General features: G+C 38.5%; 3 protein-coding genes and 1 pseudogene across 4 annotated transcripts; all 4 read right to left on the bottom strand.

Moving 5' to 3' along the window:
- Positions 1–1,819: 1,819 nt before the first annotated feature.
- On the bottom strand, positions 1,820–35,618 carry LOC122093323 (VPS35 endosomal protein-sorting factor-like). Of its 2 annotated transcripts, none has more exons than XM_042663629.1 (13): positions 35,174–35,618; positions 34,201–34,422; positions 32,757–32,787; positions 32,375–32,559; positions 31,088–31,247; positions 30,689–30,785; positions 29,490–29,659; positions 29,122–29,279; positions 25,632–25,814; positions 25,434–25,523; positions 24,141–24,221; positions 16,034–16,177; positions 1,820–1,975 (listed from the first exon to the last, which is right to left on the bottom strand). In XM_042663629.1, the coding sequence occupies exons 1-13, from the start codon at positions 35,315–35,317 to the stop codon at positions 1,835–1,837; spliced, it is 1,806 nt and encodes a 601-aa protein (XP_042519563.1). In that variant the 5' UTR covers positions 35,318–35,618; the 3' UTR covers positions 1,820–1,834. The 2 variants fall into 2 exon arrangements, with proteins under 2 accessions (XP_042519563.1, XP_042519562.1); XM_042663628.1 differs by having other exon boundaries at positions 25,632–25,820; positions 35,174–35,616.
- A 2,926-nt stretch (positions 35,619–38,544) lies between these two features.
- Positions 38,545–41,424, bottom strand: LOC122093097 (putative pectate lyase 2). Its single transcript, XM_042663346.1, has 4 exons — positions 40,684–41,424; positions 40,468–40,571; positions 39,242–39,380; positions 38,545–38,763 (listed from the first exon to the last, which is right to left on the bottom strand). Exons 1-4 carry the CDS (start codon positions 41,422–41,424, stop codon positions 38,545–38,547), a joined length of 1,203 nt encoding a protein of 400 aa, XP_042519280.1.
- Positions 41,425–44,877: 3,453 nt separating this feature from the next.
- LOC122093096 (putative pectate lyase 2) lies at positions 44,878–47,277 on the bottom strand. The gene is made up of 4 exons (XM_042663344.1): positions 46,558–47,277; positions 46,196–46,299; positions 45,992–46,112; positions 44,878–45,114 (listed from the first exon to the last, which is right to left on the bottom strand). The coding sequence occupies exons 1-4, from the start codon at positions 47,275–47,277 to the stop codon at positions 44,878–44,880; spliced, it is 1,182 nt and encodes a 393-aa protein (XP_042519278.1).
- A 2,304-nt stretch (positions 47,278–49,581) lies between these two features.
- Positions 49,582–51,216, bottom strand: LOC122093162 (annotated as a pseudogene).
- Between the last annotated feature and the right edge of the window lie 4,561 nt (positions 51,217–55,777).

Below are 55,777 nucleotides of genomic sequence, written 5' to 3'. Positions count from 1 at the left end.
AAAATTTCGGCCAAAATGGTGTATTTTTTTTGTTTGTTTCGGTTGACTGTTTCGGTGGTCAAACGGCCATATTTTGACCTGAAACTTGGTGGGTAACTTATTTTAAGGTTAATAAACATGCTTAAAACATAAAATGCAAAAATATTACAACATGACATTGTTTTAGAGTTGCACCTTTATTTGGCAGCAATCATCGAATTGTTCTGAAAATTTTACCTGGTTTTGGAGAAAGGACTTTACCTTTCTTAAGCTTTGAATGTGTAGATCTTGTAGGAGTCTAATATCAAAATGTGTGATGATGTGGCTAATTAGAGGCTTGTTGGAGGCTTGGAGTGTTTTTCCTTCAAAATATGCAAATAGAACCGAAACCCCCGAGATAGGCGAAACATAGTCGAAATTTTGACCGAAATACCGAATTTTGACCGAAATTTTGTACAAATGTTATTTCGGGCATTATTTCGTTTCGGCCAAAAAAAAAAACACTGAGATAGGCAAGATTTCGAACCATGATTGGGAGTCTGTTGGAGAGAGCCCGCCAAACAATAAAAATGTGTCGGGGGATATGGTATTTGAACCAGAAGAGCTTGCACCAAAGAGATAAGGAGCCCTGAGATCAGATGAAATCCCAAGCCGCTTTGAAGCTGAAAAATGCCGGAAGAGGCTGCAGTTCAAATTACATTGTCTCCCCCACCTTGAGGCCTTCTACTGATGCAGGGTAAGGCATTTCACACAGCCGAAAGTAGGGAAGAGGAAGAGGCCGAAGGGGCCTAGTCACCAGGATTAATGATGTCAACAACCCTAGACTGTTTAAAAAGGCCCGAACTATATATGGCTTTGGCACTAACTGAGTGGAGGAGAACCCCCATGGGGTGCCAATGATCCACAGCCAAAGGGAGGAGGAGGTACCATCATCGATTTGGGTGGAGATGGATTGGCCCCGAGAGCAATAGGTTAAAGTTTCAAATCTTGTGCCAGACCCAAGAAGCATCAAATAACATAGGAGCAATCCAAATAGAATTAGAACGGAGGAACCATGAGCAAACCCAACTGACCCATATACTAATAATCGCTGAGATTTCTCATCCTAACCCTAGATTTATCTTAGTTCAAACCTAAATTTGTAAATCCCTAAACCTATTCCATGCCCTTCTTAATCAACCAGCTCAATTGGACCTTAATCATAAAATCAACTTACTCTAGCAACCCTAGTTTATTTCTTCTAAAACCAAAAATCTGCATTTGTTCTGAATTTAATATTCTTTACCGATTAAGATTTAAGAAACCTCGAATCCCTTTAACTGATTATTAATATAGTTATCTGAACACTTTTGAATGGGAAGCACCTCCCAAGCTGAAATTGATTTCTACCCAATGGTCAACTATAAAAGACACAAACCTGAAAGGTGTTACAATGTGGAGATGGACCTCCTATACAATGACTTGGGGAATCTGAAACGAAAGAAATAGGAGACCCATTTTATGCCAGTTTAAGAGGCATTACAAGAAATCCTGCAGACATAAGCTCATTACCGTTGGACAGGGCAAGCAGATCCAAAAAATTTGTGAGCATTAATATAGATTCCCAGGGCAGTACCTGATGATCTATTTTGGAAACCATTATCTACATTGTAAATGAGCACTCCTTTTTGTATTTTGGAAAAGTTAGATGTATGATTCTATACATGAGTTGTACTGGTGAGGATTTTTATGGTTGATTAATAAAAAACTGTGATGAGAATTAAAATAATAAAATTATGCAACTTCAAGGATGACGACGGTCAGTAATTACTGCTGGAATCTTATGGCTGACCCTTTCATGTGTCTGTAATGTGAACTAATGCACTAAAAAGTTTGCCAGGAAAAATGTAAATAGAATAAAATCAAGATGATACCTGGTTGCCTTATTAAGGATATGCGTATTGACAATGTTCCGAGTGCTTCCGTACATCACATCTAAGATCTCCACAAAATGGTTCTACACAACAATCCAAACTAGTTAGAGTCTATTAATCAATTGACTTCTATATTTTTAGCAGAGCACAAATTAACACAATCATGATGTCACAGCAGAGAGAGAAAATATTTTTGATGACTTTTAAGTAAATATTATCATTCATCATATGAAAAAACACAGTTAAAAATATTCACCAATACCATAGGTTGCCAACTTTGGAGGATCAGCAGGAGTGGAGTGAACTCAAGAGTGATGTAACCTTCTTTTGACTTATTTAAAAAAATAAAAATAAAAAACTAGTACAATTTTGAATTACGCTTGGAATGACATTTAGTTCGTCATTTTGATAGATTTTAGTATTCCACTTAAAAACCTAAAAATCCCAGTCATATATCATTGTTACTTAATATTATTCTACAAAGAAATGTCTATGGCTTAATGGATTAGAAATCTGGCTTCTAATAAGGTGAATGTCGGCCATGGTTCAAAATTTTGACCCAAATGTCGAAATTTCTGCAAAAACGTGAAACACAAGGAAGTCCAGATTTTACCGAGAATTTAACCATGTGCCATATATAAAACAAGATTTCAATGGAATTTTGACTCATTTTATCGAAGTTTCAAGCTTTCGCAACCTTTCACCTGAGAGCTCCAAAACTGCCAGAAAACCATTTTTGTCAAGGCATCATCTAGGTGCCTGCTTGGGTCCAAGGCAACAACATACCTTGTTTGATTCAAGAAACGAGACCACCTTGGATGCCTAGGTGTCGTTTTGTCGCCTTGTGATAAAACACTTTGCTTTTTTATTTTATATTATTAATAAGCTTATATTATTTCCTATGCATAGTAGTCAAGGCATCACCTAGGTGTCTTCTTGGTGTCACCTTGATTTCCTTCCTTCCTCCAATGCCTAGGGTTGCCTAGACGCCATGACAACTATGATCCTATTTTTTTTTTATTATGTTGGTTTTCTCCTATTAGGTCATTGCTAGCATAGTTTTATCATATTGTATTGATATGACAATTACATTACATATAAGCATAACATATAAAATAATTATTGCTACCTTACATATACTACATGCCTAGGGCGCCTTGTAACCCTCCGACGCCTTGGGTCACCTATTGGCCTAGACAACTATATAAAAAACCTCATTTTTTTTTCGGCAAAATCCTTCATCTTACTGCTAAATCAAGGTTTGGTGGTTTGTAGTTTTCGAGGTGTCCAGGCTCCTTTTAGGGGGTCCAAGGTGACACCAAACATTGTTTGACACTTCATGAGTTTACATTGATTTATGTTTTTTGCTTTTATTTTTTATTTTTTATGAATGTGCTTATATTATATCCTATGCTTTGTTTATTTACTGAGAGCCAGTTTGTTACCACTCTCTATCAAGAGTTTCTTGGCCCTGTCTTAAATGACCTTTCAAAGGCCCGTGATGAATTTCTCCAGATAAAGTGTTGTTCTCTTCTTCGCTCAGATATTGACAAACACTTCTCCAGAATGACCGACCGATTTTATAAATTTGGTGGTATAGATGATGAAAATTTAAAACAAGTCTTTTTGAACTCTTTGCCAGAACCTCTTGGCGCAGATACACAGCAGTTTTTGAAGAACCAACATATTCCATTGGCCTCTTGCACTATTGGTTCTCTATACAGCTATGCTCTCACTGCCCTTGATAAGCTTTACAACATCAAAAAAGTTTGGAAAGATTTACAAGATCGGTCTGATAAAGTGTCCTCTGCTTGTGATACCTCTTATCTCAAAATCAAGTGCAAAGGTGACAAATCTTGTGACTGTTCTACTAAGAAGCCTTCTCATCACCGAAGGTTTCCTCTTTTCCCCCACAAAGGAAAATCCCATTTCCCCAGAAAGAAGTTCTCTTTTCGGTCTCCAAGGAAAAAATGCCGTTTCCTCAGGAAAAAGCAAATTCGAGGAAAAACCAAGTTCTCTGCTTGTTATGTCTGTGGAAAAAATGGACATTTTGCAAAAAATTGTCCTCAGTCTCGAAAAAAAGACAAGGTACTGCACATGTTATCTTCTCTCCATCACGAAGATCTTCAAGATGCTGACCTTGAGTCTTTATTTTCTCTTAATGAGACTCCTACCGACCTCTCTCTTTTTGCCATTGATTTCCCTGAAACAGACTCAGACCCAGAGTCTTTTCTCTCCGAGACCGAGGATTCTGATCCCCTCTACTAGATAATACCTCTCCTTCCCCCTACCCATTCTAGTGTTCAACCTCCCCTCTTACAAAGTCAGCTGGTTACCCTTCCTCATGTCTCTGTCACCATACTTCGTGACCCTTATGCCAAGCCAATCAACCTTATTGCCTTTCTTGACACTGGTGCTGCTACTACGATCCTAAACCCAAAAGTCCTCCCTAAACCTTTTTGGAAGACCCAGGATCCTCCTCTTCCTTTTCTTGCAACTAATGGTGAAATCTTCCACATCACCCTTGTGTCTCGACACCCTATACAAATCCGCCTTCTTCCCACTTTGTCCATATCCCATACAGTCCTAGGAACCCATTTCCCAGGTAAAGACCTTATCATCAGATTCGATGTTCTTCGACATCTTCCTCTCCCATGGACACCCGATGGCCTTGTCTATAAGCAACAGTTTCTCCCTTAGACCCCTATTTCTAACTTATTTCTTGCAGGAACCTCTCTCTTTGAAGAAATTAAGGCACATATCCTCTCCACATCTTGTGCAGAATCTCATTCGGATTTTCTTACTAAGTGTTCTCGACCATTATGGCAAAACCCGGACTTCTACATTACCTTACCTTTCAAGAAAAATGAAGATGTCAATCCGACAAAAGCCAGCCATCTAGGCCTCAATCAGGAACATCTTTCTTTGGCTATCCAAGAAATTCAGCAACTACAGTCCTAAGGTCTTTTGGAACCCACTTTCTCTCCATGGGCATGCCAGGCATTTTATGTTAATAAAAGAACGGAACAAATCCGAGGAAAGCTGAGAATGGTGATTAATTATCGGCCTTTAAATCACTTTTTGGCTGATGAAAAATTTCCTCTCCCAACTCGTCCAGCTTTACTTCTCCAGCTAGCCCATGCTACGGTGTTCTCCAAGTTTGACCTCAAAGCAGGTTTTTGGCAACTTGGAATTGATCCTGAAGACAGACCAAAGACAGCCTTCTGCATTCCAGGCTACCATATGCAATGGACAGTCATGCCTTTTGGTCTCAAGACTGCACCTTCTATCTTCCAGAGAGCCATGATGAAGATCTTTGCTCCCATCCAAGACCATGCACTTATATATATATATATATATATATTGATGATATTCTTCTCTTCTCCAGTACAGAAGCAGCCCATCTTCAGCTTCTTCAGCAGTTTCATCAAATTGTCAAACAATATGGTCTTATGCTCTCCCCAAAGAAGATACAAATTGGCGTCCCTTCTGTTGATTTTCTTGGTGTTACTATCTCTAAAGGACAATATCATCTGCAGCCACACATTGCAGCCTCTTTGCAGCTATTTCCAGATGGTCCTCTCACCAAAAATCAAGTTCAACAATTCCTTGGGATTGTCAATTATATGACAGAGTTTCTTCCACAACAGATCATGCATACTTCTTTGCTACATCAACTCTTGCGAAAGAATGCTCCTCCATGGTCTATTGCTCACACAACTGCTATACAGGCTTTAAAGAAACTCTCTAAGAACCTCCCCACCCTTCAAATTCCTTCTACTGGACGGAGAATCTTACAAACAGATGCCAGTGACACTCACTGGGGTGCGGTTCTTCTTGAAGAAAAACCTTCTACTGCCACAAGAATTGTTTGCGGCTACAAAAGTGGATCTTTCAAGCCCTCTGAAACTCATTATCACTCTACTTTTAAAGAGATTCTAGCAGTCAAAAGAGGCATAGAGAAGTTTCAATTCCATTTAATTGGCCATCAGTTTCTGGTTGAATTGGATATTTCAAGCTTCCCCCGGATGCTTGAAGTCCGCCAGAAGCATCTCCCTCAGGCACAACTTCTCCGATGGGCTCAGTGGTTCTCCCAGTGGTCTTTTGATGTTAAACACATAAAAGGAAAAGAAAATGTTTTGGCAGATTTCCTATCCAGACCAACCTCAACCTTTGCCATTATCCCTTTGCTATTTCCCATAACCCCGAGAGCCTCTACCTCTCAGTCTCCCCCATCACTAAGAGATAACCTTTGTTGTTCCCTTCCTCCAGCCCTACCTTTCGAAATCTTTCAAGACCTCACCTTGAGAACAGTCCTTTCATATAGTAAGTCTATAGCTTTCCGACTCCTCGAAGTTTCTCTTCGAACATATGGACTCCCCATCTCCGGCCTATGTTTTCATCCTGACTACCCTTTTCTCACCATGTTTACCTTTACCTCCCCCTGTTGAAATCTCAGAATTTCCCCTCATATACAAGTGCATACTTTGGCACCTCTGTTCTACCCACACCATCGCCCTTAATTTTCCCCTCCTTACCCTTCATTGGTTTTAGGTCGATGGACAGACCCTCTTCACCACCATCATCCTCTTTACAACCATCCCCAACGGGTTAATCTTGTCCTATAGTTTCTCCAGTTATTTGCCCCACCAGAACATGGGCTTACTCTCCTATCTGGATATCTCCCTTCTTCTGATGACCCATATCCTGATATTCCCCATATCATAATCCTCTTTCACAGACCCCCTTTCATCCATCAAACCTCGGATCAAAATCAGCAACCCTGCCATCACATTCAATGTGTCAGACTTTCATATCTATGGCGTCAAACCATATGATCCTTACCACACTCGTTTCGGCCATCGAGACGAATGGAGAAGATTCCTTAACACTATGTGTCGAGCCAATGACACTCTGCCACAACATGTGCCGGCTCCACTTCTTGACCGAGTAGATAAGCCTTGGGATCTCCATCAATCCGGTCACCTCACTGATCCTCGAATCAAGCGTCTCCTTGATGCGCACATCGACTAGCTCATTGATCATGCTACTTTTTATCCAGCCAGCAGCACCGACAGTTCGGATAGCGACTAGGGTTATCTTCTCGTGTCTCGTGGATTGTTATCTTCTCGTATGTTGTAATTTTTGTCTTTTGTGCAAATGGAGTGTGTTATGTATGGTATGGTATAGCATTTTCGAATTATTGTACAGGTCCCACACGGGTCCCACATGGTTTGTACCTTTGATGCTCTGCATTTTCGAATTATTGTACGGGTCCCACACGGGTCCCACATGGTTTGTATTGTATCTTTGATGCTCTATATATAGAGCTTATCGCTAATGAAATGGATCATCGAATCCTTGTGTGAAAATAGCAATCCTAAAAAGAAAATAGCAATCCTAAACTGGTATCAGAGTCAGGCGGTGTGTGGATGTAAGTTCCGATGCTCTGAGTGGAAGACCCCTTTCCACGAGGCACTGTAGCAACCCTGCATCCCACATCGGTGAGACTTAGACACCATCGCGGTCATATAAGTTGGGCCTTACCTTCCCCTACTAGACGCGTTTATGTGGGTGTGCTGGCGCCTCAGTCTTGTAGCCGAAAAAACTGGTATTAGAGCCTTGTCTCTCTTTCTTCTCCGGCTAAACTCCTCCTCTGGCCATCACTCTTGTCTGGATTGAACCTGTTGTAGCTAAAGATACAGTCTAGGCCATGCCCTTTTGCAAGTAATCCCTGCTTCTGGTTCCTTCTGGCAGAAAAAGACCCTTGAGCGCTGTGGGCTTTCAAGCGAAGGATGCCGTTTTGTGCCCTGTTTGGCTCGGGTTGCTTTGCAGTTAGGAACTATAATCAGGGGGGTTCTTGATCGTCCTCGACTAGCTGTGTCTTTACCTACTACAGTTTCTCCAACAAGTGGTGTTGGCTCAGATCTGGTTTTTGCCCAACATTTCTCGTTTGTTCATGGCTTCCCCTTCCCCTTCTTCTTCCCTGTTTTCTTCTCCCCGACGTTCCTCTTCTTCCCATTCTTCTTCTTCTTCTTCTTTAGATTATCTCTATGAACTATCTTATGTCCCTGATGATCAAGTCATTCCTGTTACCCCTTCCCCACTCCTTAATCCCTATATTGTTTTCCCCAAAACACCTACACCTCCAAGATGGACTACTCTTCTTAAACCTAAGAAGACTCCTCCCTTGAAAGAGTTGGTACAAGCTTCTCGCTTTGATCAACTCCAAGAGGGAGGAAAATCATCGTCAGAATCTTGGAGACAATCGTCACAGTCACAGAGGTCAAAATATTTATGACCAGTAACTGGATCTTGAAAGAAGAAGATCCGATTCCCCAGAGAATCAAAAGACTTGATAGGAATTTTTTCTTGGATCATACCAAAAGAAGTTGGAAAGGGAGAAGGACGGGGTCTTGGAGCAGGAAAGCGGATTTCAACCTCACCGTTGGGATGAATGATATATTCAGGATCCGTAGACTGGATTGGTTCAGGAGGGGCTTGTGGTTGAGAGGCTGAAACTTGTTGTTCATAGGCTGTAACCCAAGAAGAAGGAAGGAGACGAAGAAGCTCATCTCTGGAAATCTGTCGTGGAACATAGGTACAGCAAGGGACTTGGTTAGAGTCCATGGTGATGAACAACGCATATTCAGAATGGCCTGTAAGAAGATCAAATGCATGATTCTGCAAGCGATAAGCCATCTAATAGTGTAAGGTAGCAGCCTTAGAAATAGCATTCTGGGGAACACCAGTAATATGAATCTAGAATTTTAGGGCAGTGGGAAGAAGAGGGTCTGACAGTGGAATGTTAAAATTAGGATACAGCGTTAAAAACATTGTTCCAGCATTTAGGGTAGTTTGAACTGTGGCAATCACGGCATGTTGATACCGTAAGAACCGACTGTCGAGAAGAGCAACTCGGGAAACCACTGGAAGGCCTTTTCTACCATGGAAAGAAAGAGCAAATTTGATGGCTCCGAGGTGGAGGTGAGTATAACCTTGTTGGATCCATTGAGGAATAAGATCCGAAGGTATCTCAAGGGTAAAAAACTGCTCTTTATCAGTAGCAGGGACATGGAGTCGATCAAAGCGAGAAGCTTGTACCAACTCTTTCAAGGGAGGAGTCTTCTTAGGTTTAAGAAGAGTAGTCCATCTTGGAGGTGTAGGTGTTTTGGGGAAAACAATATAGAGATTAAGGAGTGGGGAAGGGGTAACAGGAATGACTTGATCATCAGGGACATAAGATAGTTCATAGAGATAATCTAAAGAAGAAGAAGAAGAATGGGAAGAAGAGGAACGTCGGGGAGAAGAAAACAGGGAAGAAGAAGGGAAAGGGGAAGCCATGAACAAACGAGAAATGTTGGGCAAAAACCAGATCTGAACCAACACCACTTGTTGGAGAAACTGTAGTAGGTAAAGACACAGCTAGTCGAGGACGATCAAGAACCCCCCTGATTATAGTTCCTAACTGCAAAGCAACCCGAGCCAAACAGGGCACAAAACGGCATCCTTCGCTTGAAAGCCCACAGCGCTCAAGGGTCTTTTTCTGCCAGAAGGAACCAGAAGCAGGGATTACTTGCAAAAGGGCATGGCCTAGACTGTATCTTTAGCTACAACGTGTTCAATCCAGACAAGAGTGATGGCCAGAGGAGGAGTTTAACTGGAGAAGAAAGAGAGACAAGGCTCTGATACCATTTTAGGATTGCTATTTTCACACAAGAATTCGATGATCCATTTCATTAGCGATAAGCTCTATATATATAGCATCAAAGATACAATACAAACCATGTGGGACCTGTGTGGGACACGTACAATAATTCGAAAATGCAGAGCATCAAAGATACAAACCATGTGGGACCCGTACAATAATTCGAAAATGCTATACCATACCATACATAACACACTCCACTTGCACAAAAGACAAAAATTACAACATACGAGAAGATAACAATCCACGAGACACGAGAAGATAACCCTAGTCGCTATCCGAACTGTCGGTGCTGCTGGCTGGATAAAAAGTAGCATGATCAATGAGCTAGTCGATGTGCGCATCAAGGAGACGCTTGATTCGAGGATCAGTGAGGTGACCAGATTGATGGAGATCCCAAGGCTTATCTACTCAGTCAAGAAGTGGAGCCGGCACATGTTGTGGCAGAGTGTCATTGGCTCGACACATAGTGTTAAGGAATCTTCTCCATTCATCTCGATGGCCGAAAAGAGTGTGGTAAGGATCATATGGTTTGACGCCATAGATATGAAAGTCTGACACATTGAATGTGATGGCAGGGTTGCTGATTTTGATCCAAGGTTTGATGGATAAAAGGGGGTCTGTGAAAGAGGATTATGATATGGGGAATATCAGGATATGGGTCATCAGAAGAAAGGAGATATCCAGATAGGAGAGTAAGCCAATGTTCTGGTGGGGCAAATAACTGGAGAAACTGTAGGACAGGATTAACCCGTTGGGGATGGTTGTAAAGAGGATGATGGTGGTGAAGAGGGTCTGTCCATAGACCTAAAAACCAATGAAGGGTAAGAAGGGGAAAATTAATGGCGATGGTGTGGGTAGAACAGAGGTGCCAAAGTATGCACTTGTATATGAGGGGAAATTCTGAGATTTCAACAGGGGAGGTAAAGGTAAACATGGTGAGAAAAGGGTAGTCAGGATGAAAACATAGGCCGGAGATGGAGAGTCCGTATCTTCGAAAAGAAACTTCGAAGAGTCGGAAAGCTATAGACTTACTATATGAAAGGACTGTTCTCAAGGTGAGGTCTTGAAGGATTTCGAAAGGTAGGGCTGGAGGAAGGGAACAACAAAGGTTATGTCCCGGTGATGGGGGAGACTGAGAGGTAAAGGCTCCCGGGGTTATGGCAAATAGCAAAGGGATAATGGCAAAGGTTGAGGTTGGTCTGGATAGAAAATCTGCCAAAACATTTTCTTTTCCTTTTATGTGTTTACCATCAAAAGACCACTGGGAGAACCACTGAGCCCATCGGAGAAGTTGTGCCTGAGGGAGATGCTTTTGGCGGAATTCAAGCATCCGGGGGAAGCTTGAAATATCCAATTCAACCAGAAAATGATGGCCAATTAAATGGAATTGAAACTTCTCTATGCCTCTTTTGACTGCTAGAATCTCTTTAAAAGTAGAGTGATAATGAGTTTCAGAGGGCTTGAAAGATCCACTTTTGTAGCCGCAATCAATTCTTGTAGCAGTAGAAGGTTTTTCTTCAAGAAGAACCGCACCCCAGTGAGTGTCACTGGCATCTGTTTGTAAGATTCTCCGTCCAGTAGAAGGAATTTGAAGGGTGGGGAGGTTCTTAGAGAGTTTCTTTAAAGCCTGTATAGCAGTTGTGTGAGCAGTAGACCATGGAGGAGCATTCTTTCGCAAGAGTTGATGTAGCAAAGAAGTATGCATGATCTGTTGTGGAAGAAACTCTGTCATATAATTGACAATCCCAAGGAATTGTTGAACTTGATTTTTGGTGAGAGGACCATCTGGAAATAGCTGCAAAGAGGCTGCAATGTGTGGCTGCAGATGATATTGTCCTTTAGAGATAGTAACACCAAGAAAATCAACAGAAGGGACGCCAATTTGTATCTTCTTTGGGGAGAGCATAAGACCATATTGTTTGACAATTTGATGAAACTGCTGAAGAAGCTAAAGATGGGCTGCTTCTGTACTGGAGAAGAGAAGAATATCATCAATATATATATATATATATATAAGTGCATGGTCTTGGATGGGAGCAAAGATCTTCATCATGGCTCTCTGGAAGATAGAAGGTGCAGTCTTGAGACCAAAAGGCATGACTGTCCATTGCATATGGTAGCCTGGAATGCAGAAGGCTGTCTTTGGTCTGTCTTCAGGATCAATTCCAAGTTGCCAAAAACCTGCTTTGAGGTCAAACTTGGAGAACACCGTAGCATGGGCTAGCTGGAGAAGTAAAGCTAGACGAGTTGGGAGAGGAAATTTTTCATCAGCCAAAAAGTGATTTAAAGACCGATAATTAATCACCATTCTCAGCTTTCCTCGGATTTGTTCCGTTCTTTTATTAACATAAAATGCCTGGCATGCCCATGGAGAGAAAGTGGGTTCCAAAAGACCTTGGGACTGTAGTTGCTGAATTTCTTGGATAGCCAAAGAAAGATGTTCCTGATTGAGGCCTGGATGGCTGGCTTTTGTCGGATTGACATCTTCATTTTTCTTGAAAGGTAAGGTAATGTAGAAGTCCGGGTTTTGCCATAATGGTCGAGAACACTTAGTAAGAAAATCCGAATGAGATTCTGCACAAGATGTGGAGAGGATATGTGCCTTAATTTCTTCAAAGAGAGAGGTTCCTGCAAGAAATAAGTTAGAAATAGGGGTCTAAGGGAGAAACTGTTGCTTATAGACAAGGCCATCGGGTGTCCATCGGAGAGGAAGATGTCGAAGAACATTGAATCCGATGATAAGGTCTTTACCTGGGAAATGGGTTCCTAGGACTGTATGGGATATGGACAAAGTGGGAAGAAGGCGGATTTGTATAGGGTGTCGAGACACAAGGGTGATGTGGAAGATTTCACCATTAGTTGCAAGAAAAGGAAGAGGAGGATCCTGGGTCTTCCAAAAAGGTTTAGGGAGGACTTTTGGGTTTAGGATCATAGTAGCAGCACCAGTGTCAAGAAAGGCAATAAGGTTGATTGGCTTGGCATAAGGGTCAGGAAGTATGGTGACAGAGACATGAGGAAGGGTAACCGGCTGACTTTGTAAGAGGGGAGGTTGAACACTAGAATGGGTAGGGGGAAGGAGAGGTATTATCTGGTAGAGGGGATCAGAATCCTCGGACTCGGAGAGAAAAGACTCTGGGTCTGAGTCTGTTTCAGGGAAATCAATGGCAAAAAGAGAGAGGTCGGTAGGAGTCTCATCAAGAGAAAATAAAGACTCAAGGTCAGCATCTTGAAGATCTTCGTGATGGAGAGAAGATAACATGTGCAGTACCTTGTCTTTTTTTCGAGACTGAGGACAATTTTTTGCAAAATGTCCATTTTTTCCACAGACATAACAAGCAAAGAACTTGGTTTTTCCTTGAATTTGCTTTTTCCTGAGGAAACGCCATTTTTTCCTTGGAGACCGAAAAGAGAACTTCTTTCTGGGGAAATGGGATTTTCCTTTGTGGGGGAAAAGAGGAAACCTTCGGTGATGAGAAGGCTTCTTAGTAGAACAGTCACAAGATTTGTCACCTTTGCACTTGATTTTGAGATAAGAGGTATCACAAGCAGAGGAGACTTTATCAGACCGATCTTGCAAATATTTCCAAACTTTTTTGATGTTGCAAAGCTTATCAAGGGCAGTGAGAGCATAGCTGTATAGAGAACCAATAGTGCAAGAGGCCAATGGAATATGCTGGTTCTTCAAAAACTGTTGTGTATCTGCGCCAAGAGGTTCTGGCAAAGAGTTCAAAAAGACTTGTTTTAAATTTTCATCATCTATACCACCAATTTTATGAAATTGGTCAGTCATTCTGGAGAAGTGTTTGTCAAGATCTGAGCGAAGAAGAGAACAACACTTCATCTGGAGAAATTCATCACGGGCCTTTGAAAGGTCATTTGAGACAGGGCCAAGAAACTCTTGATAGAGAGTGGTAACAAACTGGCTCTCAGTAAGCTGAACAATCTGCAGCTGTCTGTAAGGACCAAGGGCTAAATACCATTCCCTGAGTTTGCCTTGGAGTCTTGCAACAAATTTGGACAAGACAGTGACAAATGAAGCTCCTTCATGAAGTAATTCAGCATTGATCCATGCATGAAAATCAGCAATCCGAGATGCCCATTTGGAAACAGGAATATCATCTAGGGTAAAAAACTGTTTTGGGTCCTGGTTTTGATATGGGGTAAAAGGTGTAGGCGGGACAGGAGGGAGTCTGGGTGTGTCAGGATTTTGGATTTCAGGATCATCCATTTCTGACACATGAGGTGTAGCAGGTTTAGGTCCTTCATTCATGAAAGGAGGGGGGGCTGGATCGGAGAGAGAAAGGGTTGTTAGATACTCAAAGAGAGGGTTTTCTGAGGGAGAAATGATGGTATGGATGGATTTGGGTGGTGTAGTAGTCACAGGAGTAGAAGTAGTTGTGGTCGGGGGAACTACGGATGGGGTCCGTAAAGGATTAGGAGGTGGAGGTGCAGGATATGAAATCGGCATAGGGTAAGGGGTAAAGGGAGGAGGTTGTGTTGGGAGGGCATCTGCATATTCATCTTCATAATCACTAAGATCCATAAGGGCAGAAGTGGATGTCCATGCTGGAGGTAGTCTACTATTGCAAGCACGTCCTCTGCCTGCGCGTGTTCTTTTGGGAAGAGCACGTTGTTGACGTTGAAGTTCTTTCAATTCTTCAGGAGGCGCCGGAAAGACATACATAGCAAAAGGATCTTGCGGGATGAAGCTTGGAACTATCACTGGAAGAGGTTGATGTTGCCGTTGAGAGGAGGCAAAAGAGGGAACCCGAGGTTGTTGTTGCTGCATCTAATGAAGCTGTGCTTCAAGATACCTGAGGTGCTTCTCTTTTTGGCCAATAAAGGCAAAGGCGGTAGTGGTATCAGCAACACTAGAAGAGATTCTAGCAAGTTCAAGGTGAACCTGGTCAATTTCTTGTCGGAGAGATTGAAGAAGATGGTCATGATGGGATAGAGTACCATGAGTCTGTTGAGTTTGGGCTAATATTCTTTCAAGGTACTGGTTTTGGACTGTAGCATTTTCTGCCTGCCAACTCAAAGCTGCCTCAGCAGGAGAAATAGGATCAGAACATCCAGTAGCTTGGACTGAGGTTTGATTTTCCAAACTCGACGAACACCATGAACATCTGGACCAGTGTCATGAAGTCCAGGAAAAGATTTGAGGGGAGAAGAGGAAGAAGAACCTGGAGTATACATACAACAGGGACGGATGACTGGAGGAGGTAAATCTGGTTTTGGAGGAGGTTTACAGGGTGAGAAAAGTACGGGAGGGCATTGCAAGTATAATTATATAATATTGTATTGATATGACTTTTATATTTCAAATAAGCATAATTGCATAAAATTGTCATTGCTATATTACATATACTGCACGCCTAGGGTGCAGGGTGCCTAGGTGCCCTCCAATGCCTTGGTTCACCTAGTCGGCTTGACAACTATGTGGTGGTCAACCGTGGAGCATCTACTTCAACATTTTGGTGCATTTGAAGCATCATTTGACCATTTTCCCCCAAATTTTAAAATTCCACTTATAGGGCTGCTATGATGGACTTTGAGAGATTATTCAGATAGAGGACATTGCTGTTATATGTCATAGGATGTGAAGCCAAACTATCACTTTGTGTTCCCCCCCCCCAATCTAATGATTCAAACATGTGTAAACATGCTTACATAGGCAATCTCTGAAGTTTCAGGGCATAATTCCAGGTTTTGGCCACCAACATGGATCAAATTCAGTGGGATTTCGACCATTTTGCCAAAACATTTTCGATGGGGTTGAAATCCCTCCGCAATAGGAAATTAAGAACCTTGCTTGTGAGATTAAAACCCATTGGATTCTGTTTTAAGGGTTACTAGCTTATTAGGTTATCTAATCTGCCTAATGGGTCTATTTGAATATTTGCAACTTTTTTTCTTTTGGCAAAAATCAGAACAAACAAGAGCCCACCAGGCCTAATGATCTGAAGAATGAAGTAGAATGGTGGAATAGGATATGAGTACCCAACCCACGTAGTTGGAAATGCTTTAATCATTTAAGTCGAATATTATAACTGCCAATTTAACCACAGAAAAGAGGTGTGCTGTGGTGATAATGGTGCTTAGAAAGTATTACGAACTAACGTCTTCAGTGTAGCCATTGCACTTGTGTATAATTAATTTTCAATTTAATAATATCCGCATAATTTTCAGTAGATGTGTAATTGTGTATGACCCAGCACATCACGAGGGCAAAACAGGTCAAGTTGTTGGCTCAACTATTTCATGCTAAAGGTTTTAAGAGGGTTGACCCCACTCTTCAGGCTTTGCTGTGGACTCAACTCTACCGATCACCAAGTTGAGTCCGGAGTCAGCGAGCCACTGAAACTGCTTCATGTGGGAACAAAGAAATCAATATCAGGTCACTTACAGTAAAACACAAGAAGAAGCTTACCAATGCCAACACATCATTCAAGTCCTCGAAATGAGAAAGAAGCTTTATAAAAATGGTCTGCAAGCTGCCTAGTTCATTCTCAGCAACTCCTTTATTGCATGCTCGGTCTGAAATGCCATCTAAAATGATGGTCAAATAATTACCCTGGCATAATTATGAAATTTTAAGGTAGAAAGTGTCAGATAAAAACCATAAAATTATCTGACAGAAGTATAGCTTATCATTGAATATTCTGCATGCAAACTGTTAAGAAATTTTTGACATTGGCAGCCAAATTTATATCCAAGAATAATGCAAAAATTGGTGAAGAAAGAGGAAGATATATATGCAACTTAAACCATAGTTTCCAAACTAGGCAGCGAAAGGAGAAGCAACATTAAAAAAGATTCCTTGCGCCAGTGTGGACAAATTTGGGTGATATTGGAGCAATTGGCTTGTTATGCTTCACTTTCTTCCATTCATATTTGTGCCTCCTATAAGGGATAAAACAAGTGACAAAGTGGTTTCAAATCCCATTAGTGGGACTGTGCTACAGGACCAAGAGAGGTTGGTGATATAGAAGAACTTATCTCTAAGAAGGAGAATCACAGTCATCAAAAGCACAATTGCTAGAAACAACTAAATATGAAGAACAAATTTGATCCAGTGAAATGGAAATGTGTATTGAACCAGAAACATCAGGAGGGTTCAGTTTTAGGAAGTTGCATGTCATGAACAAGAATTTAGTTGTAAATTGGCTAATGAGATATGTGAAGAGTCAGCTTCATGGAGAAGGCTAGGAGGATGGGGTGCATTGGTATAAATTCTCAAGAACAATTTTTTGGGATTTTGATTCTTGAAATTTGGCAAAAATTTGATTCTCTCTGTGATTCTTTATTTTTCTTTCTAATTTTTTGTTTATGCTCACCTGCGACAAGGTGTCAAATACCAGTTTCGGGAAGCATAACAGAATACTGGTTTTAAGAGATGTCTCAGAGATGTATCAAATAGATGTTAAGAGACACTAGATACACTTAAGATACGCTTTTATATGCATGGATACATTTACGATACATGCAAAACAAGTGTTTTAAGCATTTTATTCCATAAACAAGTAATAAATAATGATATCCAACCAATTTCAGGTTATTTCTATCTTCACAGTGATGCAGTTGGGCGATGGAAGGGATCTCTTTGATTTGAGAATTTTACTATTTACTTTCTTTTTTGGTTTAGAAATTAGTTTGATAGTATTTTAATTTAGATTTGATTTTTATTTAGTTGCTATATAGATTAGTTTCTATTTTCAAGTAGTTGCCATTAATTGTCTGATTTTTCCTTTATATTGGACATGTAATCGATGGAGTTTTTAGAGAGATTTGAAGTTTTTTTTGAAGAATTGAAATTTGGTATGAAAACCATGGCTGCCGTGGGCTATTTTCTCCCTCCCTGATTCTCTGAAATCTTCTTTTCCCACTCTTATCTTCTTCTCTTGGTTTTTTTTCCTTCTTTGCTTGCTGTCCATGCTCTGTTCTGGGCGGTAATATCAGGTGTACAAAACGTGTTGCTGAACCTTGAAAACCCATCGATCAGGTCTGAGATTTGGACCGAAGGTTGCTACCTCCTAGGCGACACAAACCCTAGAAGATCTCCTCCCAAGCTTGGTTCTGCTGTGAGAAATCGATCTCAGATTCAGATCTGGCTCTTGCTTGCCGCCTGGAGAAGTTCAAAACTTGTTTTACCTGATTGAAGCTTGCTGTTTGAGATATCTATCCGCCGGAATCAAGAGACTTTAAGGCTGGCAACCTTCGTTTCGAATTTCAGGTCAAACCAAGCCCTATCGAAGGAGTCCTACCGATCGGAAGTTTTTTTTTCTGTCCGCTGGTTTCTGGTTCTCACGACAAGAAGAAGAAGAAGAACAGGTTTTTTTTTTTATTTTAAAAGAATTTCCCTGTTATTACAATTAAGCCCTTATTCCCAAAAGTTATATTCCATTACCCCTTTTCTCTTTGGTAAAATTCAGAATAAGCCTTTGTATTAAAGTTTTAGTTCTAGAACTACCCCAGCTACCATATAATTATTTCTAAGGCCCTGCTTGTTTCTGAAATTACAAGAATACCCTTCAACCATTAAATTTGAGATTTTAGTCATTCTTGTGGGCCCTAAGCGATCCGATTTCGGTCCTTGGAATCCGGATCCGCATCAAGTGGTATCAGAGCCAGGTTTTCCTGCAATTTTCTAACCATGGCAAGTCACATCACCAATGCTGAGTTGCACAAATTGTATCGTGAGTTAGCCGAGAACCAACAGAATACTGATGCTAGGCTTGGGAGGACTGAAGCCAAGTTTGATAAGTTTATGGAAGAGATGATTGCCTTTATGAGGAGGTCCGACAAGCGAGCTGAAGAAGGATCCTCTACATTACCCCCTCAGCTCAACACTTTACGGATCGAAGACACACCTCAGAGGCAACAATCTGATCCGGTTGTTCCCCAGGATGTTACCCGGCAATTTTCTGACAGAGATTATGGCATCAAAGTTGAGGTTCCCGAGTTCAGTGGTGAAAAGGGACCTGAGGAATTTCTTGACTGGCTTACCAAAGTGAAGAGGATTTTTGCGTATAAGTCTCTTCCAGACGTGAAGAAGTGTGAACTCATCATCACCAAGTTTATTGGGTATGCATGTTCATGGTGGGATGATGTTCTACATGCAAGGTTTGTCAGAAGACTTGGACCCGTTATCAATTGGGAGGTCATGAAGCAGATCCTGACTGAAAAATTTGTTCCCCTTAATTATAAAAAGGTAATGTTCCATAAATTACTTAACTTGCAACAAGGGAACAAAGATGTGGATTCTTACACCCTCGAAGTCCACAAACTGTCTTCAAGGTGTCGGCTTCAGGAAACAGACCAGCAACGGGTGATGCGATATATCAGTGGATTAAGTACTGAGATTCGATTTGAGTTGGCTAACACTGATTTCAGGTCTGTTGATGTGGCAGCGGCTCATGCCAAGACAGCTGAAGAGAAGTCCATTTATTGGAAGGGTATGCTCAAGACTCCTTTAGTTCATAGACCTCCACCACGTATGGAGGAAAAGAAGTCTGAAGCTCGCAGAGTTAAAGAGAAAAGGTCAGAGTTCAACAAGGATAGTGTTGGGGTGAAGAATACCATATGCCATAGTTGTGGCGAGAAGGATCACTATTCCAACAAGTGTCCCAACAGGACTCGTTCTGTGAACGTAGCTGAGAAGCAGCCGACAGAGAAGAGTGAAGATGAATCTCATTTATATCCTTATCCCCTCGAGGACGATGATATTGTTAATGATGAAGATGAGGATGTAGAAGCTCATTCAGCTAGCCTTTCATCCTTTTCGAATAAACTAGTTGATAAGGCTCCTCTCTTCAGACAGAAGGGTGCTCTCCTGCACGGCTCCAACCATACTGATGTTCATGCAGTTGTTGATACTGGGGCAGAAGCAAACTTCATATCTACTGAAGTTGTTCGAGCACACAACCTTCCACAAAAGCAGCTTTTCAAGAAGATTTATGTGCGAGGTTTTGGACCCACAGCTCGAGAAGAGGCCACTGCAGTTGTTCGAGTACACCTACAGTTTGGGCCGTTACAGTACCATGTCACCTGTTTGGTCACCTCATTGGCAAACTGCGACATTCTTCTAGGGCGACCTTGGCAGCGACATGCAGGCATTCTCTATAATGGTGCACGGAACACCATCAAGGTGAAGCAAGGAGGTCGTACGTACTTAATGAGGCCACATGCATTATCAGACATGCCACGTCACCGACTGACTCCAGCTCCAGTGACACGTCAGCCTAATCACCCTCCTCTTGGTGTTATGTTCCCATCTTCTGTTTCGAGCTATGTGCCACCTCATCGGCGAGCGATTTACAAGGGAATCTTAGGAGCACGACCTAACTCGACGGAGTAGATACCATACATGCTCAACTTGCTCAAAAGGGCATGGAAAAATTGAGCCTTTGTCCCTTTAGTTAATGTTGAGAAGTTGGGAATTACAGAGGTATAGTCCCACATTGGTTAAGTTCAGTCCTTGGTGCCTTCATTGATGGGGGTACGATGTCTTAGATTCCATCTGCAACAGAATTGGGATGATTGCTTTGGGGCCGTAAAGGGTTTCGCTATATATTTGTAGTGAAGAATCTTTCTCTGTAAGCAATCTGAGAAAGGTGTGTGGACATGTGCTGTAACCCTACTCTCCACTGATATTGAAGCAGGATCTCATCTCATTGTGGAAGTAGGAAAATTTTGGCCAAACCACGTAAATCTATGTGCATTGTGTGATCGTTTGTTCTTGTTTTCCCATCCTTTTCTGCATCATTTTAGGGTTGCATTTCAACATTCATATACTTGAGGATCTATCTCCATCTAACACCTTCAGGTTTTGGGATGGATCCTCCGATATGGTATCAGAGCTCAGGTTTGTTTGTTGTACTCCCTAAGTTATTTATCCGCGTGTAAAGCCAGGTATGCCGAAGGTACACGTGAAGGGGAGTGTTGAGATGTTGGGTGTTATAGAGGCATAGTCCCCCATAGGTTAAGTTCAGTCCTTGGTGCATTCATATAGTTGAGCAACTATCTCCACTTAATGCCTTAAGGTTTTGGGTGGACCCTCCAACAGTTAATTGATCTTTGGCCTTCACAAAGGCAGTACAAATACACTTGAAATGAATTTTCTCCTTTATAAAGCAATGATCAACTTCAATTTGCTTTGAGTCATCATGCTGCACAAGATTGTGGGCACTGCAATGCTGATAGCAGTCTTATTTTCAGTTCTTGAGCTAACCTTTTTTCAACTATAAGAGTTCACAAACTCCATGTGCCATGGCTACAAATGCTGCATCAGCGCTTGATCTAACAACAACCGATTGCTTCTTGCTTCTCCAAGTAACCAGCTTTCCACCTATAAAGGAGCAATACCCTGACATAAACCCATCAGTCATGGAGCCGGTACAATCAGCACCTATGTAAGGCCTCAATCCAATTTGTGAATTATAGAATATTTAATTCATTTATAAATGCGTTGTTTTTGTCTATAAAGACCTCCATCTCCCTGGAGGTGTTATCTATCTGTTTGCAAGAGGGGCTAACCCCATTTCCTGACCTAATTCAATTCATCACCAATCAGGTGATGGAGGATATCATGGCAGCAAGCTACCCCGGGTCCTCCTATTTCTATAGAGGAACTTGTGAACGATGCTGCCGATATCTTGGCAGATCATCGCACGAACTCCTCCCATAGTGCCTTATACAAGGAAGTACGTAGAAGATTTAGTAATATTACTGAATGGGAGGAGGCTAAAGCCACTTCTCTTTCTTCTTTCTTTCTTTCTCCCATGCTTTCCGTTGGTCAACAACCAACCACAGCTCAAGTGGTTATGTATGGTATACAACAGTCCCCTTCCTAGCTTGGACTTCAAGTACTTGAGAATGCAGTATATGGCATAAATTTGAAAAATTTTAGGAGCATGCGTAAACTAGCTAATCACTCCTACAACATATGCCATATTTGAACGAGTGAGAGAGAGAGAGGTATATTAACTTTCCTACAAGCCTTCGATACCTCCTTATGTCAATCAAAGGATGACCACTATCTTCCTCTAGCTTATGATTTGGATCAATGCAAGAATTCACAGGTTTACACCCTAACATCCATGTTTCTTCCAAGAGATGCAACACATATTTTCTTCTGACAGATATGAAATCCCTTTCTTGACCTCAACACTTCATTTCCTAAGGAGTACTTCAAAGTACCCAGATCTTTGATTTCAAATTGTTGTGCTAAAAAGGTTTTGAGGCTCTTTACTTCTTCGTCGTTCCCAGCTGTGCTATAATATCTAACAACTAAGAGATTGGAGCTATAATCCTACCATAACCTCTTTTGGTGAATAGTTGGTGATCCACTTGGTTTTGTGTGTACCCATTTCTTAATATGGCCTACCAAAATCTTTCGAACCACATCTTTGGTGACTGTTTAACGCCATAGAAGGCCTTCCTAAGCCGGCACACTTTGCCTTCAGCTATGGGAAACTTGAAGCTAGGAAGTACTTACATATACACTTCCTCTTCCAAGTCAGCATAAGAAGGGCAATCTTCACATCAAATTGATACAAGGGGTCAATCTTGATTTGCTTCCAAGGATAGGATAACTCTTATGGAATTGAGTTTCCCAGTGAAGCAAATGTTTCCTGATAATCAATTTGAGTGTAGCGGAGATGAGAATGTTGCAAGGTCTACGCGGCAAGACCAAGAGAGATAGGGTAAGGAATGAACGTATTATAAATGACTTGGGGGTTGCACCTATCCAAGACAAACTCCGTGAGAGACGATTAAGGTGGTATGGCCATGTGCAACGGAGACCTATGGAGGCCCCAGTAAGTGTGTCAATTTCAAACCGAAACCGAATAGCAAAACCGAAACCGAACCAAATTTATTCGGTTTGAATATGTGAGTATGCTATTCAGTTCGGCTCGATTTCGGTTTAGGGTGTCAGAACCATTGGTTCAAACCGAAACCGAACCGAATTGGTCTTATCATTCAAGAGTGTTTTTTGCAAGCTCTGTGGTAAGTGTTTTTGCAATTTATCATCACATATTTACAAGCTAAAATAATTTTGGAGTTAGCAATGGCCATAAGACCCATAACTTGAGTCTATTATGGCCTTTGGTCCATCATAGCCATAGTTCAAAAGTGGAACCATTTTCATAACCGAATTAAAACCGAGGAATAAAACCAAATTAAAACCGAGGAATAAAACCGAATTAAAACTGCATATCATAACTGAATTGAAACCGAAACCGAAACCGAACAGAGCCGAATTGAATCGGTTTGAGTATCTAACCGATTGACACCCTTACCAGTAAGGAAGAGTGATCAGATTCATTTGGTGGGAGCTAGAAATGTAGGGGCAGGCCAAAGATGACTATTAACGAAGTGGTGCCAAAACGATATGCAAACAGTAGGGCTTGACTCTAGTATGACTTCGGATAGAGTTACGTGGAGGACAAGGACCCATGTTGCCAACCCCCTATAGGGGATGTTCGCATGATGCGTCTTTCTATACTGCTGTACTTCTTTTATCTCCAAGTTTCTTCTTTAACCGCTCTTTTATGCTTCTTTACTTTTTATTTTCCATATTGGATCCATGTAGCCGACCCCATTCAGTTGGGATATGGTTATGATTGTTGTTGTTGTACACTTAGATATATCCTTTAGCCATCAACCTAGTCAGAAGAGGGCTCTTGGCAGGTCTTCTCCCATCTTCTTTACACAATCAACTACTTTTCCTTTTCCTTTTCCATTTCACCTTCCTCAATTTTCTCAGACGTAGCTTTTTCCCTTTGTATAACAATCTGAACACAAAGGAAGGGGAAAGAGTTATCTATCAGATAGCTAAAATGAGAGAAAGGAAGAGTAGAGATCTCAACCATGTTAGATGTTTTAAAAGCGATGAGTTTGTACCTCCAAACCTCACTGAAATCTTCACAAACAGTGACCTTTAGGTTTTCACTTTGATTCTTACATGGTCTTCTCTTCCTTGGAACCTTTTGTTACATCAGGGTTCTAGAGGAGAGATGAAATAGGATCAGCAACCTAGGTTGATTCTCAAACCCATTGACTTGGCACTTTGAGACTAAGTTGAGTTTATCATTGATTGAGTTAAACCAGAACAAGTGAAGAGGAGGAGAGGAAGGAGAAAAAAGGAGAGTTGGGAGAAATGAGTTAGGGTGTCATTGACCCCTCCCAACTCTATTATATGGAATTTTTCAAAATTACAAGTTTACCTTTATATTCAAATATGTGTTCCCATATTACCCATATTATATGATATTTCCAATTTTCCATTTTCCATTATACATTCACAGCAGTATTCCAACGTTCTAACACTCGATTACTTAAAACGTGCTTCTCACTAAGAAATTAGTTTTACTGGAATAAATAATCAATGAATATGTGAACTTTCCATTTACATAATTGGAATGTGCTACAATGATAGACTTTTCTAACAGGAAAGAAGAATAACATTTCAAATCAAAGAGACGAAGTGAAAGTAAGAAGCAAAAGGAGATGATCACCAAGTCCACCGAACTTACCATTTGATAGTGAAGAATAATATCCAAGTAAGCATCGACAACCTTCAAGTACTCATCAAGGCCATCATATTGAGCAACCACCTGTATTTGTGGATATGATAAAATTGAAAACATGATAATCTTACATCAAAAGAAATCTGCTTAAGCTCTCACACTCGAAGCAAGTAACTCAATATATAATCCCTACTGGGAAAAAAATGTCGGTATGTTTGGAACCCATTTACTCCTTTACATTTAAATTTTTTTTTTTAAACGCAACCACTATACAAACTTCTTGAACAAACTTGGTATCAAAGGCAGAGGACTCTATTTTGTCTCTTTGGTCTACATTATGTGTACATGCCTCTTACACTCGATATGTTCAATGTATTTATAGAAGGACAAATGGAAATCTATATTAAAGGATATATCAAATCCAGAAAAGTAGCAATTATTCTTCCATGCACCTTGGAAATAAAAACACAAATGATGGAAAGATCAAGGATGTAATGAGTGTGGATTTAACATTTTACCATGATCATTAGATTAATAAAAAAACGAAGGGAAAGGAAAAAAAGAGCAACCCCAGGGGAAATGCAAAGTTGCAATTCACAACATTTTTTTTTTAATAGGAAGACAATACCTTCTATAGAACATAATCAAAAAGGAGGAACGCATACAAGTATATAACCAAGCTTCACAAAAAAATACAAAGTGTATAAAGGAACAAATCTGCTCTGTGCAAAAAATACCAAAATTACTAACGATAAACCCTCCAGATTCTCCTAATCCTAATGAACATACCCACTCACTAAAAGAATTGACTTTCCATGAACTCCACACTAAGCTACAACTCTCTGGATTCTCTTCGAAAACCATCACCCTATAACTCTGAAAACGTTAACCGCATCAGAAGAAGTCCAGAAACCTTGGCCAAAACACATTGGAGAGACACAGCAACACATCAACCTTTTGCCAAAAATACAACTAACCCCAATGCAAAAGAACCCTTAACAAGACAATCACTTGAACAAGAACAACCAAACTTCCTATCTTACAGCAGAACAATCAGTTCAAGCCACTTACAAAATCCTCAAAAATGTCCCAAAGCAGAGCATTAAATAACACAAATAATAATAATAATAATAATAATAAAAAGAAAGTAGAGGGCTTTGTGCATCAATAAAAATTATGAAAAATACAAGTCAAAGGCGGCTATGCATCATTTAATAAGCACTAAAGGATTCATAAATTCAGAGTAATACAATAGCAATGGCTTCTGTAAATCAATTAAGAGCATAGACAGCTGAATACCTGAAAAACTTTGATCAATAAAGCATCAACAGCATCCATAAGTGGTATCCTTTCGCAGAGCTTAAATCCAAGCAGCATATAGTTCAAATACTGCACAATTAGAAGTTTAAAACTGCTTAGGTGAAACGGGTGCAAGTTTAATGAAAGATACAATGGATAGTATAGAAAGAAGCATGGCAAAGGCCATGTAATAAATACCTGATCAAAGGAATAATCCTTGCTGCGCTCAATAAGCTGCATGATCTCCAAAGCATTAGAGCTGATGACTTCAGCTGGAAGTTCCTTGAGGAGATGATGAAGAACAACTGATATACATGGAAAGTCAACGGAAGAGTTTGCTACATTTGCTCGCAAACCCAGTTCCACAAGTACATCACCTAACTGCATCTTTACAGAGATATTATGAAATTAAAATCAATAATTAAGAGGAATTACTGATTCATACTTGCAATTTCTAGGAACTGCATATTTCACTATAGAAGACTGAAAGCATTTATGCTGATTTTCTCTAATTTTTTAAAACTATAAATTGAATAAAAATAGTGCATAAATACAAATGTTAACTGACTAAGTAATTGAGATATGTCCCTCAAGATTACAAGGATGTGAAGCTCATCTGTAAGATACATGGCATAATTTTTCTCTCCTTGGGTATTTTTGTATACTGGATCTTTATTAAATGTTTCTGTAGCTGTAGCTTTCTTCTTAATTAAAAATATGTTGCTTCTCTTAATACGAAAATGGTAAATGAGGTTCTAAAAGGAAACCCATTAGACTAAATGATTAGTTGAAGTGGATAGAGATTGATGTCTCAATCATAGTTCATAAATTTGGTTTTGACAAAAACCGAGACGAAATCTTGAGTCAATACTGATTCGTACCAAGTTTTGACCTGGTTTCAACATATTTTGCACATTTGAATGGTTTCGACTAGTTTTGGGAGTTTTGACCGGTTTTTGGTAGTTTTGATCAGTTTTGACCAGCCCATAACATGTCGAGTTTTGCCCAGAAAAAACCAGGTTTCAACCGTTTCAATTCCATATCTTGGTTTCGGGCTTTGTTGAAACCGGCCTCAAGATCGAGATGTCAATCCTTGGTCTCAATCTTCTTAGGCATTTAACACGATGTCCCATTGGTATAATCTAGAATTGCAAAGTCTTGTAAGGGATTATTGGTTTTTTTTTTTTCAAAGAATTTTTGGTCCATACATGGTATTAGGTCCAAGTTCTCATATATGACCCCATAAATATTGGTGTAGACAAAATCGAGGTCAACTGTAGAAAAATAATATAGGAAAATACTTAAATAAAAAAATTACCATTTCTTACACCCTTTCATCCAAAAGCTTTGGTCACTGGAGCATGAAAAATGCTACAAGATGTGATGTGTTACCCTTTGTAACTATCTCAACTGTTTTCTCACAAATTTACTGTCAATGGGATAGCTATTACAAAAAGTGTAAAACTTAATTTTTATCTTCTATGGGTACAACAGATGCATAAACAAAGCAATGGGTTCTTTAGATAGGAATATAGAATCCAGTCTTGAATGGTTTTTAAGATTTTTTTTATTAAATGACGAATAATGGTAATTTATTAAGAGGAAAAAATGGGGAAAGACAGCTCATAGATTACAGAAAGATCAAATATGACCAGCAGAAGAAAGAAACAGCCAAACTCCTGCTTTAACTGAATCACTTGTTCCCACAAAGACTAAGAATAACTAGCATAGTCGTCAAAGTTTCTCGGCAACCCAAGCGTTGGACGGGGCCCGGATGCAAGGTGACACGAATAAGGTGTCCAAGGTGCCCGCCTAGGCAACTATGGCATCCAAAGCGGTCAAGGTGCCTGTATGCCTAGGCAGCTCCTTGACAACCATATTACCTATAAGTATCACCTGGCCAAACCTAAGCATGCCTCAAATGCCAGAAAGGACTGCATTCCAAGAATCCTATCAAAGTTGAGCAGACAATGAATCACTACCTCTAGCATCACAAGGGCTATTTTCCTGAAAATGATTTCAACCACTTTATGCCCTGATTTAAATGATGGCCTAATTCCATTGCTAGTACAGCTTGTACTCAATTGTGTAGTGTTAGATTCTAGACAAGTCATGTAGCCAATATACAAAACCCAAGTGATATGGATTATGTTAAAAAAATTCTCTTAATTTCTCATCTTCTTTCTCTTTGTTTTTGTTTGAGCTTATATGATCTAGGCAGTTTCGCAAAGGTCCAGTATTGTTACATTTAAATGCATAGATTTTAGGAAAACAGACCTCTGGTAAAAAAAAATAATAATAATAGCACATTACATCATTTATAAAGGTCATATGGAGTTTTGAAAGTCCAGAACAATCTAAAAGTGCCCATATCTATGCTGAAATTATTGCAGATGTTCATTGGAGATAATCAACAGAACATAATATACACACAATCAGGAACAAAGTTGATGCAGATCCGGGTTCCAAGGATTGAAATCGGATCGCTTAGGGCACACTAAATAACCAAATAGTTCACTTTAGACAAGACCAGGGGCAATATTGTAATTTCTGGTACAATTTAAACCCCTTTTAGAGTGAAATAAGTGAATAGGGACTTAACAGGAATTAAAACCAAAGAGAAGGATCAATTCTGAAAATAAAGATGATAGTGGGGTTAAGCTGAAATAAAACCAAGAGTGAGGGGTTATTTTGCAAACTAATAAAGAGGGGTGTCTTTAATAAAGAATTCAGAAGTTGGAGGGACTTATTTGTAATAACCAGAATTAATGTGTATAAACAAAGTCTTCTTCTTCACGATACTAACCAGCAAAGGCGGAAGAACCAGGGAAAACAAAAGAGGAGAGAACTCCTTGAATGCTTCTCGGTTTGGTCTGGAACTTCTGGAGGAGGGTCGCCTATAGGTGGAAATCCCTCGGTTAAAGCTTCAGTCCAAGCAATCCAATAGTGAGAGAGATCGAAGGACCTGAACCAGATCTGGGCAGAGAAGGGTTTCGCAGGCAAGAAGGAAACTTCCTGCCGTTGCTTCAACAGGCCCTGGATGGCTCTGCAATTCTGGTCGAAGGGCACCCTAGTGGTCCTTAAGAAACCCTCCAAAGGGCTTGAGTTTTGGCTGATCGGTTGGAGAGTTCCAGCCAAGGTCGACTGTAGCTCAAACCCTGATAATGGAGATCGATCTTGGGCCTGTACCTGTATTTGAACCTGAACTGGGTGGCTGGTCTTGGATCGTCAATCACACTCCTACTTACTCTTAAGTCACTCTCTTTCAAAAACTAAACAGAAAATAAAGAGGGAAGAAGAAGAAGATAAGGAAAAATCAGAAGAGGGGAGGAAAAGAGGGTCGGCAGCCATTGTTCAACCAAAACCTAATTTCTCAAATTCATTCCAAAAATCTGTCTGTCACTAGTGCATTACATAGCTTATAAAAGAAAACCAAAGCAATAAAATTGGGAGTTCACTAAAAATGGGAACTAAACTAATTGGCAACTAAAATAAAAATTCAATCTAAATAAAATTACTACCAACTAATTCTAGCTTTAAAAATGGAAAGTAAATAAAAGATATCCTAAATCCATTGGCAAACTGCATCAAAAGTAGTTCTTTGAAACAGGTGTTTAAAGTTCGAAACAAAGCATACATCAATTTAAGTGATGAGGAGAAAAATTTGCACATGTACTAAATTACTGACCTGATCTGTATCCTTGAGTAAGCATTTGATGATCCAACTGATGGCAAGTTCAAACAGGCTGACAGATATTTTTTTTTCTTCTGAAGAATTCCCATTCATGGATTCTCTTCCCAAAATAATCCGCACTTTGATGTCGTTAATACAAGTAACAAGATATCCTGTCCCAAAATTGTGAAAAGTTAACACGATACTAAAGAAATAGATGCCTACATGAAGAATGAAAACAATTAGTTGCATATAAGTAGGGTTTCCAATTAGCAGCATGGGAATGCTGAAATTGATATATACCCTAGAAAAATTTTCAGCATGTGAAGATACATTGCACATATAAACAGTTGTACATACACACATGATGCATAAAATTTTACCCTTATCATGTGGTGGCAATTTCTGGGCACATCGGGCTAGATATAGATGACAATATGCAGATGCCAATGGATCTGCTAACCCTCTCATCATCATAACTAGGCGCTTGAGATTTTCCCAAGGTCGGTCACGCAAGAAACGCCAGCAACACAATATCGCCAGCTCCAAGTAACTGAAGTGTAGAACACAACACATTGAACAAATGGCATCAGAAACATTAGTCCTATTGCAAGAAGAAAATTTTGAAAAACAAACAAGTTCTAAAAAAAGATAACTGAAGATTGAAGCCACTCGGTCCAAATGCATATGTTCTATTATATCTGTGATTACCTTACATTTGTTCATGCAGAGTCAGAGAAACCATCTTATCTACAATTCTAGCAGTGCCTACAGTTCTTCCTCAATTGAAGTTGTAAGATTTTTTCTACCTCTTTGAAACCACATTACAAGGAGCCAACCTAAGTAACTCTCATAAATGCCTCTTCCATTACCACCTAAGGCAGAAGAAAAGTTTCACTTTAAATCACTGCATAAGCGTATTTTGGATGAACCAACAATCACTCTATCAGTAATTGATAATGTAATGGACTAGAAGGAACATAACAGTACAGAAATGGGGAAGCCCATGCTCAATATTAGTGATGTTGGGACTGGCATGCCACAATAATTTTTTCCTTATATTTTATGATAATACTATCAAATCTTTCACAAATCAACAGCAAATCTCCGGAAAGCATTTCCAAATGACTGCAGCATATGGGAAGGAAAAGGTCTGTACAATTTCTCTACCAAGAGTGGTAAAAAAATTATAGGAGCACAAAAATAAACACTAAATAAGACAGCACCAAATATAAATAAAAAATTGACTATGTATATCTAGGTTCCTATCATCCTTACATCCTATGTAGCAATGCTCAACAAATGTGGCACCAAATGGAGACAATACTAGACAGCACATAACGAATCTGGATGAGGCTTCTGGGCTTAATAAAGGTTAACCCTGAGTGCACAGACAATATGTTAAAAGAAAGCCCCAGTGTGATTCCTATATGAATTCAAAGAAGAAATTTCACCACCTTTCCTAAAAGTTGAAGTGGAGCAGACAAATTTCAGAATATCTATGAGTAACCCAAGAATGAAAATTGCAGAACTACACATAAAAAGCAGCATTGTAGAATTAGGAGGAAGAGTAGAACTTTACATGCGTGGAAGAAGTTCACGGATGGAACCAATTTTGCAGAACCAATTATTACAAGTTTCTTTGGCATCAGCGCAAACATCACTGGCTTCAAAGTCATCTGTGACAATTTGCCATTTGTTAGTATCATAAATATCATTGACAATATTTTTGTCGACAATACTCTATGTGATAAAAAGGAGCATTTGGAAACAAACTAAGATTGAATTTCTGCAGTCAAATTTATTGGCTTTCAAAGCCTATGATGTTACCTTTTCTTTCTAAACCAAGATAAATTCTTCAAGATTTGAATTTGGATTGAAGAAATTTGCACATACATTTTCAGACATACATTATGAATCCAACCACAAATTTCACAAGCATTCATCTCTCAACCAGGGCAATGTCAGAGAAAAAACAAACCTAGCAAAGAGCAAATCTTGGTTCCATCATCAGCATACTCTGCCTTCTTTTTTATGCGTTCCCACACCATATCTCCAAGTATATCCAATACATCCGTAACTAAAACAAAGGCTGTAGGATAAAATTGTAAAACAGATGTATCCATCAGAAGCCTAGCAACCTGCCAAAAAAAGTTCATTTATGAATTAGGCAAATCTGCATTCTAATGTCATGTCCATTATTCCCAAAATGTGGACATTGATTGGTAGAAAACACTGTGCTTACTATTCCTATTAAGAATCCATTGTGTTTGTTAATACATTCAAGGTTAGAAATCAATAGATTATCTAGATACAATGGAATATCTAATAAATGGACATATGCAGTTTAATAGTTAATTCATAATTGTCCACACTCAGTGGAGGATTATAGCTTAAAGCAAAATCTTCCAAAATGAAAAAAAAAATGACTTGATATCCATAGTAATATAGGTCACAAGGAATTAAGTAGAAAATAAAATGATTCAATAAAATTAGCACAATCAGTTCATGACATTAATGCTGACAATTATTGGTAAAGAATTAGTTAATACTATTTAATTAAACTGGGTGTGTACTCTAAATTGTCAACATGGAGCAGTATCTGATACTTAGGTTATTGATTCATGAACAGTGCACTACCAGCTGTATGACCATGTAGCCTGGTAAAGTACAAGTATATGACTACAGGCTCAAGGCACTGTATAATTAAAATGATTAGACAGTAAATCAAAACAAGTGTAAGCACAAGACATATATGCATTCTACATACTGAAAAGAGAGTAAGAGGCTCCCTAGAGAGATGTTTCATTAGAAGTTTAGAATTGCATTTGCAGTCTTCACTTTAACATAAAAAGTTACAGGATCTATTATATAAAAGAAGAATATCAATAAAGTAATAGCTAAGAGTAGCTAAGTCCATTGTAATGGAAATTCACATCGGCTTAATGCAGTTATGGGCCATTGCCCACGGGTTCTGGAAAGAGTTCAATGTATGAAGAACAGAAGAAGTGTTTTCACTTTCTTCTAGAAGGAATGCCTTTCCCCTTTATACAGTTTCTTGTTCAAGTGGAATAAGACTACCTCAATAAAGTTTATTTCTAAGCAATCCAAAAAAAATTCAAATAACAAAAATCTCAAAATTTTCTTTGACAGACAAAGCAGAAAATTTATTAAAAAGAAGGGAATGCACAAAGGTATGACAACATATGTGGACAATTATATCAATTATCCACTATAGAAATAAATAGAATGAGTCCAAAACTCTTGCCTTGATTGATAATTTCAAAGCTGTTACACGGTCCTCGGCTCGCCAAGCATGACATATTTCATCTTTAAGTTCATGTAATCGTGAAATATACTCTTGCCGTGTAATGATTTTGATATCTGCCTCAGCATCTTTTTGTGGATCATCCAGTTCTTCTAGATGCATTCTTGTTGGAGGTTTCTCATATTCTGCAAGACTCCACACCAAATAAAAATAAGAAATCACATATATGTTCCAATCATCATATATTCAGGCAGCAATGAATGTAAAACTAAGTAATGTTTTCTAGTATTCAGGATAACTTCCCATTTCTATCTATGAAAAAAGAAAGGATAACCCATCTATAGAAAATGAAGAGAGAGAGAGAGAGAGAGAGCTAACATACCCTTGCCACTTTTTACTATTACGTCGGACATCTGTAAAAGCAACAAAGTATCACCATTAGAGCAGAAAAAAGATAAAACCCCACCTCTTTTTGAAATAAAAATACAAAATTCAAATTAACCAATAAAATAAGAATTAGCCATTACAGAATCTGTAATAACATTTGCCTTTATAACTGTTATAACAGCCATTGTGGCCCTATTATCCTATATCCTTTTCACCTTTTTCCTGTCTTCTTAAAAATTATTCTATAATATACTTTGGCCAGCAATCTCTTCAGTATTTTAGCAATTTAGTTGTTGATGTACAACATAGTGTATGTTACGAACTATAACAAAAAAGAGAATCCAATGACTGGTTATAACGACTATTATACCTTTATTTTTGTACCATTATAAATGTATAACAATATATACTGGCAGTACACAGATTATTTTCATACATACTGTACGGGCTGGAAGCCTGGAAGGAAAAGGTTATTTTACAGCTGACAAGACAACCAAGCCTCCAGTTCAGAATGACTAAAATGTCAACATCTACTGTTTTTTCTTTCAAGCAATGACTACAAATTCACCAGAACTAGCCAAAACCAAGCTTCCTGCTGTCCATAAAAAAATCTACTTCCTACCTGTTCAAAAATCTTGAAGAGGGAAACTAACTGTAAAACAAAGAAGGAAATGCCCCATGAGTTCTGATACAGCCACTGAAAGTTGGAATCCAATTGTCATTCACATATATTTACCATTTTACACAAATGCTCCATGAGTTTTGACCCAACCATGACAGTTCAATAGCACCCACTAGGAATGGCAAAGCGGGTTCCACCAATACAGAGATTGACCTTCTAATCCAAACCATGACTAATCCACCCCAAATACAAGCATGGGACTTACCAATTTTAGAAGGTAATTTGGGTAAGTACCAAAGGGCCATTGCTTGGAGCAATGGTACAAGGTTCAGGCTGCCAGGGCAAATGCCCAGGTTCAAGTCTTGAGAGTGGCTATCTTGTGCAAAAAAAAGCCGAAGGTTAGCACCATCTCTAAACTCACTCCCCCATGACCATGCATAGGCAGGACCAGCACTGGGTAATGGCCCATTCTTAATTGGGGCAGGTATCCACGGGGTAAGGCGGGGTGGGGTAAGTACAAGTTCCAAACCGTATTAATCAACGCCATTGACATCCCTAGCACCCACAATAATGCTGTTGTTTCTCAAGCTTGGTAACATATGTTCAATAAATGTATTGTATTGAACAAAGTATAGACCCCATTCTTGTTAAGCCATGAGCTACAAAACTACTTCATAACCTTGTGTCTAAGTAGAGTATCAAGTCCTTGGGTGATATTTGCAGCAGAATTCCATTTTTTGTTTCTTTTCTTTGTTATTATTTTTTGGGAAGACTAGTGGGGAGAGAAGACATTTTTCTTTATGATTGAGAAGCTTACTGAGGAAATAGATATAGTCTTAGGAACTGAAAATTTTTGCATTAATGATCGCTTGAAAGAGGCCCATTCTCTAGCTGACGATTGAAGAGCAGCCGCATTGAAGCTCCCTCTCGTAGATCCATATTCAACATCTTTTCCTTCTGCAGGTGAAACTCCAAAATTTGCATCTGGCGCTCTCAAAGGATCATAGAGATGACTATTCTCATGATATACAATCACACCCTGTTACAAAATAAATGTTAAATTCCAGTCAAATGTGAGAGTATTTCAAAATTTACATATATATTTATATATATATATATATATATATATAAATTTTCATTTTTACACTTCTGTAAGGAGTAATGGAATTCACTTCAGAAGATAAAATTAGAACTATCTTCTATTTGCGCCAGGTGCTGAATTTGGGCTCCGTACATTTGAATGGCCCTCAGTGAGTGACTGATTTTCAAATTAAAAGGAAGGCCTCAGAAGGGTAAAGAAAATAAATAGATTCAACCACGGAAAAGGAAGGATCCAACACCATCTTGAATTCTGTATTAGCTTATGCCTTAATTAATTGTGGTTGTTCATAAAAGAATTTTCAACTTTGCTTTCAAAAAATAATAAGTTTAAAATTGATTTCCTTTTCGTTTCTAAATTCACTATATCTTACTACTCCCAAATTTTAAAATTTTGCTGCGATTTCCATATAAAAAGGGCAAAAGAATTTGTAAACCCCTGAGATCATGGAGTGTGAGAATAATAAATTCCAATATAAAATTTCACATATATGTGATGGCATAAAACCCTTGAAGAGAAACAATCAAAGCCAGTCTCAAGCGATTCTCTCATTACGCATGCCAACAGTTCCAAATGAATATAAAAAAACACAAGTAGGATAGAAGATGAAGAAACAGTATGAAGGAGGGGAGGGGAAGCCGTGTAGGGGTTTGAAGATGAAGAACAGTATGAAGTCAATGAAGACTCGGACCTGCTCTGAGGAAGATTGAACAGCCAAAGGATGAGAATCCGTCTGCATACGAGGGAGCGAATGAGATGCTTCTTCAGCACCGTAATCTCGAGTTTTAAATTCCATCGACTCTGCAATCACTTCGATACACTGCGGCAGTTCCATCTATACCAGTCTTGGTTTATGCTCCTGTACTCCTGTGAGTCTGTGACCTGAGTTCTTCTTCTTCTTCTTTTTCTGATCTGAGTCTTCCGGCACGATCCGTCCGAATGGCTGCAGCATGACATCTATTTCATTTTTTTACACCTAAGCTTCCCCTAGGATTAAGAACAGTCATGATTTTTTACATATTGCAAATAAATTAGGGTGTCAAAACACCTCTTTTTTTTTTTTTTTTTTTTCAAAGAAAATGTCACACTTCTCCCTTGAACTATGGGAAAATATCAAGTTCTCACGCTACGCTTTTTCTAAAAAATCACTCGCTTCCTCAAGACAAAGATTCAATCTCCCAGCTTTAATAGTTTGAAATGGCTATTGAATCAGTCACAATTTTTTCAATAATACGAAAATTAACCCCTACAAATTAAAACCCCGTAATACCCTCTATTAACTAAAACTCCCATTTCCCTTTCCTCCTAGGCAATTAAAACCTCTTCCTTCATCAGATATGATCAATATGATTTTTGTGTGTAGTTAAAGGCCTATTTCTTCTGTTGTGATATTTTCTTGCAAATAATAAGCTTACGCCTAATAAGGATGTGGTATCCTTTGTCAAACATTTAGCGTGGCTTGTAGTATCTACCAATTCCCAAATCATATGTACTAACCCTAATATTTTTTGTCTATAATATAATGGTTTTTTGTTTCTTTTCATAAAAAAAAAATATATATCCATATTTTTTAGAGAGAGGGATAGGTATGTCACCCATATAAAGTATGCTAGCGGATAGCACCAATAAGATCACATGATTGAGTATCATTTAGGAAGGATATGAGGGTCATTTTAGAAAAAAGAAAGAGAGAGATAGACACAATGGGTGTTAGCATACTTGATATCGACGGCATACCCAACGTTTTCCCTTATACAAATATCTCCAGGAACACATCTTTTTGGTAGAACATCCAATACAATGATTTTAGCTGATTGTGTGGATTAAATTTTTGCCTAGAGACTCATGCGAAAAGGTAGAAAAGTAAAATATTCTTGTAAAATATTTATACTGTTTGTTTCGATATAGAAATATAAAAAATGATATTAAAAAATAGAAAAAAAATTGGATATTCCGTCGATATCAAGTATGCTAGCACCCATTGTGTTTATCCCTCTCTCTTTATATAATAATGAAAATTATTATTATTATTATTATTATTATTATTATTATTATTATTATTATTATTATTATTATTATTATTGTTATAAAGGCATGTTATTTTGAAAATTTTCAAATGTCACAAAACATCTATGACACAAGAATGACAATCTTTTGTTTAAAAGGGGCTCGATCTACCCAAGAAAATCTCAACTAGCCTTGTTTGTGGATTGAAATGTCCAACCCAAGTATTATTGGGCTTAGAGTGGGCTTGAGGGCTTGGGCTCGGGCTCGGGGTCAGGCTCGGGTTCAGACTCCCTTGACCAAGTTTGCATGCCCAATTTTTGACAATTAGATAGTTTTAAATATTAAAAAAAATATATGTAAAATTAAAAGACTAATCTCATCTAAATGGCACGTTTCATGCACTCCTCTTCCATTGTGTTTATTGAATTATATGAATGCTTTAAACTGACGTTTTAACACAATCTTCAAGACATTACAATGAAATATTTGTGATTGGATTAGATTCACAACTAACCCTTGACTAGATGATTATGTGGACAACAAACATCCAATTTTTTTTTTTTTCTTTTATATACTTATTGCTAACCAAATAGCAACATGGCAATTAATAGCTTACATATTGGAATAGTTTTTAGGCTTGCTACCCTCTCATTGTAAATCTATAATTATATATATTAAAGTAGAAATGGTGATTCTTGATCATAAAGCCTTATCGTTCCTAACTAATGCTCAATATAAATAGGGTCTCGATTAGTTTAATTTCTATGGGTACCTAGCTTAACCCTTATCACTTATTTTCATATGTTAAAGGTACTTTGATTGTTTTGAGAAGAGGTTGAGCAATCATTATTTTAATATCGAGTTTTCCTCATATCACGATGAAGGGGAATCCCTTGACTACAATTTTTAGATGGGGTGGGAGAGAGTATCGTGCAACAAGGGACAACAATATTGACTTCGTGTAATAGCCCCTAGGCCTAGGATGGTGGTTGAAACACACACTGTGAGTGTAGGAAAACCTTCTCCTTATGTTTATACGAATGTATTGCTTTGAGAAAGGATTTAGCCACCTTTACCTAAAATGGATAATTTCCTACATATACTAGATTAAAACAATAATTACAAGACAAATAAGTTCACAAGAAAAGATATAAAAAAAGATTTTTTTTTTTAATTAAACAAAGTCGATCGTATTTGTTTTGTAATTTACTATAGGTCTCTACAATTTTCCCCAAGAGGGAAAAGGTTGAACCACCATCATATGATGTCAACTAAATTCTATGCTTGATCAATACATAACATCAATACATTAGGAGCATTTCAATAATTGGGAAAAATATAGGCAGATCCAAGGTTGTACATGACATGTCAATGAGTCCAAATTGTCTGCAATAAGTGGTGAGGTGCAGTGAATATCTAACGGCTGGGAGTCCCCAACTTTGTAATCCTAGCCGTTAGATGCTTATTGCACCTTACTGCTTCACTGTAGACAATTTTGACGCCATGTCAATACGCCCCCCTTTTTTTATTTGGGTAATGCAATATGCCCTATTTACGTCCATGTAACTTTTGAGGGTCAAATTATACCCCCATCTTATCATCAATTTACCGAGCATTTTAATAATTTTGAAAATGTACACCACACTAATGCATTAATGACAACAAATAATTAACAATTGAAAATTATATTAATGGAAAAAGAACGCTATGTAGTTGCGTAGTATTGCGCCTAGACATAGGATCCCATGAAATTACTCCCGCCCCATGAAATCAACATTCGCAACCATAATGATGCTCCAAGCCTCCAACACATACTCTTTTGCATGAAAATGAAAAATCTCCTCCTATGACAGTTTTTATACATTGGTGAGTTAAGGTTTACCAAAAAAAAAAAAAGTGAGATGAAATCTCTTTCATGAACTGTTATGAGTTATGACTTGTCAGTTCATTTTTCATGGGTGATTTCTCGAATTCTAAAAGAAAGGGAAATAATCACACAAAGCTAGGAATAGAGGGGAAAGTTTTTTCAAAACTCAAAACTCTCAGCCTTCTAGTTTAGCACAGTTTTCTTGGAACACAGTGAAGAGGACCAGCATCAGCTGTTAAGGCAGGCACCATGAATGCTGGTGCAGCTGTGAGTGACTGGTATTCGGCATAACGTGGGTAGCATGACCCATAGCCAGATTGAACAAAATAAGCTCCATTCAGAAATATATCACCGGAAGATCTCCATTTCCAATCCACCCATCCCCCTTTACAGTCTCTCTTAGTCACCTGCAACGCAATTCAACAAGAAGCTCATCTGACTAGTACTATATGCTAAAATTAAACAACTCGACTTATGAATTGTGATTATTACTTTCTAGTATAACACTTTTTTTTTTTCTTCAATGAAGGTAAATATTTACTCGAAACAACATGTAAGACAATACAATTTTTCATAATAACGTAAGAGAGAAAGAACGCTACTTGCTTGCATTCCACACACCCAGTCACATTACGGGAAGTGGGGGAAAGCTGTGAAAAGATGCCCTTGCCCTGTCTCTACTTTTCCAATGTGTCTGACAAAGGGAATGCAAGCGGGTAGCATTCCCTTTCCCATAACATAATGATAAATCATTTTTACATTATTTTTAAAACCTTTAGTATCATTAACTTAAAGTACTTCTAAGTACAAGATAAAGGACAGGTATAGTGTCAATGTATAGATACACTTATAGAGGTGCCATTTAGATAATCTCATTGTATATACCTGTTTGAAATCGCGATTGTTGGGGGCAAGGAAGTAATTTCCTTGGCTAAAGATTGTTGGATTGGCACTCCCACCAACACCATACAGTAGCCATTGATCGTATCTGTTGTTCACTACATGGGCATACCCGAACCTGACCCTGCAACGCCAATCAAATCATATTCATATAACATTAAATTGTTGTACGTGTGTAGTACTATATAAGGATGTGAATTTGAAACTGAAATCGTTTACCGAAACCGTAAAACCATTTAGAGCCCGTTTGGTATCGTTTATGTTCCAGAAACGTCGTTTCGTTTCAAAAACGAAAATTTCAGTTTCTGTGTCAAAACGCAGTTTTTAAACGAAAAAATGGTGTTTTAAAATTTTAGATTTTTATCGGGAATTTTTTTTTTTTTTTTAAAATGGAACGAAACTAGGAAACGGAGTTCCGTCCAATCTCGTTTTTTCAGTTTTTTTTTTCACTTTTGGTTCCAAAAAAACAAAAACGGACCACAAGTGCACCAAACAGAAGATTCTGTTTTTTCGTTCCAATAGAACGAAAAAACTCCAGAAACGTTTTTTTAGAACGATACCAAACGGGCCCTTAGTAAATGGTTTGGCTATGATTTCAAGTTTAATACTGATTAATTAAACGGGTTGGGGCAGTTTTAACCATTTGACCATTGGTTTCAAATCGAATTGATACCATGAAAATTGAACCATTTAAACCGTCAAAACCAATCCGATTAACCCGTATACCAATTAAATATTTTGTTGTTTTAACAAAACATAATGGTTTAATTTAGGGAAGAATTAAAGACCATAGAGATTGTTCAACAGTCTATTCAATAATTTACTCATATTATGTAGTTATATAGTTAAATCATTGCTTGTTCAATGCCTCATTTAATTTGATACAAGATTGAAGCATTTATCAATAAAAACAAATTTTAGTAAGCATGCGAATAAACTAGCAAACCGATTGCTAACTGTTTAGAAACCGTATGGAATAAACCATGATCAAAATCGTTTAAAACAGTGAAACCGACACCGTTTAAAAATCATAGAATCAAAACCGTTTACTAAACAGATGTAGTTGCAAAAAGTGCAACCATTTAATAAATGGTGTAATTTTGATTTCAGCAAAATAAATACGGACCAAACCAAACTGCATCATATACACTGAAATCAAACCAATTAACACCCTACTACTATGGCAACTGATAATTATAACCATCCCTCACCGTGGCATTCTCTGCACACATTCTGGTCCAAAATGGTTAAAGGCCACGGTAACTTTCAAAATCTTGTCCGCAGTAAAAGCATCATTGTGTCCCAATAGCATCACCTGTAATTATAATCAAACTCATTTAGAAACATATTCTAATATTATCGTGTGATGATTATTTTCATATGGAATCTCATTACTCATGGGGTATCACAATTCAAAAAGAACGTACTTTGTCATGTTGGGTGAAATAATTGTTGGAGATGGTAACGGCAGTTGAAGCATGGGTTACGTCGGTGAGGCCATCAAAGCATCGTGCGAAATAGCAGTGGTCAATCCAGACGTTTGACGATGCAAACACGGTAATGGCGTCGCCGTCGGACCCCAATCGATGGCCGACATGGGTCGGAGAGCTACGGACCATCCCCGACTTCCCACGTGTACAATCATGTACACTTATCCCATGTATTATGACATGGCTCACACCTTGTACTGTAATGCAAGGTCCGTAAGCTATCTCCACCTTGGCTCCTCTCCCATCTATGGTCTTGTAACTGTTCATAATGAGCTCGTTCTGTAGCTTAATAACCATATCTCTAGCAAATATTATCCATAGAGGCTGTGTCTGGATTACACCATACCGAAGTGTGCCCGGCTTCGGATTGACCGGATCGTCGGCCGGAGTGGTAACTACGTAAAATTTACCGTATTTTCCTCCGATCGCCCCCTCGCCAAAGCCTATGGCGCAGTCGGCTAAGGCACGGCGATTGGATGCCCAGTTAGAATTCCAGCGCCAGCAACCGTCAATTTTGTTCATGATTTTCTTCCCTGAATATCCAGAAGATTTGCCGGTTCCGCTACCGGTACCGTAGCCGTAGACATAGCCATTGCCTCCCAAGTATGCTTGTGAGGTTGAAACCAGACAAGCTACTAGGAGACAGGAGAAGAGGAGGGAATGGGTTGGAGAAACCATGTTTTGGGTTGCCAATTTAGGTAGGGGTTGATGTCCATTAATGGATATAGTAGGACATTAATAGCAGAGAAGAAGTGGGAGCCCATGAACCTCACCAGTCCAAAAAAAAATTGTTTTTTTTTCCCCTTATTTGGGAAGTGGCTTCATAAGAAGCGATGTGGTTGCACGAATGTTAACGTGGAGTGGTGCTGAATTGATGCTCATAGTCATATAGAAGCTATTTAATTGAGGTGATCTTCACTTTGTGCGGAATGAACCCACATGATTTTATAAAAATGTAAAAAACAAGGGAACAAAATCTCCTCTCATCCGCTGCCTGTTAATTATTTAGTTTAATATGAATAGTGAGATTACTTAACAACTTGATGGGGCCATATTCATCTAGATTATAGACCTAATCTCCAAATCTAAGACTATTCTTAGTTGTGTATTATTAATAATAGATTAAAACTAGGCAGTTGGTAAGTTTTGGTTTGTAAATAGTCAATGCTCCCCTTTGAGCTAGCCTGCTGACAGTTATCTACTTTCCTTCCCACCTATCCCCTAAAAAGTTAAATATTTGAGTCCTGCATAATATTGTATTCAGAGCAATTTACATGAGGATTATGCTCCAATCTGTAATAGGCAACATTTTGTTATTCAGGCTTGGTCATCTTGAACACATTTATTGATTACTCCCTAGAAAGTTTAAAGTCAATCAATTAAGATGATCACGAATACCAGTGTGATATCATGAAGCAATGGAATCAGTAAAGTACTACTAATAGGAGGCTTAAGATCAATGTCACTAGAATAGCAATCGGGCAGTGAGGCAAAGATAATATCTTAATTAAAACTTATGAGAGAGTAATAATCATTATTTTAAAAAGTGGAAAGGGATAGGCAAGCGACTAGCTTTCCTAGAGCTAGCTGTTCAATCAATGGAGAACTTGGCACCCCAGCATCATGGGGGCTGATCATTTTCAAAGGGAAAGAACAGAGAGTGACACAAGCTAGACACCCTAGCTAGTAGCTTGTCGAGCCTATTCCCTTGAAAGGTCCTCAAACATAGAAATAAGCGGAACAATAAAAGAGTAAGAACGAGTCGAACCTAAAGGTAAAACAATAGGTCGATCGTTAAAGATAAACAAAGTAGAAAAGCATTTGGGTTGATTAAATCCATTCTTGTTTTTTTTTATGAAAGACTCCGTCTGGACTCTGGACTACAATATGCCCTCAGGATGATTATGTTGTGTTAGGATACAATTTGAAAATGTGAGCATCAGGCTGCGCATGCCATAAAATTTTAGATTGATAACATCACCTCAATCCTTCTTTGGCTAGACAATGGTACCCTGAGGATAGTCCTGATTGATTCCTATGGAGATAGGATTAGGTACCTGCTAGGGCTTGACAGAACGGCAAAGTTCTTCCCTTTTGAGAGGGGGTGATTGGCATTCGGGCCGGCCTTCCTTCCCCAATCTCTTGGAAGCCTGGGGTGTTCTCCATCAGATCCAAAGAAGACCAGGCCCAAAGGTTGAGGAGATCGGGTTTATTGGTCAGAGTTTTCTAGTCGCTTATTCTCTTCTCCCTCGGCCTAAAATTTGGTTAGATCTCATAGCTTGAAGGTTCACAGGGTCATTTGATTACCTTATTATTTTCCATGTCCCAACTTCATTGTCTGGAGAGCCCTGATCATTTACTTTCTCCTTATCAAAGACCTCCTTTGTTAGAAGCACATCCCCTTCCTTCGTCTAGTTGCTTATGTTGGAATACTTGAGAATATACCAATTAAATACCTCTCTTTTTTATTACCCTTTTTCCTCTCACATTTGGGTAAATTTGCCTTGTAAGTGGTAGCTAGCCCTGAAGTCAATCATGACTTTTGGAAGAAATAGAGATGGATCAAAAGAAAGTTAATTTAATGGGAAGACTTGCATCGAGTCACTGAGGAAGAGGGCATTCTATGCTGCCATTTAATCACATGTGATAAGAAGCTGATGATTGAAATTCTCTGACATGTATTTATTTGCGTATGAGTGTAGTGATTCATAAATTTTAAAGTTTTTCGAAGAAAGAGAGTCTCAACCTAAATTAGGGTTATGAAATTGACTTCATTTGGATTTGATTCGATTGAGCGATTAGTCCGTGTTATAGGTTATGCATCAGAGAAGGAGTTATGCACCTAGATCCATCCAATTAAATCAATCTTCTTATATTTATTTAACAGTTTATTTAATAATAAATATTTCTTAAACCAAAAAGAATATAAAAAATTAGATTGCTTGGTGATCATTTTCGTGACCTTGATCTATGGACCCAACCAATATGGTGATGGCTATCCCGCTTGGGATTATGCAAGGGATCCACCTTGTCAATTGAATACAGTTGAATGTCCGATCCCCAACACAGAGGTAGAGCCGGGTCGAGCCATCGGCTGGGTTGAAGTGAAACAAATTGGTTTAACTGCTGCTGACCCATTGTGATGTGGCAAAAAGTCCTGATGCACTTTTAATACAAGATCTTTTTTTTTTTTTTTTTTTGGATAATGAAAAAGGATGCTCCATGGTAATGATCATAGCTCCAGGACAAGGCCTCATAAGGCAAACGGCGCTTCTGTAAGACCAATGAGTGATAGTGGGGCATGCCAAGACTCCTCATTTAGGTAATGTTGAACAACGGAGATTTTCTCTAATTAACATGTGAGGGAAATGGATTATCTTTGACATTGTCTATCATCGACTCAACTTCTTGTGTTGTGGATTGTTCGTCTGCATCATATTCAATCATGAATCATTTTCCATGCCTTACTTTCAAGAGATCATGCTATTGTCAAAATTCTCGATGCATCTATCTGAGATAGATTACTTTAATTGGAGTTATGTGATTATCTCTACGTACATTTGGGTGCCATAACTGTTCTTCAACCAATTTTTTTGATAATAAACAATGCAAACTAAAAATGTGGAATCAATTGTCTTACTCTTACTAGAACGATAGAAAGCGAAGATGACCTAGCTTTTTAAGGCACAATATTCAAGCTCTTCCAGACTTGTCATCATGTGAATTCTTCCGAGACTTCGAACAAAGTTCTCTAAATTTGTCTTCAAGTCTTCGAAAAGATTGAAACTCATCAAAGTTTCAGAAAGGAAAAACTCCAAATTCAATTAAAAAACACCCTATACATGCCTTTTTCATTACATATTTGTAAAAACTAAAACCCTAATCAATCTCAAGCATCCATCTAATTAAGTTCCTAGGACTAAGATTAAAAAATAATAAATACAAAAGTTACTTTGCAATGGGCTTAAAAAAATAACATCAATCAAATAAAAACCCAAAAATAATTAAAATCCTAAAATTTAAGCCAAAAAGTAATTAACAATTAATCAAAAACTAAAATAATAATAAATTACATCAATAAAAGAAGTGAAGAAAAGGGAAAAGTTTTCCCAAAACTATGAGCCTTCTAGTTCAGCACAGTCGTCTTCGAACGCAGTCAAGAGCACCAGCATCGGCTGTTAGGTCAGGCACCATGAATGCCGGGGAAGCTGTGAACGACTGGTAGCCGTCATATAGTGGTGAACATGAACCATATCCAGACTGAACAAAATAAGCTCCATTAAAAAATAAATCCCCAGAAGACCTCCATTTCCAATTCTCCCACCCTTCTCCACACTGTCTCTTTGTCACCTGTGATATGCAATTCAACTAATTAAGCTCACTAAATCAGTATATTTTAAAATTGGACACAAAAATCATGCCCGATTGCGTGTACGTCTAGACATAGGTGGGTGCAAAAAAAACTGCACTACCCCTTCTAAATGCCTTTGAATGTTGACATAGTGACCACGTAAACTTAGGATGTGAATTTGAAATTGAAACCGTTTACCGAAACTGAATCAATTTGTTTACACGAAATACAAAACCGTTTAGTAAATGATTCGGTTCTTCTTTCAAGTTTAAGATCGATTAATTAAATGGGCTAGTGCGGTTTTAACCGTTTACTCAATTGGTTTCAAACCGAATTGACACTGTGAAAATTGAACCATTTAAACCGTTAAAATCGATCCGATTAACTCGTATAACTATTAAATATTTGATTGTTTTAATAAAACAAAATGGGTTTAATTTAGGGAAGAGTTAAGGACCATAGAGGTTGTCCAATAGTCTATTTAATAATTTACTCATATTATTTCGTTATCTAGTTTAATCCTTGCTTGTTCAATGCCTCATTTAATTTGATACAAGATTGAAAAGTTTATCAACAAAAGAAAATTTTAGTTAAGCATGCGAATAAACTAGCAAACCGATTGCTAACCTTTTAGAAATCGTATGGAATAAAGCATGGAATCGAAACCATTTATTAAACGGTTCCAAGTTCAGAGAGTGCAACCGTTTAGTAAATGGTGCGATTTTAATTTCAGCCAGATAAACGTGAACCAAACTAAACCTCACTGTATACATAAAAATCGAACTAATTAACACCCTTAACGTAAACAGAAAGAGTTCTTTTGCTTTTTAAAATTAAAAGGCTAAACTCCATATATTTCGGTATATTATATACATACCTGTTTGAAAGGACGACTGTTGGGGCCACATAGTAGTTTCCTTGGCTAAAGATTGTTGGATTGGCACTCCCACCAACAGCATACATTAGCCATTTATCATATCTATTATTCACTACATGGGCATACCCAAACCTGACCCTGCAATGCAAATCACAGGATCAGCGTTACTACATGAAATAGACACTAATTGAAGGTTTGACAACAGAGAAACCATCCCTCACCTTGGCAGCCTCTCCACACAACCTGGGCCAAAAACATTGAAGGCCACTGTAACTTTCATAATCTTGTCCGCTGTAAAAGTGTCACTGTGCCCCAACAGCATCACCTAAGTAAATTAAATTAAAACAAAATCATATTTAGAAACATGCTGGAAGTGGTTTTGAGTTTGACTCCTATTATTTCCTTGGAGTTACTCACATGAGGATGTTTAGTGTTATTCATTGCTATCAGTGAAAGTTAAATGATTTTCATTCAACCCCGGTATGATTCAATCCATGCGATTGTGGGGTCAGTATAGACCCGCGAGACAAGTCAGCATCGATATCCCTTGTTAAAAAAAAAAAAAAAAAAGGTTAGGGCTTACTTCATCGTGTTGGGTGAAGTAGTTGTTGGAGATGGTGATAGCCGTAGACCCATGGGTTACATCAGTGAGGCCATCGGCACATCGTGCGAAATAGCAGTGATCAATCCATACGTTGGAGGATGCAAAAACTTGAATGGCATCGCCGGGAGACCCAATTCGCTGGCCGACATGAGTCGGAGAGCTACGGACCAAACCAGACTTCCCAGGTGTACAATCATGAAAACTGATTCCATGTATTATAACATGGCTCACACCTTGCACTGTAATGCAAAGTCCATAAGCTATTTCAACCTGAGCTCCTCTCCCATCTATGGTCTTGAAACTATTCATTATAAGCTCATTTTGTAGCTTAATAACCATATCCCTAGCAAATATTATCCACAAAGGCTGTGTTTGGATTGCACCAAAACGAAGTGTCCCTGGCTTTGGATTGATTGGATCATCTGCCGAACAAGTAACTACGTAAAATTTTCCATATTTTCCTCCAATTGCCTCCTCACCAAACCCTATGGCACAGTCAGCCAGGGCGCGGCGATTGGATCCCCAGTTCGCATTGGAGCGCCAACAAGCGTCGATTTTGTTCATGACTCTCTTCTCTGATGATCTAGATCCATAACCGTAACCACCATAGCCGTAGCCTCCCGAGTATGCCTGTGAGGATGAGACCAGAGATGCTGCAAGTAGACATGAGAAGAGGACAGAATGGGTTACAGAAGCCATGGTTTGGGTTCCAATTAGCTAGATAGGGATAGTCCATGGATACAGTAGGACTCTAATATAAGACCATAGAAGAAGTGGAAGGCCATCACCTTTAAGATTCCTAAGCTTATACTGTTAACTTTTTTATTTTTCTTGAGAACCAACGTGGTTGCACGAGTAGGCTCTGTTGACATGGAGTGGAGTAGGAATCTGAATTGATATTCATATATGCTTTTTAATTGATGTCTCCACTTTGTATCAAATGAAGCCTACATGATAATACTATAAAAATAGAATGAGAAAAAGAATTCCGCTCTTTTGTTTGATACTAGGTAAATAGGAGCTTAAAGGGTAACGTGATCCTTACACCTAGACACAGTGAAGGCAAAATGATCGTCCCACTCTTCAAATCTTGTTTCTATTGATATTTTTATTAATGCTCTCATTGACCCATGCACTGACATAGATGGTCACGCTACCTTTTCGGAACCCTCTCTCACATTATTAATATTGAGATTACTTGACAAGTCGTCGGTGGAGCAGTTCTTAATTCTGTATATTAATTATAGAATAATTGAATCTCATATGATATTGTATTCAGAACGATTTGCACGAGGATGATGCTCCACCAGTTGCAGGCAGCATTTTGAAACTGAGTCTTGGTACTTTTAGGACACTTTTTTATTTTTTGGGTTGATAATATAATATATTATGGGAGGGGGATCACTACCATGTTAAGCTGCAATTTTTTACCAATGAGGGAAAGTGGTCACAAATCGTCAAGTAGGGGAGTAGTTTAATGAGAAGCGAAGGTGTGGGGTCCACGGGTACATGGGATGAGAGAGGATCCATGCGGGAATATGCACACTGGTATCATGGCAATCTTTTTCTCTATAATTATATTCAATGACCCCCAACGAATACTAAGGGTTTTCTTGACAACAAATTAAGCTCAAGGATATTCATGTCCATAGAAAATTGGATGGGAAATTTCTATGAGTAAGCAACATGCCTATTCCTGGGAGTGTTCAAGCTAGGACCTATAGGGAGATTGAGCTTGCCCCAAATTTTAAAGGAATTAGTATCCCATATTGGATAACCTGTTATGTAAATTCTGGTCGATCTTCACAAGTTTCTCTTTCCAAATATGATATATTGTTGATTTTTCCAAATAAGAGAGGGAAATGGACAGTTGAAAAATAGGTGATATCTTCTGAAGCATTTTAGCACAAGTAACAAGAGAAGGAAAAAGATGTTTCTAGAGGAGAAAAAACTGCATCGGGAGAGACTAGGTAAAAAGTGTTAGTGGTGTTGTTGGCCTCATCCTAACATTACTTTCAATTATATCCTGTACAAGAAGGGATGTGGGGAGAAAATAGGGGAGCGCGATTCCTGATTGACTAGGTTGCCGATACTCTCCAACGGTAACAAAAGAAGTCTATAAAAGATGGACTTTAGAACTAAATAGGAGTCAATCACCGTGGAACCCTAAATTTCTTAAATAGAAACCAATCTCATTACAACTGCTATTACCTCTCTCTCTCTCTTCTACTCTCTTTTTTTTTTTTTTTGGACTTTGCAACTGGAAAACGGCTTGGAATAATATGTGCTCATCACTTCGGCAGTAGTTCGTCACATAGGTATTGGATCGTCAAAAAGTCTCCATACATTGAAGTTTAGGCAAGTAATATGGTCTTTGAACTAAACTACATAATAATGCCAAGAAACTCTGTTCAGCACTTGACATCTCACCAAAGTCCAGCTGAGGAAGAAAAGAATGAGACCCGATCGAGTCCTTGTTAAAAAACCATTCTCAGTAATGGATGGATTCCATCTGCACAAGTCAACCCGTACAAGAATAGTTCTCAAACGAGAACATGATCCACACTCAAAAAGAACAAACCTAACCTGTTACTTTCTAAGTGAAAGGGTCACCATATTCACCGTAGGCCTTCTGACAACAGCTGGCAACGCATATTAATTTGTTTCCTAAAGATATTTCCTAATGAAAGCATGATACAAATGGGGCATTAATTGGTGCAAATATTCTCTTTAAAAATGGAGAATCTCCTCCATGAAACAGTTGGGGAGCTCGTAAACGTTACAAGACAGGTGAAGAGGATAAAAAGAAAAGAAAAAAGAGAAAAGTTTTCCATGAAAATGGAAAATCTCTACATGAAATGTTGCTTTTCCGTTCATTTTACATGGGTGAGTTCTCAAAGTCCAAAAGAAGGGTGAAGAAAACAAAAGAAAAAGAAAAAGATCACACAAAACTAGGAAGCAAAGGGCGAAGAAGTTTCCCAAAACTATAAGTCTTTTGGTTGATCAGCATTGTCGTCCTCCAGAACAGTGAAGGGGACCTGCACTGGCTGTTAATGCAGGCACCATGAACGCCGGAGCAGCCGTGAACCACTGGTAGCCGCCGTATTTTGGGGAACATGACCCATATCCAGACTGAACAGAATAAGCTCCGTTCAAAAATAAGTCACCTGATGATCTCCATTTCCAACTCTCCCACCCATATCCACAGACTCTCTTAGTCACCTGTAAAGCAATTCAACAAGCTCACCTCATCAATATATCTTAAAATTAAATATAATAGTTTAACATGAGGAGGGTGTTAAATAATTTGTAATCTTATTTTTTTTATTCTTTTGATATAATACAAAAACCTTTTTCAATGAACTTAACAACGCATTTTCACATGCATACTCTGGAAAACCCTTTTATATCCTTATCTTTTGAAAATAAAATAAAGACCAATTAAAAGAAAGATGTCGAGTTTTAAATACACCTATAGAGATGTCATTCAGACATTCCTTTTATATTTACCTGTTTGGTACCAGGATTGTTGGAGGTAAAATAATAGTTTCCTTGGCTGAAGATCGTCGGATTAGAACTTCCACCGATAACATATATTTGTCATTGATCATATCTGTTGTTCACTACATAGGCATATCCATACCTGACCTTGCAATGCAAATCAAAGGATCAATATTATTACATGAATTAGATGTTGTATGTGTAGGTATAGCAACGTATAACCATCCCTCACCTTGGCATCCTTTGATTATAGCCTGGGCCAAAATAGTTAAAGGCCACTGTAATTTTCATAACCTTGTCCGCACTATAACCGTCATTGTGTCCACACAACAATACCCGTATATTAAACCAAACTCATTTAGGTACTTCTTATATAAATGGAAGCATAAATGCTTCACCTACTCGTTGTTTAGAGTCGTGGGCCTAAATGTAATGATAAAACTTTGAAAAAATAAGGTAGAGTAAGATAATTTCTTTATCAACATTCTTTAAATTATTCTTCCTTACTTTTTTCTGTCAAACAAATAATTGAACTAAATGGAATGAGATGCTCACTTATTTCATCGTTTTCGGTGAAATAATTGTTGGAAACGGTAATGTCTGTTGAGGCATGGATTATGTCAAGGAGGGTATCGGCACATCGTCCGAAATAGCAATGGTCAATCCAGATATTCGATGACACAAACACTTGAATACCGTCACTGGGGGACCCTTGTCGATGGCCGAGATGGTACGGAGTGCTACGTACCATCCCAGAACTCCCAACTGCACAATCATGTAAACTAATTCCATGTATTATAACATGACTCACACCTTGGATTGTAATGCAAGGCCCATAAGCTATCTCCACCTTAGCCCCTCTCCCATCTATGGTCTTGTAACTATTCATAATAAGCTCATTTTGTAGCTTAATAACCATATCCCTTTCAAATATTATCCACAAAGGCTCTGTTTGGATTGCACCATACCTAAGTGTGCCGGGCTTTGGATTGATCCGGCCGGAGTTGTAACTACATAAATTTTACCATATTTTCCTCCGATTGCCCCTCAGCCAAAGCCGGTGGCGCAGTTGGCCAAAGCGTGGCGGTTGGATGCCCAATTAGAATTCCAACGCCAGCAAGCATCAATTTTGTTCATGACTTTCTACCCTGATGATCTATGACAGTGACCATAGCCATAGCCGTAGCCTCGCCAGTATGCTTGTGAGGTTGAGACAAGAAATGCTGCAAGTAGACACAAGAAAGAGGAGGGAATGGGTAGTAGAAGCCATGGTTTGGGTTGCCAAGTAGCTTGGGAACTCATATGAATGGATATGGTAGGAGCTTAAATAGTTACAGAGAAGAAGTGGTAGCCCACGACCCTGAAGACTTCCTATTTCCTAAGCTTAGATTGTTTAATTTTCTATTTGACTTCAAAAGAAGCGACGTGGTTGCACGAGCTAGACTTCGTACGAGGATTGGTTCTGAATTGACCTCATATATCAAATGAAGCCTACATGGTACAACATCTGAGAATCTGGGGTCTTTTGGATCATGGTTTGAGGTATTGGTGTTATTATCCAGCGATCTGTATCTCTATTTTTATTCTTTAATACTGTATCAATGGAATTAAGGGTGAAACAGGGTTAGGTCTCTTAAAACTCTTGTCTAATTCTAGGTTCCCAAAACTTAACTCATGCCCAACCCAACCCTATTAGTTGTTTCATGACCAGGACAATCTTGCCGGACCCATGCCAATCCAACATGGCTGTAACTGACTGTAATTGGGCTGGGTTGGGCTAACTCTGATTGATCTTATTTGCAATTAGAGTTGGGATCACATTGGAGAAGTTATCGAATATTGGAAGCAATTACAAAATTTTGTATTTGATGAACTTAGAAATTTCCATATAAATTGGGTTTAAGAATCAATGATCCATATTTTATTAATCTGAATAAAAAGATAGGATAATAACCCTAGATTATATTATATAAATCAAGGTTAGGCTAAGTTAGACTGACCTAACCGTCGACCCAGACTTGGCCCAACCCTGACCCAAGGTCAGTGTTTTTCAACCCTAACTCACTCTCAAGGTTAGAAATAAATTCAGGGTGAAACTTACACCCCTTAGTGAAATGGTACCAAAAAAAAAAAATATATTTTTAAGAAAAATCGAGGGTAAAGTTATTATACGGCAGATCGATCTATGCTTATACTATATTGATATCGTATGGATTTTGAAGGTAACCAAATATCAATTCGGTACTGTGAACTAAAACCATTGTTTGGACGGTTTAATTCGGTACGGTGAACTAAAACAAATTTGGGAAGCCATCACCTTTAAGATTCCTAAGCTTAGACTGTAACTTTTTAATTTTTCTTATTTGTGTAGTGCATGACTTCATGAGAAGCGACGTGGTCTCCACTTTGTATCAAATGAAGCCTACATAATACTATAAAAATTGAATGAGAAAAAGAATTCCTCTCTTAATTAGTTGCTGCCTCTTCTTTTGTTTGTTACTAGGTAAATAGGAGCCTAAAAGGCAACGTGATCTTTACATCTAGACACACTAAGGAAAAATGATTGTCTTATCCTTCGAATCTTGTTTTTATTGATATTTTTATTAGTGATTTCATTGACCCATGCACCGACATAAAAGGTCACGTCACCTTTTAGGAGCCCTCTCCCACATTATTAATAATGACATTACTTAACAAGTCGCCGGTGGAGGTGTTCTTAATACTGTATATTAATTATAGAATAGCTGAATCTGCATGATATTGTATTCAGAACGATTTGCACGAGGATAATGCTCCACCAGTTGCACAACAATTTGAAAACTGAGTCTAGGATCCCTGGGAAACTTTTTTATCTTTTGGGTTGATAATATAATATAATTATGGAAGGGGATCACTACCATGTTAGGCTGCAATTTTTTACCAATGAGGGAAACTGCTCAAAAACGTCCAGTGGGGGGAGGAGTTAAATGAGAAACCAGAGTGTGGGGTCAACGGGTGGGACGGGAGAAGGTCTATGTACACACTGGTATCTTGGCAATCTTTTTCTCTATAATTATATCTAATGATCCCCAACTAATACAAGAGGTTTCCGCGACAATCAATTAAGCTCAAGGATATTCATGTGCATAGAAAATTGGATGGGAAAATTCTATGAGTAAGCAACATGCCTATTCCTGGGAGTGTTCGAGCTAGGACCTGTAGGGAGATTGAGCTTGCCCCAAATTTTAAAGGAATTAGCATCCCAGATTCGATGACCTGTTATGTAATTTCTGATCGATCTTCTCAAGTTTCTCTTTCCAAATATGATATATAGTTGATGTAATTTTTCCAAATAAGAGAGGAAAATGGACAGTCAAAGAAAAGGTGATTTATGTCTTTTGAAGCATTTTAGCACAAGTAACAAGAGAAGTAAAAAGATGTTTCTAGAGGAGAAAAGACTGCGTCGGAAAAGACTAGGTGAAAAGTTTCCATACATTGAAGTTTAGGCAAGTAACATGGTCTTTGAACTAAACTACATAATAATGCCAAGAAACTCTCTTTGGCACCCGACATCTCACCAACGTCCAAGTTGAGGAAGAAAAGAATGAGAGCGGATCAAGTCTTTGGTTGTTGAGTGGATTCCATCTGTGCAGATCAGCCCCATACAAGAATGGTTCTTGTACGCAATTAATAATCCCAGCCAAGAGGTGTCTATGCTGGAGGATTGTCTCCCAAGCTAATGAAGAGTCTAAATAAGTATCAATTGTCCATTTACATTGAGTTTTTTTTTTTTTGCTACTCTATCCTACTAAGCACCGTTGGCCAATGGCCAGTCTACTGGGCGCTAGTAGGGCCAACGACCACCTACTCCTACACACACACACAATATGTACGACAGAGTTCGATCCCATGACCTCCTCCCCTGGGTGTCGACTTGTCAAGCCGAAGCTACCACCACTAAGCTGACTCCATTTACATTGAGTCATTATTTTAGGAATTAGAAATAAATCCAATCCACCCAAATGTTTATTAAATACCAATGTGAGAATCATGATGGAAGGATAATATCTTAATTTCAAGATAATCATAAGTCATTATATAATTACCGATGGAGTTATTAAACTTGGAAAGAAGGAGAAAAAGGAGAACAGGTGGTTGGTTGGAAAGGCAAAAGAATGGGTCAAGGGTAAACACAATTGACAAACAAAGACATTTTCCATGCTGGGAAAGTCTATGATGAGAATATCAACCTAATTATAGCTTCTGCCTTAATTTTCAACATAGTATGTGAATTTGTTTTCATTTATTTGTCGAATATCATAATTCTACAATTTCAATCAAATAAGTAACCCATGTATTGGATGACAAGGAAATTGTTTAACTCCATCTCGGTATCTAGTGAAATAAACTATCCTTCATTTTGGGTAAAAGTAAACTCTCAATCCAGGCCCATGTGAAGGCAGGACTTGATAAGTCATTAACCAAAGAAAATTTCTTTTACATGTTTTTATTTGTAACGAATGGACCTTAATCCTTCTCTCAAGCAATGAAGACAATATCTTATATTTTTATTTCTAATGTGTGGTGAACACTAAATGTTAGGTCTCAACTTGTATGATCTCACATCAGATGAGATACTCTTCTTTTTGTTCTCCTTATTTGGCTTTACTTTTTTTGTCACAGGTTAGCAAGATTTTATTAAAAGAGAATGAATAGAATACAGAGAAACCCTTTTGGGCTAAAATGAAACAGAAAATTAGATCTCATTTCCATCTTCAATATTTTCATCAACAAAAAAGGGACATGGACTAAGATAGATCATAACCTAATCTCCTATTCCATCTTCGGCATTGCCATTAGCAGAGAAGAAGACTAAGCAAATATCATCTATGTAACGCCTAAAAACCAGCAGATCATTTGACTCTATATCGAGGTCTCTCTGTGGCATCTCAACCAACATCATTAATAGTAAATCTCGGAGCTTCATTCCAAAAATTCGACGTTCTTATTGCCGCCGCATGTTTAGCAAGGCTATCAACTATCATATTCACCTCTCTAAAGCAGTGAATAATATTACATCGAGTTCAATTTAAATATCTCAGTAAAGAGAGAGCCATTTTTTTCTAAACCTCCATAGAATAATCTGACTTTGCAGACACCAAACAACTGAATGGGAGTCACATTCCACCTCAATCCATGACAAGCAGAGCTCTTTGGCAATGTCAATGGCTGTAAAGAAAGCTGCAAACTCTGCATCCTAATTTATTGAGATTCTTTCAAATGAAGAAAAGCACTTCATAGAACGCTCTAGATGATCTCGAAATATTCCCCCTTATTTGGCTTTACAATTCAAGGTTAAACTTCTTTTTACCCCCTCCCCCTCAAGAATAAAAGAAAATAATGGCCATAGGGAAATGTGAGGTGACTCAACTAGTCAGGGGCTTTATTCAAAACCAATATTAGTTGTTTCACATTAATTTATTTTATAAGTAGGGCTCAAAGAGAGTTGACTCATCTCTTTAATTGTTATGTGTTGGCCGGCCCTTCTCAACTGAGCTACCCCTTGAGGTTGTTTATTTATTTATTTTTATGAATAAATATTATATTTAACAAAAGTCAGAATTCTTTCCTTCTCTTTTTTTGAAATTCCCCCCAAAAACAGAGGAAAGAAAAATGTATAAAAAAGAGAAGAAAAAATAAGAAAAAGAAGGAGAACACT

The sequence above is a fragment of the Macadamia integrifolia genome, chromosome 11 (assembly GCF_013358625.1).
Source record: "Macadamia integrifolia cultivar HAES 741 chromosome 11, SCU_Mint_v3, whole genome shotgun sequence".
Taxonomy (NCBI): domain Eukaryota; kingdom Viridiplantae; phylum Streptophyta; class Magnoliopsida; order Proteales; family Proteaceae; genus Macadamia; species Macadamia integrifolia.
Note: the sequence above shows the minus strand (reverse complement) of the source record. Positions and strands in the feature narration are given on the sequence as shown.

Bases quoted from the DNA above. Each gene is read 5' to 3' on its own strand.
- LOC122093097 (XM_042663346.1), bottom strand. From the start codon at position 41,424: ATGGTTTCTCCAACCCATTCCCTCCTCTTCTCCTGTCTCCTAGTAGCT. The intron at 40,572-40,683 runs GTACGTTCTTTT...TTATAATTACAG, and splicing joins ATTTCACCCAACATGACAAA to GTGATGCTATTGGGACACAA. The intron at 39,381-40,467 runs GTGAGGGATGGT...TTGGCGTTGCAG, and splicing joins TGTGTGCAGAGAATGCCACG to GGTCAGGTTCGGGTATGCCC.
- LOC122093323 (XM_042663628.1), bottom strand. From the start codon at position 35,317: ATGGAACTGCCGCAGTGTATCGAAGTGATTGCAGAGTCGATGGAATTT. The intron at 30,786-31,087 runs GTTTGTTTTTTC...AAATTGTCACAG, and splicing joins CAAGATTTGCTCTTTGCTAG to ATGACTTTGAAGCCAGTGAT. The intron at 25,524-25,631 runs GTATTTATTACA...CTAATTGTGCAG, and splicing joins AGGATTATTCCTTTGATCAG to TATTTGAACTATATGCTGCT.
- LOC122093096 (XM_042663344.1), bottom strand. From the start codon at position 47,277: ATGGCTTCTGTAACCCATTCTGTCCTCTTCTCATGTCTACTTGCAGCA. The intron at 46,113-46,195 runs GTGAGGGATGGT...TTTGCATTGCAG, and splicing joins TGTGTGGAGAGGCTGCCAAG to GGTCAGGTTTGGGTATGCCC. The intron at 45,115-45,991 runs GTCGTCCTTTCA...GAGCTTAATTAG, and splicing joins ACTACTATGTGGCCCCAACA to TTGAATTGCATATCACAGGT.